Genomic DNA, 72,089 nt, shown 5'->3' with positions numbered 1-72,089 from the left:
ATAATTTTTTAAAAGTAATTATTTGTTTCTAGCAGATTATGAAATTCATGAAGTATGGTGGGGGATGGGGAAGAGATACTTTCTGGTTCTTAGACCAGCAGTTCCGTGTTCCAGCAGGAGAGTGTCTCTCTGTCATGGTTAAGGGTTGCTTTCGGAGGTGTGCTGATGCAAAGACTGTACACAGCTGTACAAGCAGAGGTTTTTTTCACGTTTGTACCACTACATTCTTCTATCTCTTTTCAAGACCATGAGCATGTACTTGCCATGCATTTGGGGAACTTTGCTCATGAGTTATCAGTTGTCAGTGCAAGAGCCAACAGATTAACTGTAGGCTAAATATGCTGAAGCTCACTTTGAGTCCTCTAATGGGGTGGTATTGAGTTGTTCTGAGAGAAGACAAGGAAGGGCTACCTCGACCTCTCCAAGAATTAGAAATGAGAATAAGGCAGTATATTCAGCCTTTTTGAGTATGACTGTGCTTTCACAACTTTCTCATTTGGTATGGTACTGAAATCAACAGATGACCGCAGATTGATTGCCAGGAACTGAAAAATTATGAATATTTAATAAATTGTTTTTTTTCTGAGCTCTAGACAAATTCTGTGGTGATCTTGAAGGAGCCTAAATGCAGAATTTGATCCCTGTTAACCAGTATTTGCAAATACTGAAAAAGATGCATGTTGTCCTTACTAGATGCTGCTCTATAACTTGGACAGCTCTTTTTTTGAAGCTTGAAATGAAAGGCTTTTAAAATTATGAAATACTGAGTTTTTTAGAAGAATACTTGTTTTATGTATAACTTACACACGCCCATGCAAACACATGCTCACATACATATATTTTTTTATTTTGAAGGAAGATGGATGAATATCTAGTTACTGCCAAAAGAAGCTACAAAATGTAAACATGTGCTCTGTCTGGAAAGCTTCCAAAGGTACGTAACTTTGTGTGAACTTTTTAGTCTCCTAACCAATTAGACAATATAAATGTTGTTATTCCAAAGCATGTCAATATGAAAACTGCCAAACCTGTAAGGAAAGAATGTTTTCATGTTTGTTTTTTTTTTTTTTTTTCCTTTTATGAAGTACATTTGAAGAACAATGCAGTTAGTGAAATGGTGCTATATAGATGATAGACTTAAATGCAGGGAAACTGACTGTCACAAGTTTTCTAAATTTTGGAAAATTAAGAGGAAGAGAGTGCATTTAAAATCAATGAATGATGGCCACAGTTCAGATTTCAATCAACAGATTTGATGAAGGATGAGATTTCATTTGTTCTATGAGGAACTATAACTTATCTCAAATTTGGTCTTTTTAGCTTCTAAGTCCAGAAGTGATGTTGTAAAGTCAGCCCCTCTTGTCATTCCTAATATACCTGTGTACTCTTCTAGATTGTTATAATCTCTTCACTGTCTTTGAAGATGAAGTTCAAGTCTGGAAATGACTTATCTTTGGAGACATTCTTCCCTGCCCCCCCCCCCCCCCCAATGCTTTCAGCTTGTTTGAGGGTGAATTTGTGTATCTAAGGCTCTATCTCCAGCTGAATTTTCAGGTCTTTCTCCATATGGTGAAAAGTCAGTGTCCTTTCAAGTCCATGGAGCCTTCTGAGTACCTAACTCCAGGAAGAAATTTCCTTTTGCTTCCTCAAATCCCCTTTCTTGGATTGGTCTCCCTGGGTTGCTTTTCCTTCAATCTTATCCTCAGATGGCTGTGTCTATTCTCCTGTTTACAAATTCTGAGCTATGCTCTAGTTAGAAATAGATAAACCCTTTATATCATCTCCAGGAAAGTAATTTGAAATATTTGATAAAGATTTTCCATGGCTGATTTCCATTATTCTACAATTATGGATTTTAATTGGGAGCGTTAAGATAGAGACATGCAAATTTTTTTACTGCTTCTTATAATCCAGGCATTACAAAACGAGCATACTTTGTACTTTAATTGGTAAATATGCTGGCTGTGCCTTTGATGGTTGATAGCTTTACACTGAATGTTTGAGTGTGAAATTCTCTGTAAATCATTTGATATTTGAGCATCCCTTTGCTGTGTCTGCCATGCTGTTTGAGAAGATGATTTAAAGAAAGAGTAAGGAGAAAAAAAGCCATAACAAAAGTAACTTTGGTTAAATCACTGTTTTGCAGTACCAATTAGGAAATTCATCATACAATAGGAATAATTTCATACATTATGAACCACTCAATGATATGCTGTTATTATACATCATTAGTTCATGTTTCATAACACTACTATTATATTGTAATGGAAAGAACATTCCCAGTATATTAACTTAAAATATTTTCTTTATCTTATATATCACCAGATGATAATTGTTTTCCACTTTCTGCATATTTTGCTAAGCATGAAATAGGGAACAGAGCTTTTATTACTGCTTCCTGTGCTACCATCCAGCTCACAAAACAATGCTTGGAGAGTCCTCAGTTATCTCAGTTTCTCTACTATCATTATAATTCCTTTTGACACTCTGCACCTTTTCCTGAGACTGGTTACTTTTGTAGTTTGAGGTCTATGCCTTTTATCAGTACTTTTGGCTGAAAATTGGTCAATTGAATTCTGGATTTGACTTGCTGTGGTTCTATAAGTTGCATGTGTGTACATGCATCTAAAATCTTCACTGTATTTTGTACATTGGAAGAAGTTAAGGCTGTTTAAAAGTTGCATTCTTTACTGGTGGACACCAGCACAGAACTGCATTCTTTATGCTTTCCACTTATTAATTATTTTTAAAAGAAGCTGGGAAAACACAAAGCTTTGAGAATTTGTTATCCTTTCATTTTATTTTATTTTAATACAAAATTTTAACGGTTGGTTCAGAATGCATTTATGCCATCGTATTTCTTAAAGGTTCATTGGTTACCTATGGTGCTCTGAGGTTAATTTAATAATCATGAGTAGATGGTATTGTCTGGTTAAAAAAATGAATTAAAATTGATTGGAGTCTCAACAAAGCGCACATTCTGTTCTTACAGCATGAAAGAATGCAGTGTGATTCCCCTAATATAGCCGTCTTCAGCTGGCCATCTGGTCAGCTTATAACATTTAACACAGCAATATATCTCTTTGTTTTGAAGAACAAGTCACATGTTGGAACTGACTAGAACTTGTTTGAACCTTCAATTTGTAGAGCTATCTTAGATTTGTGGCTGTTTAAGCTACACCTGTAATCACTTAGTCCTAATTGACAATCAATTTTTAAATGATCTCTGAAGATTTCAGATTTTACTAGAAACAATGTGAAATTTTAATCACTATAATGCAGATGGTAACATTTTTATTTTGTTTAACTTTGCTTTGAAATTTGATAATGCCATTTGGTTTTCTTTTTATGATTGCTTTGTATGCTAATAGCACTGAGAATCATAATAGGAAGGTGAAACTTAATCAGAACAGGAAAATATTTATCCTAATAGGATACTTATAGTAGTATTTCATGGGAATATTATAATTTCTAAAATTACAAAGGTCAGGGCTGCTAAACTTTATTTTTACTAGCCATAATTGGAAATAATTTTTTGGTTTGAATGGAGCAAATAATTGGGCCACAGACCTAGCTTTGAAATTCTTTTGAAATTACTTCCATAATACCAGTTCTTAAGGTGATTCTAACAAATGCAAAAATGCTTGTACTGCTTAGATGAAATGGTTTGTCCACCAGTCAAACATGAATGTAGATGTAGGAAACTGTAGTACTTGGACACTAACTCTCTGTGCAGAAGGTTATTTTCAGTTGTCTTCACCTGCACTACTTTCCCTGCCAGTCTTAATAGTCAAAACTTTAAAACAGTCAGTCATATTTATGTATTCTCAGGGCCACTAACAAATCTACTGTAGCTGAGTGACTAGTCACTAGTACTTAAATCTTTTATTCAACATCACTGGGAGCTAGAGAAACTTTTTTACATAGAGCAGGGGAGAGAGAATATGATTTCTCTCAGAAGCATGGCATTTTTTCCACAAAAGAGGACTTAGCACTCTATAGCTCAAGACAGTAGTTGAGACAGAAAATACTTTTTCTGACATTATGCTGTATTTATTGCAGTCCATATTTATTGTCATCATTTTCTGGTCTTTTGTATAAACATACATACTTAAATTATATATGCATGCATGCATACCCTAAATATACTCTAAATATACCATATATATGCATATTGTATATGTATGTAAATACATACATGTTCTCAGCTATTGCAACTTCTGCATTAGTGAAAAAAAGTATCACTTTGTTTTTGTTCAGCTCTATGAGACATGTCTGGGTGTTCAGGTTAATCTAAATTCAAGGAAATGAGAATTTATTCCACTAGAAGTTATTTGCTCCTTAAAAATATTATTTATAGGGGGGAAATGTAAATTATCAACAACTCTTGATTAACCGGGTATGGCTGCATGAGAAATCACAGAAGGGCATGGAATTATCACTTTAACTTGGAATGATAGAAATAATACAAATACTATTGCAGTGTGTGAGTTGCTGATTTACTTTGGAAAAAAGCTTGATTTACTTTTGCTTGTGGACTAGGAATAGCAAGCTTATTTTGACCAGTAAATGGGAAAAGTATGACATAAGTCACACAGTAAAATATTTTGCTTGTATATGTTGGAACTTGAGTTGCATAACTCTGGAAGTTTCTTTAAATATATATTTCCATGTGTACACCATCTCTGCCTATGTTGCTGTGCCACTACATTTCAGTGGTGCAGTCCTCATTTATCTATCTTGTTCTTCTTCCTAAACCGAGCTCTCAATTTATTCCGACAGAATGTGGATGTAAGAATTGCAAGAAATGACCCACACCAGACAGGTTTATCACAGCTTTTTCTGACTGAGTCATGAGGTAGCTTCTTATTTTGATTCACCTGCTAGACCTTCTGTCTATGCATTGATTTATTTGTAGCAGGAAAGTCAAGTTATCCAAATTGCAGTGTTTGTATCTTGGATTTAAATAAGGGAATGAAGGACTGCATTTCCTATTCTTTAAGTCAGTGTACTATTATGTTCTTGATCTCCCAAATGTTTACTGCTTTATGCATTACCAAGCTGTGGTTAATTTCACTTGTGCAAAACAACTTGTAAGATCCTGAAGAAATGGTATCTTTGGTATGTGGGATCTATATCGTATAATAGCAGCACACAATAACAGATCTGCAATACTGATGAGGAGGTTATCAAAAAGATAGAGCCTGGCTCTCTGCAGAAGAGTAGTGGGAGGATGGGACACAGTGGCTGTAATCTTAAACAAGAGAGGTTCACATTGCAAATAGGAAAAGCTTTGAGCATGAGGACAGTCGAGTAGCTGAACAGATTGCCAAGAGGTTGTGCAATCTCCATCACTGCTGGCTTTCAAGACCAAAATGGATAAAACTCTGAGTAATCTTGTCTGACACTGCTTTGAGTAGGAGATTGGACTAGTTACCTTCCAAGGTCCCTTCCAAGCTGAATTATTCTATGAATTTATGATCATAGGATGTATGTATAGCCAAAGTGAACGTGTGAGTGTAACTCAAAGTTACCCTGGGTATGTTGTTCTAAGTTAGATGCCATAGGCAAAAATAACGGTGATGGGCTTTAATATCACCAGGCAACAAGACCATATTGAAAGTACCTATGATGAAGCCTTTTGTTATGGCTAAAGCTTCATTCTTCCTGTGCTGCGGTCACATTTCCACTTCAACATGTGCTTATAGGTCAGATGTTTCTCAAGTTCTGAAAGCCCTGGCTTAATTTCTTGGCAGTACTGGCATTATAAAAGAGATGCATTGTTTGTTCCAGACTACAGTCAGCCTTGACAAATGAATTTTAAAACAGCACTCATTTTCCTGATGTAGACTAGCATCCTGGGATTGCATTAGCCATGGCTGCTCAGTTGATACCAGTTTTGTGATTCTATATGGTTTTGGAGTTTATAGCACATTGAGATTAATAGGCTCTCAGAAGAATGACAACCCATTCAGGTGCATGGTGGGAGCATGAGTCGGAGTTTTATACATTTCTGCTTTTGTTGTTTACCTAGGGACTTATCTTTCAAGGCCGAAGATGACATAGGTGAGGACAGTCATATAAAAATAATATAAGAACATAGAATCTTAAGGACTAAAGCTGTAATTGCTTACAGCTAAGAGCAGCACTTACTGCTGGGAATAGTCCAATTGATTTTGGTGAAATAATAGAAATCAATGTGACTACTCCCAGCTGCAAGCACTATAGGCTGATTCTCAGCTAGCTAAAACTGAAAACACAAGCTGAAAATTTTAGCCAAATCTCCCAAGTGTGTGTTTGCACAATTTGTCTTTAATTTACATTTTTCGAAGGGCTTTTTTTGGTGAGGCATATCTTTTTCTTTTTTTTCCTTCCTATTTGCATTTTGTACCATCAGCACCCCTGAGTTTACCAAGCCAGGCAGGAACACTAATTATTTTAATATCCTAAGCAGTGGGCAGTTCATTAAAAACTGCTAAAATCTTAGCAGATATGTCTGAACATGCAGAGATGATGTTCAAATTGCATGTGAACTTTTCTTTGTTTCCTAAAACCTAGCAAAAGTCTTGCTTCTGAAAAATAACCAAGCAGCATTTCAAAGCAGCTTCCCAAACAAATTAACCTTTGGGTTGAGACCAGACATGGAAATATCCAGCCCTAGAGGAGAATTTTTCAGAAAGTAATGAGCTCACATAAACATTGAGTGTGCTGAAATACTGAACTGTAATCTTAACCAAAGCACAAAAGCAAATGTAGTAGTCTACACTCTAAATCTTTTCATCTATGTTTCTACACAAAGCAGAATAACTTTATGTTGGGAAACTGAAATGTAGAAAAATTTGGGGCTGTGCTGTCACTGCTTCAGCTTTAGGCACCCTAGCAGGAGCACAATTGCAGTTATGCTGATCAATATCTCTTAAAAAAAAAAAAAAAAGTGTATTTTTAGTACTCAGTTTGTACCTTTAATACCCAAACTCTGAGATATTTTCAAAGTTGAAGACCGCTTCATAAATTTGACTTTAGCAAATAATAGTGATATATTTGGAAGTGTTAGATGTGATAAGCCTGTGGCTTTGCAAGAGCAAGATGTAGGTTCTGTCCCTAGTCTCACTGCAGAAATTCAATCTCCTAGCATGGTATCTACATGGAGGCTGCCACAAATTCATAACATCTGAATGGGAAATACAATAACTATAGCTGTAATGTGCTTTTAAAGATTGGATTTTTCATTTTCATGCAGACAAGGGTAAAAAGCAGACGTGGAGATCTGCAACTGCATTTAGTATAAAAAACAGTTTGTAGTGAAGCATGAGGTTATTGATTGTAGAGCTAAAGGTTAAACCTTTAGTAAAGACGTGCTTGAATTAATGACACATTCAAGAATGCTGCTTCTAAATTAAGGACATTTTGTATCTTTCCACAAGAAACTGCTGTAAGGACACAGGAAACCAGCAGGTTTTGTATTGTCTTCTGATGTTTTCATGCAAGACTAATGGACGTTTTTTGTTAACTGCAACCCAGATAGCATATCAGTGTCATATTCCAACTAGCAGACATCACTTTAAAGAGTCCCAAGTGAATAGCAAAAACGTGTCATTAGCAGTAAATGTGAACATCTTCAGAGATTTGAATATAGCACCAAAAGCAGCATTTTAGTGTGGATATTGGACTTGTACAGCTAATTGAAATCATTTAAAAACAAAGAATTGAAGATTAGTACAAAAGTTGCATTATTTCTAATTCTGTTTTTTAAAATTTGCACTTGTTTGATATATTTACCTGGTGAACTTTAAAGATATTATTTCTAAAGCAAAACCTAAGCAGACAAGAGGGACAAATGGAAACTAAAGAGAAATTGTGAGGTTTGACAATATTATAAGCTGTTTTCATTTTGTTTTTTATTAGTACTCAAAACTGTCTGAATATGGTTGCATGTATGCAGGTATGAAAGATAATAGATGCAAATATGAACTCTAAATTAGGAGTTTGAAGCTAATTATCTCCTACTGAAGCTCTCTTTTGAAGTTGGTGAGTTCTAAGCATATGTTTGAAAGGTCCTGCGAAGAGGGATAGTTTAAACCTGGAGACAGAAAGGTTTTTATCTGGTGTCACAGTGGAAGCAAAAATGAGAAATATGAAGCATTAGAAGTTCTCCCTTTGAATTCCATGATCAGTTCTTACTTACAAGGCAATCAAAGGATCAATTTTACTTTTTAGCTCAAGTAACTAATTTTTCTGCTTGCTATTGGTCAGCTGACAAATACTGCTAATGACTTGTATTTCGGCCCAAAGATACCGGGGCCAAGGGTAAGAATGCAGCCAGCTGTAGCTCCTTTGATATGCCTGCAAACCAAGGAACAACAGATTGGCAACAGGATCTGGCAGAATGCTAGAGAGCTAAGTACATTTGCCAAAGGTCATGTTTTTCCTTGCGCCAGGGCCTTGAGTGCATTTCCCCCTTTTGGGAGGGGGTTCTGGCTGCCTGCGCTCTGGGCAGTGGCAATGCAGCTGGTGGCTGTGGAGCGAGTCTGGTCAGCACTGTGGGGCTTAATTCTCTAAAGTTAAGAATATGGTGCATAGAAAACCACTGAAAAAGCAAATGATGAAACATACCATATGGTGAACCCATGAAATGGTGCAAGTCACATTCATGCTTTTTCATGTACTCTCATATGTACTTGCTGAAGGAAAAATAATATTTATTTTCACATGTATGTTTTTCACACAATGAGATGTGGTTAACTACAATGCGGTATAAACTTATAGAAACATTTCTAAAAACTATGTAAAAGTTGCATGAATTCAAGATTAAATCATAATTACTGTGGGAATTTGAATTTGTTAATTGCTTTACTACAGCACGGAGTTCTCCAAAATTTTGGAAAGTTGTGGCAATACGTTTATCAGAAAAGTATTGTGATAAACCTAGCTATAAGGTGTCTATGAAGTGTCATGTAATCACTGTAAAGTAACTAATGCAAAATGGCATGAATCTGAAAATTCCCATAGGGACTGAAAAGTTGAATGAAAGACTTCAGATACAGGATTATATAAAAGGAACATTCTAGTGCTGGTGGCTGTCTTAAGTGCATTTGGCTAGTTGCTTGGATGAAGTGGAGTACCAAAGGAGAACCTACATACTGAAATAATGACAAGAATAGGAAATAATCTGTTACTGAATTATGAACTTTACCAAGAAAGATAAAAAGAAATCAGGAAGAAAGTCCTATGCATATAGTGAGTTTACTGTTTTTTTTATTTTAGATAGATAAATGATGGCAAGAATTCATACTTTTTTTTATCTGTGATGAAATAAGTGAGGAAAATAAAATATTGGTAAGCACAAAAACTTTTTTAAAAAAATATTTTGCATATCTCAGCACTATTTTTGCATATCTCACTGCTATTGACAAATTGATTAACCTAGACAGCAGATTAGCTATGGGAGCAGTGTTACTGGCTTTTGTTATTTTTGTGAGGACATGTTGTAAAAAGACTAAGTACTGGCGCATAATGCTGAGGTAATGTTTGAAGTGAAAAATGAAGAAAAACTATTTATTTAGACTTAAAGAACAAGTACTGTTCTATTGAAGTAGTACAGTGATAGAATTTTAGAGCACAAAATCTGTTAACTACATTGAACTAATTGCTGGAGGAAAAGTAAATGCAAACTTTTGCCAAAAAATGTTTAGGCTTTTATGCATCAAGAATGCAATCTTGCCTCATGTTCCCTTGCAATTTAGTATGTTCTGTATAATATCAGTGCAGTAGCACTCACAGGTCAAGTTACTGTTGCTTCTCTAAATATGCACTCAAGTTAGACCCTTGTGTAAAGATGGCAGCTTGGAAGGATTTTCTTGAATTTTCTGATTATCACTAGAGTATTAATATATTTTTCTCACTATTGACAAAATTATAGCTTTGGGAGGGACATGTAACAGTTAAAATATGAAACTGTAGCATAAAAATGACACTTCTAAAATCAAAGGTGTTGATGTGAATTAGAGCTTCAGTCTAGATCATTTTGTTAGAGAACATTGTCTCTGGAAAAACTGTCTTTCAGCAGAAATTCAGTAGTATATTTCTGCATATTTGCTGGACATTTGATTTAATGCATGTTGGGCAGTCTGTGTGTTTGTCAGGTCATTTATGCAGGACTATGCTGTTAGGACAAAATGTTTTCATTTCCCTGCTAAATTTAAAGCTTCTGCAAAGCAAAAGCAGCCTGTGCAGCTTGAGGGGAGAAATAACATGAAGAACTTACCCATTTTCCTAAAAGTTGTAATGTAAAGATCTTTGTCAGGTACTTACTATGCTGATTTCCAACAGGAAGCATTCTCATTTTTCTTAAGAATCAGCTGATCTAAATATGTAAAAGTATTACTACTTAGTAAATAATAATTAAATACGTAGCAAAGCCTGTACAAACTTTTTTGTTTTCCTTTTTGAAACAGTGCATGTTATTCACAGACCCTGCGCATAAATTGTATGACACCATGAGCAGAGGATATAATAAAATTTATTTGCATCCACATTCAAAGGTTAAAGTCTGTTCTGTTGCGAATATAAAACAAGAAAGAAAATAATGAGCAAGTATTATGCAGTTGCTATGAGCAACTATTCTGTAGAACTGGATGAGATGAGATAGAAAAAAAAATCTAAAAAACATGTTTCAAATTAGATGTCTGTTTTTGTAGTGCAAACAGTTGGATCCACTTTGAAAAAGCAGATGCTGACTTTGAAACACAGTAGGAATATTGTGTGGGCTTCCTCCTGAAAGCTCCTATTCATCCAGATGCCTTATGCTCAGTCCAGTGATAATCCTCTTAGATTCTTGGTGACTATTATATCACTTTTCAATTAATTTAACTCGGGAGCTTCATCACAAATGGGGCAGCAATGACCGTTTCTCCATGCCAGCCCCCTGAAAGTGGCAGCATCCTCCAAAAAAGGTGCCTACACAGATTTACATATGCTGGGGTAAATGATTATGATCTTAATGTCACTTTGCATCTTGGTGTTCATTTCTTAAGCCTTTTTTAAAAGGCTTAGGTATAAAATTTGCTCTTGGTCCTTAGAATATATACCTTCTAGAGCATTAAAACTTTGGTCTATTTTTAGACCATTAACTTTTGCTGGAGGAAAAGTAAACACAAACCTTAGCGAAAAATGCTTAGGCTTTTATGCATCAAGAATGCAGTCTTGCCTCACGTTCCCTCACAATTTGGTATGTTCTGTATAATATCAGTGCAGTAGCACTCATAGGTCAAGTTACTGTTTGCTTCTCTAATTATTTTTGTTACATTTGCTACATTGCTTTTATATTCTGGGACTAACTGTCTTTGACATTATGATTCTGGTTTTAAACACTTGGCACCCTTAGTACTTGTACCTTCACGCTGGAATGAATTTAAATCTGAATGACTTCTTACCTCCTTTTGTTGGGCTCACTATCTGAGGAGACTTTAATCACAAGAAACAAACTGTTTCTAGACTCCCAATCTTTTTTCCTCTCTTCCAAAAATTGTTTTTTAAACTCTAACTTTCCTAGGCCATTTCAGGCAATAGAGGTTGTTTCACCACCCAGTCCACTACTAAACTTTGATTTTTGCATCACTGCAAATCCAATATATTTTTCCAGGACGGCAGACTTTGAGCAAAAATGAGCATCTCTGCCATTAGCAATTCACACTGCTAATTTTCCTTTATTACTCTTACTGCATTACTTTCGGCTTTTTGGCTTCCTTATCTAGAAGCATGCCAAAGAGCTTTTGTGTCTTGTGGCACTGTGTTACACCCAGGACAAGAGGAATTGGAGCTGCTTGCTTGTCTACCTTATCTCTAGTGTCTAGCTGAGAAGGTGTCATGAACAAATAGCTCTCCTACCTGAGCTCCAGGAACTCGCATTGTGCTGGCACAGAGACTGAACTAAGGCAACTAATGGTGATTGGCATAATGATAATCTATTTGGCAGGTTATACTTCTGCCCATGCATTCCTGTTCGTGTGAAGTATCTTGACTAGTGGACTGTTGTCTTCATGCTTGTGGAAATGATTTTTTTTTTAAGCCACTCTTTCAATTCTAGCAAGACTTGGTCAGTGATCCCAACGCTGCTGTTGCTCTGAAATTGTTTAGTTTACTATCTTCTGTCAAAAGCCAGTAGTGAGCAACACTGCCCTGTTAGGAATTAACAATCATTCTGCAAGAACACTTTATTTTCAAAATGTAGGTTGTCTTAAGAATTAAATGTTAGGTTTGAACATTACTTCACCAGTTGGTACAGGAGACTTCCTTCACTGTGGTACCTGATTTTGTTTATAATCAAATTAAATACTGGGCTAATTGCCAGACTATAGATTGTTCCATACTTAGGGTGCACTTTGGAGTCATGGCCTTTTGACCAGCAGGAAGAATAAAACCAACTGTATCCATTTCTGTGTTTTGATCTTCTTGCAACAGCACTAAGAATATATTCACAAACTAACAGAATTTAAATTATTTTAAAAATATCTTAATGATTTAACACTTCTGTTGCTGTATAGTGTCCAAAGACCCCCTTTGTAATTTAAGTTCCGCTGTGCCAGACTTAAAACTTTTGTACTCAATTTATTGCATAGTGTACAATTCATAAATCAATGGGCAGCTATGAAACTTTCTACTGAGTCTAAATATAATCTATATTGTATTTGGTGAAAGGATAAACACTGATTTAAATCAGTTAATACAGCTGCTTCAGATGTGAGTGGAATCTGTGTAAACAAAAACTTAGAGCTTTAGAAACTAGTTGGAGATTTCCTTTATTTCACTTCTAGCTTTAAAAGAACTTCTGTTTCCTGGAAGGAGTAAGGATACTAAAGAGTCCCAAAGCAATATAAAAAGTTCCACTCCTTATTTTCACTGATGCCATTCTTATGCAAAGGAAACACAGGTCATTGCGCTCAACTTGTGGCAGGTAGGAAGCTATAGCACTTCACACACGAGTACAGAAAGACTTTTTACTTTTCACTTGCCTCCTCCTGCTATAGACTACAGAATGAATGAGAGCGAAATGGCTGCTGTCCCCGTGCTCAAAGGAAAAGCTATTAGTCATGTAACTGTGCAAAATAGAAAAACAACAATTTTGCAGCATGTGTTTAGCTGAATAGCGAATGATGAACTGAATTTCTTGATATTTGAAAAATATTAAAATTATTAAGAGAATTCTTATGTAATCTCAATTTTAAGTGAAATGTTATCTTAAATATTTGGAAAGATTTCTCTACTAGATTTCTGTGCATAGACTGTGGGTACTATTTTAAATTGGTTGCACCAAATTTTCTTTGACAGCTAACCTTTTTTTTGTACACTCTAATTGATTTGAGGTGCCAAGTGATTAAAATTAGCTTCCATTAGCCTCTGCTAATGTCGGCTGCCTGCCGACTGCTGTACAAAAATGGCATTGCCTGAAGCACCTGCTCCTGTTTCAGAATTACAGAAAACACTGTTTCTGAAAGAAAGACCTTTTCAAACACCTTGCACCCACATATGAGACTAGCTTTTCCAAATAGTCTAACTGGCATTCAACAGTCTGGAAATCTTTGGTGCTGAATTGAAAATGCTTGACGATTGGGGACATAGTGGTTGCCTTCTGTGTTCTAGTTTTTGGTGTGACTGACTGAAGTTGTCTTAAAGTCTGAGTTTAGAATCCAAACCTCATACTTGGTTGGCCTAAATAATCAAAGCCCTATGTTGTCTATTATAAAATGTCTGTTCTTCTGATTTGTCCCATGTTCCCATCTGAATTCATTGAGTATGGTAACTAAAAAGATCTAATAGATGAGGTCTCATCTATATTTTGGAAAAAAAAAAAAACTTTGTATATTTACTTGTATCCGTATTCTTTGCTTGGAAGACTGAAACATGATAGGGATTACACTTGCATTTTTTAATGGCCCCATTAGTTAGGACTCCTACTCATTTTGTGGTTAATCTGTCTTTGTTTTTTTTCCTCCTCAGCTGTTTCAACTCAGTTTGCTAAGTTACTACAGTCATTCTTGTCATTATGGTGGTAATGACCTTGCACTTTGGTTTTGTTCCATTTCTAACCTTTTATTCCTCTGTCCTCAAAGTCTTCTGTGATAATATTTTGGATAGTATTGTGTGATATCCTTGTTATTAACCCCACCCACCTTTGGGTCATCAACAAACTCGAAGCACATAGATTTTTATTAGCATCATTATTAAATATTTAATAAACGATCTTTGTGTAATTAGGAATGTTCCTTCAGTCCAACTTGTAGTAATGTCCCCTTCTGGTAACTCCTTAATGAGCTGCTCTTCAGTAAGTGATTCATGCTGGTTTACAAATATCAGATAGGGTTGATCTGACATTTTTGTCTTGAAAATCAAGTACAAGTCTATCAGGCCAAATTCATGTGGTATCTGTTTTTGGTAACTGATGTCCAGTTTATTCCATTTTTTTTGTCCACTCAGCTCTGACTCTACTCATCCCTTATTTTTTAAAAATGTTATTGAGGGCCTGTTGGACCTAGAGATCAATCATCTCATCCATTCTTAAATGTTATGTTTACTGTTTTCCAGTAATGTGGTAGTATTGTTGACTTGACAGATTTGTTAAAAAGACTTTCTGCTGGAGTATGTTTATTTTTTGTATGAACAAAGTATGTTATGTTATTTTACTATAGTTTTTTACCTTCTTACTCTGTGAATCCCTTGCTTTTCCATCTTTTTTTTTTTTTACTCTTAACCTCACCAGTATATTGAAAGCTAGACCTATGTATTTGTTTTCAGATTATATTTCCTCTTCACTCCATCCTGTTTTTCACAGTACCATGTTTCTTACTCTGTTTTCAATTTCTTTATAAAAATTGAAGAAGCTTTCCCTATCTGTACAAAACTTTTTACAGGATGTGATTTGTTTAGACTCTCTGCAGTTCTCATTTTATCCCTCCATTTTCTAACCTTAAGACATTGAGCGGTTTTTTTCTGATCAGTACTTTTCCAGCATTCTTTTGCAGCTTTTTTTATTCCTGTTCATTGTTGTGGATTTTTCTCCATCCAGTTAAATGTTTCTTCCATATTTGCTTGATTTTTTTTTTTTGTTCTCCTTCCTTCTACCCCCAAAATACTCTTAAAGTATCCATTCCTATGTCACATAATTCAGAGACTATTTTTTTTCCTATAATAGTATCATTAGATAGAAGAACTAATGAATTTGGTGTTGTTACTTGCAAACAACAAGTTGTAACTTGTTGTTACAAAACCTGGGTGTTTTCTCAGATCTTCTCTCACATTGCCATACAACTGATACTAAATCTTTTTTTAAACTAGTGATGAGGCTTCTTCCTATGCTTTAGTCTATCATACAATGCTAAAGGTAAAATTTCTCATTTAATCTTATTACTGGTGCCAGGGGATTAATGTCAGGTGGCACTTGTGACAGTGAAAAGATTAAAAAGTAATTCCATTAAACCTGTCTACTGCATTCGATATTTGAACCGTTAATAAGAGGGATTACCTTTTGTAGACTGTAGTAAAAATAAGCTCAGCATAATTGTCTTATGAAGCAAAGGCCTACTTTAATACATGAAATTCTATTTCATGTAGATCTCTAAGACATTCATTGAGAGTTTAGTAATATTAGGCTAATAGAAAGAAAAGGTAACATAGTTCTCTCAGTTTTCTGATGATGAACACTAGTTTTTAAAGCATATAAACACAGTTAAAACATACTCCATCATAATCTTCTGTATTGCCCTACAGTTTGTATTATGTTATTTCTTCAGCCTAATTTATCAAAGTGACAAATCAAGAAGATAACAGTCAAAGTAATTTAGAAAAACTTACTATTAATTTTTCCCTCCTCTAGCAATTTGCTACATTTTCATTTTTCCATGTCAAGAAAGAAGAATCCTCTAGCAGCTGTCATACATCACATGCAAGTTGGATTCAGTCCAGTTGTTCTGCTCACTCCTGCTTCTGAGAGAGGAATAGAAAGACCCTACTTTGAAGACTTAACCCACAGTGGTGGTCTTGGATATAATTGAATTTTAGAGGTGTTGCATTAATTCTTCATAAAAGTAGTGAAATCATCTTTGTGCAAATAGGCCCTTTACAATATAGCAAAGTGGGTTTTGGTCATGCTGTCCATTGGCATACAGGCTTATTCTAGTGTCTGTCAGTGGACAGGTTTACCTAATATCTTACTGAAGGTCAGGAAATATTCAAAAATGGTTTATTACATGCTGCATCTGAGAAGCAGTTTGAGGTGTCTGAGATGTTAAAGACAATTAGTGGAAGAATGATACAAAATGATAGAGAAGAGTTAAGCAGGTCATTATATATGCATTTTTTTTAATTTGCTGAAAATCAGGAGCTGGACACTGAGGAGAAGATAGAAATAGCAAATGTTGCTGTGTGTTGGTTGACAAGAGCTTCAGTGAGATAACCTCTTTAGTTTCAGGCCCCTGTGCTGCACAGTGGGGCTGAGCGAGCAGTATGTGCAGCCTCCCACGTCAGCTTGGCCTGAGCAGCAGGGGGGCAGGACGTGCACATTGCTGTGCCAAGAAGCCTAGAACTGCAGTGAAAATGCAGAAGTTATGAATTACTGAGTATGACTACCATACCAAGTAAATTTGTACAATTAAAAAATCAAATTAATAAATACATGGGTATGAATTTTATAATAAGGAAAAGCCAGCACAGCCTTTGTTAGAAGGAAGTGATACCTTATAATCTGAGATATTTAAAAAGAAATCTTCTTTAAAGAAAGGAAATAACAAGGATAATGATCTTAGTGTGCCTAGATTTACAAAATGCTTTTTACAAGCTTTTTGTCAAAGAAAATAGGCTGTCATAGGATAAGATGAAAGCCACTTTGTAAATTAGCAATAGGTAAAGAGTGAGGAAACAGGAGAAAATAGCCTTTTTTTCTTTTTCTTTTCTTTTTTTTTTTTTTTTCCTTCAATAGAGGAAGAATACTAATGGAGGTCTGTACTTAGCTCTGTGCTGTTTAACATACTTATGGATGATCTGGATGAGTAGAGAAGTAACAATACTTGCTGATGATACGTGGAAGTGGCAAACAATATGACCACAAAGGGCTGTAAAAGAAATGTTAGTTCTGAAAAGCTAGGCCAGTAATCTCGCAGTGGAAAGTCAGTGTGAATAACAAATGCAAAAACGCTATACTATACTTGTAACTACTTCCACAATAAGGGGTTCTAAATTTAACTCTTGGGAAGGATACTCCTTTGAAAATGTCAGTTCAGTCCGCAGCAGTTATCAAAAGGCAATTGTAGCACTAAAATTAATAGGAAAGAAATAGAAAGTAAAACAAAGCATCTTTATGCCATGATGCATGCATATTTGGTGTTCAGTGCTATACTAGTTGCCTGGCCTTAAAAAGGGTATAGTAGAACTAGAAAAAAGTGTATAACAAGTAAGAAAGGATGATCAGAGGAATGGGATGGCCTTTCATGTATGAAAAGGCTGAATAGAGTATATTCTTCACTTTGAAAGAGGATGGAAGGGAAAGATGATATAAAAAGTACAGTGAGTGACATATGGCATTGGAAAAATGAATAACAGCTGTTCAATCTCTTAAAAAGAGAAATTTGGGGATATGAGATGAAACTGCTAGGCAATAGGTTTAAAACAAACAAGTATGTAACAAGTACCTTAAACACTGGAAGTCAGTATTATAGGATGTTTTAGATGCCAAAGTATAAATGGACACAAATCAATTAAGTCATAGAAAATTCATCAAAATAGAGTGCAATGATGAAGACACACTCTCTGGTTTAGGAAGCCCCTAAACCACAATCTGCTGGAAATTGGAAATGTATGTGTAAGAAATGCCATTCTGTATATGCCTTATTTTCATGTTCTTTACCTTAATTTGCTACAGATCCCTGTCAGATATGTTTCCTTAATTATTCTTCCTCTGATCACAGACTGTAACTCACTGAGTCCTAAGGCACAAGTCCAAATGAGTAAAGGAGTTTTCACTTTATGATTAATCATGATCCGTTTATTTAAAACGGAGATATTCTGTACTATGACCAATGAAAAAAGTGTATTTTGAAAGTATCCATGCACTGAAACCCCTCCTGTGACTAGTTATCATGACAGAACTTTAGATCATGAATGATCCATGTTAACTGAAGTTCTAAATACTTAGTATATTATGTTTCTTCCCATTTTTAAATGCATGCCATAGCATGTGTTATGACCGACAGCAGAAGTTTCTTGGGGGGTCCTAATTGCTGCAAAAGGAAAACTTAACGACATCATCACAGCGTAATTCCAGGGTTAACTATGAGTCTTTTCCCTTCCTTACTATAATGAAACAAAGTTACTTCATCAGTACTGAAGAGACTAATGAAGGCACTGACACTAGTTATGTATTTTTATACTTTCATTCATGAATATGAGTAGAATAGGAAATTTCTTCATGCAGTGTGACACAGCAAAACTTTCAGCAAATAACTTTGCCTAGGATCTGATGTATGGAGGAAAAAGGAAATTAAAGTTTCCAGATAAGCATTTTTAGCGATGTTTTATCTCTGTTAAGAGAACATCTGTTTCTCAGTTCTCAGGAAGTGTTTTTGTTTACTGTGCAATCTACCCCAGTTGCCTAGGCAAGAGTGTGCTTCCCAATGATTTACGTGACTAAACTTAGACTACTGCTGTAATGAGGACAAATATCACCTTTTATTGTTGGAGGCTATTTGTTCATGTTTTTAAACAAATTTGTTTAATTTGCATTTGCAGCTGCTCTGGAGTATGTTTTCTTGAAATGTGCAGTACCTCAGTTAATTGGCAGGAATTTTTGAGGAATCTATTTCAAGCAAGTGTCAGAGAGAAAAAGCAGTAGTGAGGGGAAAAAACAGGAGCATCCGCTTTTAGAAGAGGGCAATAAATCCATGAGTCTGAAAAGAATGGAGTGGGAAAGCAGTATCCTGGGTAGAAAGGCCAGACTGGTTTGCTATGGTTTGCTATAGTTCTATAGAATAATACCTTAAATTAGTAAACACAGGTATAGGAACTTGAAATACAATTCTAACATTTGCTCATCTCCTGTGTGTGGGGGGGGGGGGGGGGGGGGAATAGACCATGTGAGTATTTATGTTCAATCCCACTTTGAAGTTATATTTCAATGACTTGTGTTAATTTCCAGAAATATGGTTAGAGGGAAAGGCATAATGAATAAATTACTCGATGACTAATTCTGATCAGTGGAATTTTGAGGCAACTGTATTGTACTGTGCTTTACTCTAGGTTTGTGTTGATTTATGCGACTCTGAAATTGAGTGCATGCCCATGCTGTATGTGCTTGATTAAAAACAACCAAAATCTGAAAACAGCATGTTAAAAAAGGTCACTCTCAGCTTTCCTAATAAATTGTAAACTTTACCTTTGAGGAAGATTGTTGATGCTGTCTTTGTATAAACCTATTCAGGAATTTAAGCAGCTCTTTCTTAAGCTGCTTTTAAGATTAGAAAACTGTTCCAGAATTTTATACCTCTGGTGTTCAGATATGCCTTTAATTTTCTCAGTATTGGAATTGTTTAATTTCTTATCCTTTTGTAGTTGTGCTGACACTGGCATTTAGGTTTTCTGCCTCCTGTTCCTTCATGTTTACCCTTCTGGCCCACTACTTTTTGTAGAAAATTATGTGCTATTATATCAGTCTTGCTTTTTCTTTGCTCTACAAACCACTCTATTTTAATGTCATTTGTTAAATAGATTATCCAGTTCTCTGCTCATGGTAACTGCTTTTCTCTATATGTATTTCAACTTGAAACCATATTATTTTTGAGCACAGGAGGCCCAAATAATATTTCTGACATCCAGATGTGATATTGGGATGAAGTCACACCTGTGACTTATACAATGGTATTGATCTTCCTTGCCTCTAGTAGAAATTTTGTCTGATGAATTCAATTTCCTTTTCCAAAGCAGACTCACACTGATGATTCATAGCTATTCTGTGACAGAGTAATATTAGTGATTTGCAACAGATAAGCACTAGCTTTTTACAGACGCTTTAGCAATCCTGAGGTGTATGGTATTGCATTCTAAATTAATGGCATTTTACTCCATTTTCCATATGCCAATGCTTGCTCAGTTCCTCCTGATATTCCGATCCTCTGAATTGGCTGCTTTCTCCTTGGGGCATTATTAGTGCAAACGTTTAATCAGATTGGGTCAAAGCTGATCCCTGAAAAATCCATTGACAGCATTTCTTCATGTTCAGTAGTTGACTTTTCAGCAGAACCTGTTGCCATTTCCCATTTTAATGCTAGGTAAAGTATGTGCTTAACTTTGTGCTGAGCTATAGAAGTGGTGTCAAATTAAACCTAAATGTGCGTTTAAGAATTTTGCTGAAACGTAATGTCTACTGTGGATATATTTCCAATGTAAAGCAACAGCATAAATGAGTCTGAATGTTTCTCAGTATTAATATTTGTTGAAATAGCAAGAGGCAACATGAATTATGATACAAGTAATAGAGATGGTAGTGATGGTATGAGTCTGAGTTTCATACCCAGCTGAAAGTTCAAATGATCTGCTGCTACTCCAGATCTGAGAAGCATGCTCCACTTGCACATTTCTGTCATATTTACAGAAAATTCATTTCCAAACTTTGTCAGCCACGTTATTAAAGGGTCATGTTTCTACTACACTAATAAAAGTTTATTTTCTAAATGTTGAGCAGTGTATTGATTGGACTGAAAGAGCAGCTGGTTTTTCATTAGCTAGAATAGAAGGAAGTGAAGTATAGAAATATTATTCACTAAGACTAGTCTTGCTGTGAAGTTAATATTATTTTGCAGCTGATCATTTTTATTTTTTCTTAAGCCCATTGGGCATGGTAGGTTTTACTTGCTCTCTCCATTAATGTTTGATTGTGTTGCTTTACTGCATTTCATGCAAGTAAAAATAGCTAATGTATAAGCCACTTTAATTACATGCACAGCATGGTAAAGAGGGAAGAAGGCAGTAGAGTTAGCAGGGAATAAGCACTTCAGCAGATGTGGTAGCAAAGGGCCAATACTAGCTAGAAACAGATGTTTGTGCACCACGTGAGATGTGTAGAGTCACATGGGCAGCGTGTTCTGTATTTTGTGATTTGCTTGTACACAGGTTAACAGATTTTATGCTTGGCATAAGCATTAATTCAGCAATGATGAATTTAGTTTGGTTTATTAAATGGAGGCTACTTCCTCATTTAATACATCTTAGTAGTCACATGATACTCTAATTCTTTTAGTTTCCTCTGACAATTTCTTTTAGAGGTAAAAAAAATCAAGAATTGACATTCCAAGTCCAACTCCAATATCTGACAAGACTAAAACAATTTCAAGTGCAAGGCAATGTTGGCCCTCTTAATCCTGTTTACGTGGACCTGCTTCAAAAACTAATCTTGATGCCCACTGAATACTTAGTTAAGGAATAACTATAGGAAATAAAAATGAAAGAGAAGAAACTCATCTAGAGCATGAAAAATATTTTTACAGTCCAGTTAAAGTCTCTAAGTTCCATCTTATGAAGTGAAACTAAATGAAGTAGCTTAGGTTTTATGGATTGGCTTGATTAAAGCTTTGTCAAATCAGAAGATACAATAGCAATCCTTTCTTGCTATTCCTGTCAAAAGTATGAACTGGATTATCTTTCTTCCAATATAACTAAATGGTTTTCTTTTACTAACAAGGTAAGGTCTACAAAGATGAAGTCAAAATTCTAAAAAAGATTCCTGACCTTAATTGAGAAAATTAACTTTGTAACTGTGCAGATCAAGTACCTTGTCTTTTGAATGAGCTGGCTATTTGCAGACTGCCCAACTTTAATATTTTTTCCTCCGAGACTATCTGTATTGGTACTTTTTAATAATAATTAGGGAAAAGGATATCTGCTTGATGTATTAGGTAGATCTTTTTTCCCCCTCTTTTAAAGACAGTAAGAAAGGAAGATTTTCTTAATGTAGTTTCCTCAGCTTTTCCAGAATCATTCTGTATTTTTTTCCTAGCAGTGGAAGCAAAATGAAGAATTGTACCACAAATGAATTTCAAGCAGTCTGTTCATTTTGTGGTTATTGTTGCTTTCCCAACCTTATCCAGGCTTTAAGATCAACTTGATTTTGCTCTGGAGAAATAGCCATTCTCTCTTAACTAATTGTTTTACAATTGGGAATCCATTCTTTATCCACCTCGAATGTCTCATTTTACTCTGTTCCCAGACTTTGTGCAACTGGAGATAAAGCATTTTTCTTATGCACTCTCAGATTTTAGGATATATTTTCTCCCTTCTTAGTTCCAAAGAGCCTGTTGGTTTAATATTGGTAGCCAGAGGCTTGGCTGGTCATTTTGCGTGACTATGGATATTCAGATGTTGATGCATGTAAGCTACTTGCATACATCAGTGAATTTATCCTTTGAGGACTACCACAAAGAAAGTATTTTTCCAGTGTTTTGAGATGAAAAATCTGAAGTTTGAGAGAGTAGCACAAAGTGGTAGAGTTGACAGAACCAGGTCCATGATGCAAATCTGCTGAGCTGTAGTCTTGTACTGTAGGGATATGTATTCCCCATACTTTGGTCTATTATGAATGATTTAAGATCTGAGTTATTGCATGTTGTATTTATTTTCCACTGCATTTGCTTTTGGTTTTTTTTTTTTTGTGTTTAATTTGCTTCTTTTCAATGCACTTGTTAGCATTTGATCCTTTTTTTTTGTTCATTTACTTATGTTTCCATATATATAGGTTTTCATAATTTTATTGGCATAGAGGTTCTAAGTAAAGAAACTTAACAGTTAAGTAGGAAAGATTATGTTGTTTCATGAATAACAAATGAAGCGTGACAAGGAAGCATGATATCTTTTTTAATTGCACATAGCTAATTTATCAATTACTGTGTTATCCTGGTTTATAATTCCAAAATAAATCTGGGATTTAGAGCCAAAGCTTAATATTGAGCATTGGTAAATATCCAGCTGAAGTTTGGAATTGTTATTAGCAATTATATTTATTATGTTAGGATGTAAGGTTTTTCCAAGAACAGGCTTCCATTGTGCTTGGCATGGTATGAAGAATGAATAAATGGCCTTTCCATGAGCAGGTTAAAATCTGTTATAGATATAATCTGTCATAACTTTTATATAAAACAAGACGAGCATAGAGAAAGAAGTAATATAATGGGATTGCTCTTAGACAAAAAAAGCAAAATACTTTCCAGCTTCAAGCTGTACTGTATAAAACATGTTTATCTCAGATTTATACTAGCTTCAGATCTGGCAGAGGGAGCAGAAGGCCACCTGACCTTTTCTAACTTTCTCCTATCTCGAGGCATTGCATGGAGGGTTAGGCTTGCAGGCTGTCTTATGTAGTTTCAATGGATTTAACCGGAGACATGCAAATGAAGATACCTATAGAACTCTTCATGACTCTGCTGTTCTATTTATTCCTGTGTTGATACAATATCATCATATATATAATGATATAATAATAGAGTTCACCAAGAATTTTCAATCATTACTTTACTCTGCTTTCGGTGTGACTTTGTTCTTAAGCATCCTAAGCAAAGAATACATACTGTTAGCAATCGCAGTCCTCAGCTAAGTCATTCCTGAATATGCTAGGTAACTTCTAAGGAAGTTTTTTTTTTCTCTGCCTTTCTGATTAAGTTGCACATTTTTCTGGGACTTTTCTCTAGATTTCAGACTATGAAAGAACAATACAAAACCATCAGCAATGAAGAACTGGTATTTCATTTTGTTATGTTGCCTTTTGCCAGTGGTAGTTTGGACAGGAAAACATGACACTTTTGAGATTCTTATGATTGTAACATTTCAGTTTCACAACTTAATGAGACACTAATATTTTTCATAATTAATTTTTCTAGGTCTTTCTCTGTCTTCTGCTCATTTTGCATGGAAAAACTCTCTGTCTGCAAAACCATCATGCTTACCTTTTAAAATTTGTGTTATGATGCCTTGAAAAGACTGTTAGTAAATTGGTGCACTGTGACTACACATTGGTACTTTAATAGCCACCTTGCTGTTCTGGACCCTTATATACTATTGGTATTATCCTTTTTTTCCCTTCCCTTTTTAGTCATGAATTCAGTGGACCTGGTTATATTGTTCAACTCTAAATCTAGTATTGGGAATTTTATTTCAGTATTATAATTCCTATTTGAATATCACTGCATGTAGGTATAGATTATATCTTGACTCACCAAAATACTGCAGTGTAATTGAAAGGACTTTTTAAAAATTAGATTAAAAAATGATTTCAGGGGAAAAATTTGACATTTACAAAACTTTGAAATGCAGGAGTCTCAGATGACTGAAGATATTTGCCTATCTGTGCATCATAACATTGCATACCTCTAATATACATAAAAATATATCATGACCTGTATTATGAAGTTACACTCAGGTCTGACTTTATTTTGAATGGTGCTTTAGTAAGAGGGATATTACTCTTCAGGAAGATAGCATAAAATAGGTCGGAATCAGATGACTACTGCCTTCCCAAAGAAGGGAGGGTGGTATTCCTTTTATGTATAAATGGTTCTGATAATCCTTGGTAGGACAGATTGTTTATTTTATTGCAGAAACATAACTTGTAAAGGAAACATTGCTGTTTGAGATGGTCCGTAGAGATTTTGCAAAGTTCAAAAATGAGTCATGGTTATAAGAGATGGGAACTGTTTATCTGCGAGGGTGAGCTTTCAGGAACATCTAGTAATTATTTCTGACTTCAGAGAATTTCAAAAGCTGGAAAATTTTCTTTAGATCTGTTTAGCTAAAAGATCATCTTGTAGGTCACTTTCAGGTAAGCTAAGACTTTTCTTTCATTTGTTTGAGCAAAGAATCAAAATACATACTGACAAATAAATGACTGAAGGAGCCTATTTTGGAGTAGAGTAGGCCTGAAGCTATATTAATGCTGAGTTTTCTCAAGGAGATTATTGGGTGATCATGGACTCAGAGCTTATGGGGAAGCCTAAGAGGGATTGTAATTTAGCTGCAGTAGTAGAACTGTAATGGTACAAACCAAAGGTACTTCCAGTCCAGTATCCTCCCTCTAGCAGTAACAAGACTTATGTACAGAGAAGAATATAAGAACAGGCAAGTATCTCCAAGGAAAAGTGTCTGAATACACTTCTAGTAACTGGTGATCTTCAGGCCAAGCACTTCCTGAATTACAGGTGATGGCATTAAATAATCCTTTACAGGTCTTTCTCTCAACTTGTCCGGTTGGATTTTGAATCCATGTAAACTTCTAAATCAGTAACGTCATGCTGAAAGATGTTCCCAGACTTCTCTGTCTTTATGTGAAAAACTTCCATTTATTTTGAGCTTGCCTTCTGCTAGTTTCTTTTGATCTCTTTCCCCTCCCCTGGTTGCCTCCCCCCCCCCCCGCCAAAAAAAAAAAAAAAAGAAAAAAAAAAGAAAAAAACATATTGGAACAGAGTGAACAGCTCTTCTCTCTGGCTTTTGACCTACGGTGATGATAGTCTTCTCTCAACTTCTTTCCAGGACAGTCATAGTTTTGAGCTGTCTCAAGTTGGTCTGTATGAGCCTCTGACTATTTATCTTACCCTTTTCTGGGCCTTTACCAGTTGTGTTTTGGAGATGCATTTTGGAGAAGTACTTGCTTTAAAATAGCACAGACATTACTTTAATAAACCTAGTGGTTCAGTCTGATCCTGTTTCAATCCTTGTTGGATGATTTTTCCTCCCCTTTAAGACTCCACACCTGGCAGGGCGGTCGCAGGGCCCGCGGTGCGCGCAAGGCCCCGGCGCGCTGGTGTTAGTCTGACCTTCGGCAGGAGGGTCAAGGCCTCTTCTGGCAACATCCTGAATATTTTGTTTTGCGTTTTGTTTCTCACCTTCAGATACAAGATGGTTAGTATACTGGCAGGAAAAAGTTTAATAGTTTAATTCTGTAGTAACTTCAGAATATCTTCTTTCAAAGTTTTTTTTTTTTTTTTTTTTTTTTTTTTTTTTTTTTTTTTTTTTTCCCTATTAAGGGGTCATGTTGGAACTAGGAGGCTGGCGAGAAAGCCTCTTTAACCTCTTATTTCTTTTTCTCTCAGACATATATAATGTCCACATATGAACATACATTACATAGAGTGGTCATCATTATTCAACCTCAGTGCCTGCATAACCTAGTAAATCTGATGACTTCTAATTGAAATGTTCAGTAATCTGAATGAAACCCTTATTGGATTAAGGGGAACCCCCAGCTAGGTTGAATAGGCTTGCTTTTTACAGAGGATAATTGCAACAATTAAAATCAGATTTCTAAACAAAATGGAAGGGGTTTTTAATTTATTTCTTAAAGAAATTAAAATGACTAATGCAAGTATACATTTAATTGTACTTACTGTTTTTACTGAAAAGTGAAAATAAGTGTTTTAGTTACCTTGCAGGGGTCAGTAGTACAAATAAAAGCAGGATTTACTTCATATTACATCAAATTACGGAAGACTGTTATGAGAACACTCAAACACTTAGTTCAAGAGACTTATACGAGGCATAAAAAGGCCTGGCCATTTTGGCAGGCTTTTCTCATATTGGAAACCTTGATAAAGATAAATGAGATTTATCAGCGTAGGGCTGATCTAAACTTATTGTCTATCCATTTAGGGATTAGGAAAGGTTTTCTATTTTGAAGTTCACTGATATTTCAAAATGAGAAAAATGTTCCCACTGGATGAATTCTAATCTCATGTAGACAATTGAAAAAGATACATAACTGATGTCAACCAAACCCAGCTTTTTGCCCTAGCCAGGTTCTAGACAAAGCGGAATATATTCTGAAATGGTTGGGCAGAAGGTGTTACTTTTAATATGAGTTAGATGATCTTGCTTCACTTAATTCCTAATGTCTTGGTCTTAAAAAAAAAAAAAAAAAAAAAAAAAAGCTGACTTATCCTATCTGACTGGTAGGTTGTTACAACTTAAATGCAGATGCTGTCACTGCCTTCTCAGTGAATCATTAAGGCCTTACTAGCCTTAACTTCAACTTATAGTTAATAGTCTCTATGGGTTCTTAGGGGGAATTCTTATATTTATTAGTTTATTGTAAGTTATTAAGGTGATCTGATGAGCAGGGTGAAGAAGGTAAAGAACACACTAACACCAAAATTTATGCTATATAAATAGTTTTCTAGCTTTGGCAAGAACAAAATGCATTTTGAAACTGGTCAAGACTGTGAACTGAGACTAGAGAACTGAGGGCAGGAATTTCTTTAACCTTTTTGTTAAACATATTGCTTAAAGATGAAGCAGCATTAAGAAGTGTCAGAGTTGAGCAAGAATGACTTCTATGGTAGACCAATGAAAGTTGTTCATTAGGAGAAAGCTGCATGAAATTACTGTGTTTTAATATTTGGACTTATAGTAGAATATGTTATTGCTTTGCCACTGCATATTTGAATGATACTTGTACTTCAGTTATCATTGCTTGCTGCTATTTAGAAGCTTAGCAGCTTTTATTCTGAAATTACTGCTTAGTTTAACAACAATGGCTAAAACAACTGAGATAAGTTTTAAAGGATGTGTCAGCTGGAGTTGTTGAAAATTGTAATTCAATTTAAATAATCAGATTTTGCTCACCTTTCAAATATTTCTCCTGGCAGATAAGTGTATGACCAGACTTCTAGAAATGTAAGCAATTCAGTAACATCTTAAGAATTGCTTAATGCATCTGTCTTAATGCTGTTTTCCATGTAAGCTTTCCCTTGTTCTCCATTCCTGATATTAGTCAAGTTTATTGAGATGAAGCAGTTTGGGTACGATGCCAACGCTCATCTAGCAAGATCTGTGAACTGGAATATGAATATTGGAAGGTCTTCTAGTCTGCATGGCAGCATATACAGATCTTCTTGTTTGCCTAGGGGATACGGCTGTATAAGAAATGGTTAAACTTACGGTTTTCTAATGATTTATTTGAAAATCTTAAAACTGGTATGCCCAGAGGAAACTTCATAAATTAGTTTGTTTTTCTTGGATCTTATTTCTGATGCCTGACTAGAGGACATTGCTTAGCTGTGTATTCTGCCTTGAAGCACTTCCATGCCAAAAAAAAAAAACAAAAAAAAAAAACAAAACTTTGAAAGAAGATATTCTGAAGTTACTACAGAATTAAACTATTAAACTTTTTCCTGCCAGTATGCCTGTATACTAACCGTCTTGTATCTGAAGGTGAGAAACAAAACGCAAAACAAAATATTCAGGATGTTGCCAGAAGAGGCCTTGACCCTCCTGCCGAAGGTCAGGCTAACACCAGCGCGCCGGGGCCCTGCGTGCACCGCGGGCCCTGCGACCGCCCTGCCAGGGCTCGGGCTGCCCCTGCTGGAGGCCGGGGCTGAGAGGGTGCAATAGTGACGGGGATCTGCCTGCTGGGAGATGAGGGCTGCGGGGAGCTTAGGCCTTGCTGCCCTGGTGGCAGCCCCTTCCTCGGGGGCTGTGGGACAGGGCCCTGCCAGGCTCGCTGCCACCATCAGCCCCTGGCTGGTCTCCGCTCACCAGCCCCTCTACCCTCAACGCTGCTGCAAAGCTGAGCAGCTGGCATACAAAACCATGTTGAAAAGGTAGAAACAGGTTTTTTTGCAGCTGCCTAAGCCTCGAAGAGAGCAGTCTCCACGCACGTTGCGCTCCCAAAGCATGCGTGGGGAGAGGGCCGGAGGGAGGGCGAGCGTTTTGAAGGAGACGAGTCCAGCCACAAGACGCGATGGAGGAAGCCAGGCCCCAGGGAGCTGCGTTCTGCTGTCACAGGCTGGATGAGCCATTTTACTGCTTTCTCCTCACATTTCACTATTTGTAAATGTGAGCACATAAATACTTTAAGGTCTGAGGTATGTTTTGGGAGCTTTGTGCAATACACAAGATTATTACAATTCTCTCTCCAGAATATTACTATTCTCTGAGTTTGACCTGCTCAGCTGCTGGCAGGGGCACAGCTCAGTGCATTCTCTTACTGATGCCCTACACCATCCTTTCACTTATATTTACAAAGTTTGAACAGAAGACATTACATCCTCAGGAAGTACTGGATTTTAATTATCAGAAATCTTTATAACCTATTAATACAAAAAGTAAATAGTGTATGAAATAGCTTTAATTTGTAGTGAAGGTTTGGAGTTTAATAACTATAAAAAGTTAATATTCAATAAACTATATATGCATTTGCTAATTCTGAATGTTTGTGATATTAAGTATGATTATTTAAATAAGTGTTCAGGAAAACCTCAAGGCAGAATTTTTTTTAACTTGCTCTGTAATCCTGAGGCTACTTGGACAAACATGCACAAGTCTGAAAAGGTGCTTACTTTGATCTGCAGAGTAAATGCACTGAACAGAAGAGATACTCCAGCCAGCATGAGCATTAGAGATTGTGGTCTCCTTCCTCAACCCACTGTGTTCTCTTTCTAGCCGCTGGCTTTAGACACCCTGTGATAGGCAGTATTTGTTTGTAAATAATAGTGGTGTAGAGGGAGCAGCAGCTATGTCTATGCCCTGCCCTGGCAGTTTTGCCATGTGTCAGTGTTTCCCTGGCAGTTCGTGCCTCCACTGAGAGCTCGTGACTAAGCTCTGGCAAGAGACCTGGCTGGAGTAGAGCTGCAGGGAGTGGAGTGAGGTGTGATCGGCAAGGTTGTTGCAGCAGAAGAAGCGATGAGAAACTACTGGGAAAAGCCAGGAGCAGAAACATACCTAAGCCTCAACTGTGAGGAAGAAAAAAATGTATTTCTGGGGAACTGTGCAGAATATGCTGTAATTCTAGAAACTGCTGGAAGAAAATAACAGCCTTGCCAGTATAAGGTGAGCAATTTACTTAATGACAGTTTTGTTTTACTTGTTACAACATTTCTCAATTTTCTCTGCTGAAAATGCTACACTATACTAGTGTATTCTAATATATTTTAGCTTAAGTGGTGAAAGGGCCCTTAGCCTGTGTTTATCCCAAGGAGGCAGGGGGACAATGCCATTTGCAGAGCTTTGACTGACTTGGGATCCTGTTTTCTACCCTGTTCTAAGGAGGGACTGGTCTTTAATGCTTTGCTGCTCTGCTGAGATATCTGTAGTATTCCAGAAGAGTGAAATCACATGCTTCTGATCCATAAGGATCATGGAAGTGTGTAAATTTGCTTCTATTTTTTGATGATCAAGCTGTGGGGTGGTTTTGTCTGTCAACCGTGTCTCTTTTCCATACTCCCTTCTCTTTCTGCTTGGTACTGGACTGTTGTAGTGAACAGTGTCTCATGCTTGGTCTTGACTAATTTCTTTCTGGAAGTAAAAACTTGTCCAGGACCTCAATTTTTTACTCAACTAGTGTTCTCTCAGACATCTTCAGCTTTTGACCTATTTCATTGTATTCAAGTGGAAGCTGAGCTGCAGACAAACTTTTTTCTGCTCCTCGTATCTGAAATTGTCATGTGATCACACTGGCCTTTGACTCTCTCCCAACTGTAGCTGAAGTAACTTCCTGGGAATGGTTGGTCACAAGCATCCATGGGAAAGAATTGCATGGGGAACTCCTTTTTGGCAAATTAGGTTGTCAGTTAGTGACAGAATAAGTTCTGTACTGTTTCATCCCTGCCAATAAAATAACTCCAAGCAAGTTCTGCTGCTTGTTCGCTTTTAAGTGGCTTTAGTCTCTTAATCCAACACTGTGTTTTTGATTTATATTGAATGTGAGCATGGGAACAAAGCTTGCTTGCCTTATTTCTCCAGGTCTAATTAAAGCCAAAGGTGGTTAAGAATGTGGTTCAGAATGTGGGGATGAATAGTTTAGTACTGAAAATACTTTAATTCTCTATAGTGTGCATTTTGTGTTAAATAATTCAAATAGTGCTTGTATATTCTGCTAAAATAGAATCAGTTTCCAATGTGAAACTAGTTTTCTGGAAACTAACTGCGCCTTACTGTACTGGGGATACAATTATCACCACCACAGTTACTCCAGAGAGAATGTATTCTATTATCTAGTTCTAGTAGTTAAATTAGCAGTAGATGGGCTATACTTCATGTGCAGTGAGCTAAGTAATGTGCTGAAATAGGCATCATGCTTTGAAAACTAATTTGGTTCTGTAGTAAGATAATTAGATAAAAATACATTTCACCTGCATCTAGTCTGCATGTTCTGACATACAGTTTTTCTTAATGTCTTAGGTACACCACTGTAAAAGGATTTAGTTCCACTGACATTGGTAGCTATACAGGATTTTTTTGTTGTTGTTTAGAAAGCAGCAGTGAACCTGTAGATACTTTCCAATCAGATGCTGACCTCTGTTTCCAGAATCTATATATCTTATGCATCATAAAGTGTTGGATAAGTCTTCGTAGGCAACAATTTTATTATACATGGTCTGAATGTCCTCTTTCTAAAGTTTTTCATGCATTTATGTAATGGGTCAGAAATATTACTTGCAAACTTGAGTCCACACAGCAATAGCAATATTGCTTTATGAATATTCCAATGTTAGCAGTATCCTGTTGTGACTCAGAAAAGGAGTACATAATGCTTAGCAAACTTTTAAGGTACATTAATTTAAATCTAAGAATATGCTGATTTCTGTCAATTTTCTGAAAGAACAGAATTTCTATAGTTAAAACTGTAACAAGCAAGCTCTGGGACAGTGATTCCATTCCTGTTGGAGCTGATCATGACAGCTATAAAAACAACCTGAGAAAAAATGCTACCCTGTTCCTGAGCATGTTATCTTCCAGGGCTGCCCATTGCTTCTGTAATGTAGTTTTGGTTGCTAAATTGCGACTGTGTTGTTCTGTTCTATGTATGGGTAGTATGCACATGCATGGCTTTGTGTTGTGTAGTAAACCAGAAGAGAGCTGAAGCTGTAATCTTTATGCTGTGGCTCAACTCCTACCTTTATTTACAGCTGGTTTTGACTTTCTAGAACTCATCCATGTTCCAGTAACTAGTTGGCTCTTCAGAGCATATGGTACAGAAAATGCAGCCTCTCAATGAGAACCTGCTGGCTGCGTTTACCAAAGAGCTCAGTCTCGTCTCTGGGGCTAGATTATTAGTGCGAAGTTCAACTCGGATTCAGTCATCAAAATACACGGCCTAATTTTCCAAACACACTATTGGGGTCTTGGCTGTGTAAGCTGGAGCCAAGCGTATACCACTGTTCTTACGTGCTGGCATGCCACTTAAGCTTGTATTGATCCCTAGTTTGGTCTTTCCTCTAGAAAAGAGGAAAATGGTTGGGCTTAATTTAAGGATCTCCATGTGACTGGTGCTAGCTATTGCATACTGAATTTTTTCCTAATAAACCATCACTTTGGTTTCTAAATGAGCTGTGATTTCTTTTGAAAATTTCACTGCAGATAATGGTGTTATCTTTAATTAAAGTGTGTAACAGTTCTGTTAAATTTGCTTCTGATAACCTCCACATTTAGCCAGTGGTGAATAATTGACTTACGACAAAAGACCTCAGAATGAAACCCTTCAGTGTTAAGGAGGATGAAAAATTAGAGTAGTAAATTGTAGAAGGGGGAAGGGAGCAAGTGGAAAGTAATAGCATGGCTGGATATAGGCTAGCCAGACAAACACTGCCAGGAAAACTATGGGAGACAATATAGTATTGAAAGCTAAACTGATTACTTACTGAGAATCAGTAATCTGACTTGTTTTTTTTTTTTTTGTTTTTTTTTTTTTTGTTTTTGTTTTTTTTTTTTGGTTTGTTTGTTTCTCAAGAAATTGAAGTGTCAGTTGCTCTTGCATATGAGCCCCATTCTAATGGGCCCTTTGTATCACTAAGTTATATTTTGTGGTAGTTGAACTGTGCTATGGACAGTGAGCAAGGATAAACATAATGCTTGGGATTTTTCATTTTTTTAGACTATTTTGAATAGTCTAAGTGAATAAGTGAATGCACTGAGGTGCATTCTTAGTCTATGTATTTATTTTTCTAATGTGATATATAGGGCATCTTGCTATGTCATGAAGAGAGGGCAAAGGCTTTATCTTTAAAAGCATTTAGATATTTGCCACGTATTTTCCTGTTGAATCAGTGAGATTTAAGCTTGTTTTCATGGCCTGTGCTGAAATGATTTGCCCAGGAAACTATCTGGGGAACACTGAAACTCATATCTGGTCAGTCCTGTCATCTCTACTGTTTGTCCATAAGGACATAGAACTCTTTCCTATAGAACAATGAAAAATCTCTGTCAAGGACGTGGTTCATCTGTGTAGGAGGAGTTGGTAAATCGTCTCTATTTGCATTTTTATAAACTAGTTGTATCACTTCAAAAAGAACTTTGGTTTAGGAAGGAATTCCTTATAGACCTTAATCTTCAGCATGTCCCTCAAACGTCATGTGAACTAGGAAAGAGTTTAACTGTATGTAACAATTTGCTGTGTTGGATGAATATTCAATTCTAATTATAAAATATTAGCTTAATCCTGTGCAGATCAGATCCAACGGTCAGTTTTCATTGTACATGACTAGAAAAGCATCAGGAAAGCTATACAAATCAGCTTTCATTACTTTAGGGAAAAAATCCCTTGAACTTACTCTGGATTTTTTAGCAGCAGCGTGGCTAAGTATGGTTCACCAGTGAAGTCTTGCGATGTTTAATGTAAAATTTATCCTTAATCTCTGCTGTGTAGGTACACAGTAACACTTGCCTAGAAGTTTTTTCCTTGGTCTAGAGTGTCTACTGGAGATAGCAGGCCTTATGTTAATACTAAGAGTAACTTTATAGATTTGTATTATTTTCAAAAAGAAATGTAATGATACAATGTAAAACAGCCTTTTTATGTGCAGGTGCTTTCCTTTAACCAAATACAAAAGGAAGATCATAGAGCTTTTCTTCTTGAAAATGAGTGACAGTGTATAGTATAGATAAAATGTTTACACAATATGACTTATTAATGACACAGGCATTTATGAAAAGTCAATCTCAAGATCTTTGCTCTAGGGTCTAAACTGTCTTTGATTATTTTTTCCAACTTTTCATTTCTTACTCCCCTCCCCTCAATGGCTATAAAGAGCTAATTTTTTGCCTTCATTTTAAGGAGCATTTGTCAAACCTTGAATATTTCTGTTTATTGCCAAACATTTTTATTTTAGAGGAAAGCCATATGTCCCATTATTAAGTTCTTGTTGCCTTCCATATTCTTGCACTTTTAATTTAATGCTTGCATTAACTAACAATAAGAGAGAGCTCTAAATTTTCCTGTTGGATTTAATCCCAGAGTAATTCTACATTGTCTAGTCTACAGTTCTGGCTAAGTAAAGCAGATTTGACCGATACTAGGTTTCTGGGAAAATTCATATGTCAGGACATTCCTCATGGTTTGTAGATTTATTTGACTAGCAGAGTGCTTACATCCATGCTGCTATTTAGGTAAGTATTATTTGTTTGTAGTACGCCATATAAAGAGGTCAGCCTCTGACCTTCTCAAAGTTTGAAGAGAGACATCTTTTTCTCAGTTAGTGCTGAGTGGGGAGAGCCTTGATTTCTAAGTGACTGTTGAATCATTGGATAATATAAAAATTATTAGGAATTTTGTTTCAACTTCAGAAACAAAAGTCTAGTAGACTTTTCCTTTCTACATCCTGTAGAAAAACTATTAGTTTCAAAGAAATTTTATGGATTTATTTTTAATAGATTTTGAACCACACTTTCTGTATGATTTAGTTTTCTAGGGCAATTTCTACCTAAGTCTATTGATCTTATTCCTCTTTATCTTTTGAAAAAATTCCTCTGCAGTACCAGTGTTTTCATGGCCAATGGTTCAAATGGTCATTTGTATGGGAAGAATATACTTACATCCAAATAAAAAGGCTATTCTTTATGTTAAAGTGTTTTTCTGAAATAGCTTAAAGTACTACTCCTTGCAAGCTAAAATACTTAGGGAGTATAAATACTGTAATTGTAGATACTGCAGTATGAAGATTTAGTGAAGAAGCCAGACGTGAGCCAGGAGGTATGCAGGAGGTAGAATTGCAGCCTTGCTACAGTTTACTCTTAATGTCGGTTCTACAATAATAATAAAAAGGCTACTATTTCTTCTTCTTACATTACTATCAAGGTTTGGAAGAACTATGATGGGCTTTAGCATGAACTTACATATAGGAGTCAGTACTCTTTATTCATGTTTGTCTTCATTACAATATTTAACTTTCTGTGCTATTCATTTAACCTTTTCAGAAGAGTGGATGACATGAAGTGCTTTGTTCTTGCATGCTTTCTTCTTTTCTTCCCCCATGTTAGGTAGACTTAGGAACAGAGGGGGGAAAAACATTCAAAACAAAAACATGATCTCCCCAAAATGCTATATTGAAATTCATAAGCATCAGATGATGCCTTAAAATATTTCCTCATCTGGAATAAAGGTGCTTACGTAACTGCAAGGAAAAGAGCAAGTATGTGAACAGCTAGAAATGATCACAAAAATAATGATCCAACACGGGGGAGCAGTGGATTTCTAATTGCTGTTTGATTTGGAGGTGGGAAAGATAAGAGGACATGCTTGCATGTGGTTTGAGTAGTGTTGGATAGCTCATGGGGAGCATCCTAGTAACATATTATGATAAATTACTGTATTGATGGTTAACTTTTAACAGTAAAAATTATTGAAGGAATGTGGTCTTCAGAGCATGTTGCAGACAGGCATGAGATGCTGAAGTCACTATAATACAACTGGCTATGAAGAGGGCATGAAATGACTAATAGAGCAGAAAAGGAAGTTAAAAGGGTAGCAGTCAAGAAATTAATGAAGTTCAGCTATATTGTGTGGGTTTGAGTGTGTCAGCAGCTCGTCTTCATTTGAGATGCATATGCAGGGTGGAGAAATACTTAGGAATGTAATGTACAGTAGAGCCTTTTGTTCTTGCTAAGTTAGGCATCTTCCAATATTTGTCTCATTTCAGCAGTCGACATAAAGCCAGCAGAGTCAAATCAAAAGGTGAAATTTTTCACGAATTCCTTGGTCATTAAGAACTACTTCTGGTAGAAAAAAGTATGTTCTTTAGGAGGTCTCATTTTATACCTTTTTGCTTGCATGATGGTCCACTGTCATATTTTGACTTTTCATTAGTTCTATGCTAAGTAATATTATGAAGAAAACTGTTTATAGGAGCAGTTATTGGATACAAGAGTTCTGGACAGCAAGTCAGCTTAACAAGTACTTTCTAGTTAAAGTGCTTGTGTTCTGTTAACAAAGTATATATCAAAATGCTTCAGGTACTGCTTTGCAGTAACCATATAGCATATCAATGATTATTTCTGTTTTAATTCACAATAGCTGTGTGGTCTGTTGCTTAAAATGCCATGTAGTTAGTAATTACATGTCTTTTTTCAGCTTAGTTACTAGCTGAATAGTTTTTCAGAGTGTTCTTGTGATCTTATCTATTTTGTCACTTACTAGGGATATCCTGATTTCTAACATATAGGTAATGGATTTTTGTTTGTGAACAACAAATTCGTGTTTCTGTTGCTTTGTTTTCTTAATTTAGGCATCTGCTTATGGTGTCTGTCCAGGTTCCCAATTTCAGATGCTTTTTCACATGTGATTGAGAACTGCAGTGTGTTACCATTACCTCTTTTTACTTTCACTGTAGATTTCACTTTTATTACATCATCAGACAGTCACTGAATAATTTCACAGATATTCCCTAAATAGCTTAAATTGGTGGAAATGTCTGTTAAAATAGTTGCTTAGTACTAGAATGTCCCCTGAATTGTGACTTTAAGACAGCAAGACTAGCAGGAGCTATTTTTGTGACAACGTGACATACTTAGCTGTCAACTCTACAGCTTTCAGCAGAATACTTTCAGCAAATGATGTAACTTACCTAATATAGCTGATTATATCTTTAAAAAATTAACAGATGAAAGCTTCATTGAGACTAATATATCTAGTAGTCAGCAAATCATCTGTAAGCCAAATCCTGCATCTCCTACTGATCTAAAGGGAAATTATGGAAGTTATTCCTTTCAGAGATTAACTCATTTTTCATAATGTGTCACTGATGTCTGCTTTAGATGAATAGTCTGTTTTATATCAGCCTTTTGCTCTGACAAAGAAACATGTGCAATTCAACTTTTCTGACTTGTTATCCTTAATGTTCACTTCTATGCTGTAGTGAATAAGAAAATATCATTCATGAAACAAATAATTTGAAATAATTCACGGAATAATTCAGGTTCTCATGCCGCTCAAGGTGCTGAATTTGGAAACTTTGAAGACCCTGGAATAAAGGGTAACCTCAAAATACAGGGGAGGCACAGGGAGAAAAAAGCACCTTTTACACATCATTTTGGGGCATTTTTTTCTTATGCTTATTTAAAATAACTTTATTTTCTGTACTAACTAGTTCCTGGCTCTGCTTGCCACTTGCTGCTGGGGTGGTAAATGATAAAGGTATTCTGCTGGCTACAGCTTGAAAGATTGGTGGCCAAACCTTTGGAGGGCTGCTATTTACTTTGGAACAAATTACTCTAATTATAGAAGGAGAAAGTTTATCAGAGTTTGAGAGAACTTTTATACAGAGATCTAATATAGCAAATATTTAAACTTTATGATGATTTCTATTGTCAGAATTGCATCTAATAGTAGTAAGCTTAGTGAGTAGTTTCCTGCCAAGACTGAATGGACTAATCATGTTTAATTGCTTATCAACCAAGACAATTCAGTGGAATTCTAGAAATTTTGTAATTTATACAAATCAGTCTGGAAGACTTACCCAGCAGAGTCGTCTTAAAGAGTAGCGTTGTCAAAATGAAAACACCTTTCAGAAACCTACCTGTTTATGGTTATTTTACAACTATTCACATCCAAATTGGTGTACTTCGTTTTACTTAACACAAGATGTAATTTAAAGTTGGATTTTTAAGTTAAAATTTTACTTCCTATCTAGTTCATCTGTCAATCATCTGTTCATCACTTCTAGGAATCTTCCTGTTGCAATTAGCTTCAAGATGCCAACTTCCTATCTTCTTGAAACTTTGAAGTGTCAGAATTTCCTGAAAGACAGACATACCATTTCTCTATAACAAGCTTTTCATGTCCATATGTGCACTTCATATGCATTCCGTGTATTCTGTGATTCAGCAAAATGACAGAAGTTTGTGGAAAACCTAAGTTCAGAAGTGCCTTTCTAAAGGCTAGATTTTCACGTATGCATTCAGAGTAACACATCTTTTTCTCAATTGCTAACTTGAATAGAGCATATGAACTTTAAAAATGCAATTACAGCCACTTAAGACACATTTGATTTTTTTAAACTTTCATCATAGTGTTATTCAGTCTGTGTCCTTCTAACATTTCACTCTTATAATCACCAGACTTTGATACTTAGATAAGAAAATTCAAATGGTCAAGGTAGTCTAAACATATTAATAAAATCCTTACGTTACTAAAGAGAATTTGACACCTGAATAATCAAATAATGAATATTTCTATAAAATTGTAATTGTGGTTGTGCTGTGTTGTAATAAGACTGATTGCTGCTGATACAAGCTTTTGGAAATAGGAAATAGTCTGAATCCTGTTGCTACAGAGAGGAAGATTCCCAGTAAAAGGGAGCTGTTTTTGAAGACAAAGGTCTTTTGATAGAAAATTTTGGTTAGTATGGGATTATAAATGGTTTCAGTCTGTCTGCTGATAAATGCATATCTCCAGTTCTACAGAAAAATCTTGACTTTAGAAGCAAGCAGGCAAAACTCAGTATTTGAAGTATGAGGAGGAAATGGAAATGGAAGAATCTTGATTTGTAATGCTTGATATGCACTTCTGATATTCTTGCCCTAAAGCTAAGGCAAATTTCCAGTGGCAGTAATATTTGGGCTGTAACAGGCTACAAGTTATAAAGATGCTGAGTATAAAACATTGTTGTTCACTGTTCTTTACATCAGTTCATGGCGTTATACAGACCTGGTGCTTTTTATGGGGCTTTTATTGTGTAAATAGTGTCATTAAATCTGTTAACATCTTTTTGGGGTACAAGTGTCTTTAATTTTTCAGAAAATGGGAAATTGTCATGACATATTTAGTGAGGAATGTATTCCTTTTTTAAACTGGATCTACAGCTTATCAAAGTGAGATGAATTTTCCAAGAATATATTAAAAGTGCCAACCCGCCTAAAAATGAGTTTACCCATAATAGGTAAATTATAAGCTAGTGTCCATGCATGCTCACAATATTCAGTGTTTTGACTCTTAGTTAAAAAAAAAAAAAAAAAAAAAAAAATTCTTACATACTTTTCTAATGAGAGAGAGAAACGGTGCCTGTAACTGAGTGCTGTCCAGCTAAGGTACTTGTTTCACTAATATCCATTTGCTTTGCTGCTCTTGACCTGTCTTTTGGTTTATGTTTTAGTGTGGAACTGATAATACAATCAGATGGCTTGAAACATAATTGATATTACCTTAGAAGGCAGACCTTTTACTTTTTGATATTGGCTTGACTGGATCTAAAACTATCATCTGGGATTACTAGAGTATGAAACAACATAAAAATGTGAATAGCAGTATGATTAAGCTGTCAACTGTGCCAGGCAACATTATTGTTGTTACTATTTGATGGTACGTATACAGCTTCTGAAACATTTCATTTCTGTGTAGGTTTTTAAAAGTACTGCATTTTGAAAATACTTGTACCCTATCGAGCGAGAAGAGTATTTGTGTATACAAGCTCTGATGGAAATGTTTGTTCCAAAGCAGCCTTGCTGTCTTTTGTGAAAAGAACTGTGATGCTTTTAAGATTCTCTGTTAAACTGTAATGATATTTTGAAAGCTACAGGTATATAACAGATGTGTGCGGATGAGGAACTACGTGTTCTCTTCCATAATACCACTGTGGACAGTAGCTGACAAAATGGTCATTGTTTCTTCATTTGAAGTAATGGTGAAGGAAGGATGTCTAAGAGGTTTTCCCTGTTGTATGGGATAGAATCTGAGTAAGTGTTTTCTACAGGCAAGAGTGCCTGTTAACTTCTGAGTTTTTTGGCAAGATATGAGCCATAGCTAATATTTCATCAGATTTCTTTAATATACCTGCAGAGAATGACAATTTTGATGTTTCCTGTGTTTTAATATTGCTTGCTGCTGCACCCTAAACAATTACCTTTTGTAACTTCGATGTGTGTGTTTAAGCTGCAGAACCTAGCCCTGGCAGCAGCCGCAAGCTGCTTTGCTGTTGGAAGACAGGTTGCAAAAGTGAACCTCAGCAAATCAAGATATAAAACTGAATTGAGTTCAATCAGAAGTCTCTGGGTTCTTTTCCTTGTCCGTACAGGTACAGCTTTAGTATGGGGTGAAGTGCAGCCAAATCTGACACCCCTTTCACAACATGCTGTATCATTTTGATCTGCTGTCTCACAAAAATTGTTACCTCTTAACTATGAAACCACAGGGGGAAAAGAGCCTTGGAAAGGGTTCAGCTATCTGCCAAAGTTCTTGGCTCCATTTCATGATTAGGATGAACAGCAAGGAGACAGGTGTAGCCGATACCAAAGGCCTCTCTTGTGAATCTGTTGCACTGCATAGGCCATGTGTTGAGCTGTGAGAGAAGAGCCCTCCTAATCCCTCCTACTGCTGGGCAACCCCTTATTGCAAGCTTGAGAAACCCAGATTGTGCAGTAGCCTGTGAAGTGACCTTGCAGGAAGCAAGGTAGATTTGGGGGAATCTTCCCAAAGCATTTTGGTTTTGGGAGGGCAGCGTTTCCTGAGGCAGGCAGCGTTACTGTTGAGAATTCTGAATGCCTGTCATGAGGCCAGGTGAGATCACCTTTGGTTGTCCCAATCCAGAAGCTGTTGCCTTAAAAATTTCTTCTCAGATATGCTGAGGAAGTCTTCAGCAAATGTTTGGAGCCACCACTATTTATCAGCATGTGATAAAGCAGTGCCCTTCTACAAAGTCTTGTTGCTTTCTGTTGATCAGCTGCATTCTGTCCTTTTTTGTTTGCTTCCTGTGTATGGCTTGTTCTTTGCGTTCCTTCTTCCACTTTATTTCTTCTCCTTTTCTTCCCAACACTTTCTCTTCATAACAGGGTAATATCTAATGCTAAGCATTTCTGCTTAGTAGAGGAATATTTCATCTGACATGAAATAATCAATGATTCTGTGAACCTAAAATATTTAAGCATTCATAGCACTGTTCTTCTAGGCATGCTACAGAGTATTTCCAGGCCAAAGCTGTCCATACAGGACCATTCTTCACCTCTGCTAGTACTAGATAGGCACTCCAAATCAACTGCGATTTCCTCAGCTCTAAAGAAAAATTCAGGTTGGTCAAAGCAGCTAACTTTGCGGTTGCAGAGGACTCCTGAGGCCTCTGAATGGTGCATGCTTCAGGTCACCGGTGTGATAGTTACAGTGCGTTGATAAATCATTCTGCTTGTAATCTTTCACTAGCCAGACCAGATCCTTTTTCTTCAGTTTTCAGAAGTTTCAAGGGAAAAATTTTTCAGATGGAACAGTCCCTTCCGCTTTACATCCTTTCCAGTTAAACCTTTCAGTTGTGTTGTGCTGGCTCTGATGCTGGGAGTGCTGACAAATGCGTACAGCATCTTTCAAGACACCTTTGGAGCAGCTTTCTTTGAAAGTTTACCTTGAAGTACTTTAAGCAAAGATCCTTCTTTCCCCTTAAATGCCTGTGTTCTTTTAAGACACTGGTTTTCATAGGAGGTTACTACTATTCCTACTGCTTTAAGTGGTACCTTTTTCAATTTGGTTTACTGTTTTTCCTCTCTATGAGTATTCTTTTTAATGCTGCTTTTCTCATCTTTCATGAAGTGTTTTATGCTGACTGTATGAGTGAAGATACATAAAAATATATTTTGATGTAAGTTTTGTCCAGTGCAGTGAACGTAAGTGAAAGTATTGGACAAGCCACTTGTCTGCTAAGTAATTGTACGTGCCACTTTCTACCTGGACTGTTGTATGCTCTCAATATTAAACCAAAATGTGGATTACTCTGTGATTTTCAGTAAAACCTGCAAGAGTTGCTGAGACTTCTCAACTCATTTGTGGAAATTTGATTTCAGGAAACAAAACATAATCATACTTCCTTGCTTTACTGGGGATAATGACAAGCACATGGTATTGAAGAAACTGGTAATAAAACTAAATTTTATGAAAACGTAGATTTTGATTACTGCTTTCTGCAAATTGAGAAAGCAAATATCGCTGCTCTCTTGTAGCTTCTGCATGATGAAAGTGAAACCAGGTGATAGATAATCACTGACAAATTGTAATCAGTTTTTCTTCTGGATTTGAAACCATTCTTTGTAGGAGAGATTCTGTTGTAGTATTCCAGGTAGTACCAAGAAACTGTAGCTCAGTTCACAGATGACTTTTTTTTTTTTTTTTTTTTTTTTTTTTTTTTTTTTTTTTTTGAGATGAAGGTAAATGTTTTCTCCCAACATCAAAAAGTCAAAATTGGCTTTTAAGTGTTGAGATTTTACTGCCTTGACTGTGTTCTTGAGGCCAAAGTGCTCAATGTTCTTTTCTACCTATATTAGTATTATTTCCTACCCATAAAGAGTTTCTCATACATTTTTGTTATGACTGCAAGGACTATTAATAAATTTTATTAAAAGCTCTCAGTAAAAATATTTTTTTTTTACATATGAAGAAAAATAAAGCACTAATTCTAATTGTACAAGTGCTGTAGAACTTGTCCTGCACTGCTTAGCGTTAACTGAAGTGATCTGCTGAGGTTACATGAATGATTTAACATGCCCTAACCTAATTGCAGTTGGCTTTGATGTGTGGGCATCACACATCCAGGCGCCTGCTATTTGCTCTTACATTCTGCCACCTCCAACCACGGAGCTTATTGCTTTTTCAATTTCCTCTAGAAATGTGACTGAGGTTAATATGCAAACTGAATTCAAATATACACTTTTAAAAATATTTTTAAAAGGTGAATTATTGCATATTTATACTGTATTTTAAATGATATTATGTTTCACCTCAATTTGAAGAATAAGTCAGTATTCTGTGAAGTTCCAAGAGCATACCTAAAATGAAATTTTATTTTGAACTCTTAAATCTTAACAGATTCTCTTTTTCCCCTAGAAAAACAACCCAGATCCTTCCAGTTTTGTTTGTTTGTAATTCTGAGAGCTAGACTTCAGGAAAATTTAATTGGAGCCAGCGGGGATCGGTGCACTGGTTTCAAGCAGGCATCATCTGTGGCTCCTGCTGGCTTGAATGTGCTGTCCTTAAATGGTCAGCTTTGCTGGGAAAGGCCTCAGAGCTGTTCTCTTGGTTCTGCAGTATTGTGTGAACTAGACAGGCAGAGTGTAGGCAACTGAATAAGGAGGAATCTATTTTTGGTATTAAATAAGTTGTCAGCAGCGAAATATATTCATGTGGGCTACTGGATTGAGCTCAGCTGCATAGCCGACTAGTTTGTTTGGCAGTCTCATGTATCCGCAAGAGACTAGGTAACACCTTAATCTGCCTTCTCTAAAGGGAAGGCTGCAGAGTTTGCTCCTTCATCAGATTTAAAGCCCAGGGAAGGAGGAAAAACAACAAAACAAAATCCAAGAGTACTTTTCAACTATATGTTTTCTAGCAGAAAAACTGCAGTTCCGCCAGAGGAGCAGTGATTTTCACTTTGGCAAACTACAATATGCAAGAGAGGAAAGAGAAGACATCAAAGTTGCATGTACTTGGTTGTTTCACATGTTACCTTCTCAGTATTTCTTGCTCAAGTTAGCATGCTGCTGTTTTAGACAAAAAAAAAAAAAAAAAAAAAAAAAAAAAAAAAACACTCTAATGCAAGTTTTGAGGGCTCATGTTGTCGGGTGTGCTCCTCAGGTTAATTGGAAAAAAAGTACTTAACCTCTCACTAGTTTTACTTATGCTGTAGCAGTGCTGGCATTTTTCCCCCCATATTTTTTGCTGACTTGCTCTGAGAACCTGATTTAATGCTACAAAGACTGTAGTAAATGGGTATGGGACTAAAGATGGGCCCAAGGGTGGATGCTGCACACGTTTACTTTCTTCTTCTCCCTCTATCTCAAACAATTCAAGCTTAGGGACTTCTGGATCTAAGCCTTAGTGGGAGAGAGCATCTGGAAGAAAGGTTGTCCATTAAACCGGGGACGGAGATGGGAGAAACAGGCAGTGGAAACCCCATTTTTTTCCCTTTAGGGGAGAAGACTTCTGGGCCTGAACTAGAAGAAGGAGGGCAGAGCTGTCTGAGGTGGAAACAGGAGGCGCAGCTTCTGGGAGCGCGCAGCAGCGGTGAGGAGCAGCATGCTTTGCGGGCAGGTTTGGGTGAGGGGGTCGTGAACTGTCTGTTTCTAAACAGACCAAAGAGACTCAAGGTGCCCCTCGTTCTCCTGCACTGCAGGCATTTCTTTTGTCAACCTTTTTTCTGTGTAACTGTAAAACAGCAAACCCTGCCTTGTCTCCAAAAGCTGAAGATCCCTCTACTTTAATGAGAAGAACGGTTGACCCAGAGCAGTACAGGGAATTAACTGCAGCAGCAAAAATACTGCTAGAAGTTTTATTTGAGTAATGCTGAGAACAAGAGCATCGACAGACTCAGCTCCTCTTACTCCTATCTGCAGTATTATATGGCTGCTTTGGTGTTTGTTTAACCTGCTTGAGAGCTTTTTCTTTAAGTGAAATCACTCTGGTCCCTTTATTCTGTTAGCCATCAATATAAATAAAAAAAAATTTCTAGTTACTACTAATTGTATTGATTTAAGATGACAGCCTAAGGAATAAGGCTCTATTTGATATCTAGCAAATAAACATGAATTTTAGTCCTAAGAAAACTGATGGAATTTTCTTTGTAGTGACTTTGGTAGAAAAAGGGGTACTCGGGTATATAGAAAACACTAAACTTTCAGGATTGCCTCTGTTCTGGAATATGCTTAATTATAGGACTGTCTTTGTACATAGTTCTCAATGGAAGAAAAATTCATCCTTATTTTTACTTTAATGATGAAGCTGCAACATAGAATTAGTGATGTCTTGTTTTAGATGTCTTGTTTTAATCAGAGCTAGAAGCTTAACTAGGGTTCCTGTATTTATAGACCATTGCCATTGGTGCTGGCCTTAAATAGCATAATATAGAAAGGCATATCAAACTTGTACAATTGCACCGTTGACAACGGAGGCCAGACACTGTTAGCTAGGTTAACATACTTAATATAAGGAATGTTTTGAAATAGAAGCCTATATGTATTATTGACACCACACAAGTAGTACTTTAATATTAAGCATAAAATCAATTTTACATTAATTTTCTTATTTGCACTTATTAGATGTGGAAATGATATAACAGTAGAATAAACCACTTGGACAGGTGATAACTTTATGCACACAAATTAGTAAAACTTTTGTGCAATATTAATAGAGAAAAAAAATAATGAAATAGAAGTATTTCTAATAGTATTCTGCTTTTTCTTGTTTTGTATCTTTTCCTTTGTAAAATAATAAATGTGTCTTAAATTCTGAGCTCTGGCTTTCAGGAATAGCGCTGCTGTCACTTGAGAAAAAATGAATATGGAAAATGTGACATGTTGGGTGCTAATAATTATTGCCTTTTAAATATTTATAAGTTCATAAGTTACTATAAAGGTTTATTTCTTCAACTGGAAGACTCTGGTGTTGAAAAGTATATTCCCGATTTTTTTTTTTTGTTGCCCAAGGCTATATGTTATAAATGATAGCTTTGGATTTGTACAACTTGTGTTTTCACTGTCCTGAGTTGATTAGGGGACCGTAAAGCTTTAAGTTAATAATATAATTGATATTCAGGAACATATGTAAAATGGCTCATCTAAAGAGTGTTTGTAGGTTTTGTAAAATACTGTGAAACACACTGAAATATGATAACTGTGCCTTTCACTTTAATATTGCTACTTGTAACTTCTGAACCACAGCTATAGTTGTTGTTCCATTATTTTAGTTCTTTGATTTGTATGTTTTATAATAAACTTCATTTCAATATTTTCAGTTTGAGAGAACAGCAATCCTGATAAGATATTTAGAAAGCTAACAACATGCATCTAAGACTGAGGCCTTGCAAATATAGAATAACACAGGAAATAGTTCTTACTTCTGAGTTTAGATGTAATCCTGCCTTTGGTAAAGCAGAAGAAAATGGGAAAGGCAGAATGTAGCCTTCAGTGGAAGGCCATAACGATGCTGACTGCTACTTGCATTTCTTAAGGTACAGTGAATGGTAAATAACTATTCCAACAGCATTTCCAGTGTCACATGCCTCAAAGTGCTGAATGTAGTAACTTTTGAAGACAATTCCATTAGTGTCATTGAGATGGCACAGTATGTCAGTGGGCTTGAATATGAATGGCTTTGTGGTGGCTAGGATGAACACACTCAGTTATCTCAAGGTTGAGTTACTGTTGTTGGATGTGAAATTCCAAGTGTAGGATGAAAGCCCCATTTGTGGATTTGAATATTGAATGGCTTGTACTGTTTTGTATAATATTGGGCCAAATCCTGTGTTAGTGTGAGTCAGGAAAGATCTATTTAGATCTAGTAGAGACTTGTTAATTAACTCTACTAAGGATCTGGATTGTCACTTGTGTTTTATGTGTAAGGAAGATCAATTGTGAAACACTTACCATGAAGAATTTACTTCTTGAAATATTCATGGCACTTCTTGCTACCTGTATTCGTTTTATCATAAGATCATATTAACCCAATTTAAGGAGCTCCATCTAATGAATGAATTTTCTATATTAAGCTGTATTTTCAGGTATGCAAATTCAGTTCCCATTTAAGTTGATAGGATATGAGGCCTCTAGTGACAGGATTTAACCTTTTTAACTGTATCTTTTTCAAACAATATTGCCAAGATTTCTGTGATCCAGAGAGTCTATAAAACACTAGAATTTATCAGAAACACTTTAGTTTGAAGTTATTCCTTGCATTCATCATGTTTCACAAAGTAATCTAAATACTCATGTTTATAGAACCTTCCTTATCCAAATTCTTATGATGTTATGCAAAGATAGTGCTATGCTAAACAAAAATTAGCTTGTCATGTGTGGGGTTTTTATTTTCCCTCCCATCAAGCAAAAAAAATGGAAAATTTTCCAATGATTATTTGTTGCTTTGTTGCCTAGGCTGCAGGTCTTAAACAAATGAATGATCAAACAAAAAAACCCCTAAGGCTATTGTTTGAATGATCCAGAAAGAAATGAAGGAAGGTATGTGTACGTATTGAATTCCATTTCTTTTGTGTATTCTGTCTTTTCTCAAATATCTAGGTCTAGAGCATGTACATTTTTTTTTCTGATAATCCTTTGCTGCTTTCACTACCGACTTCCTTGTCAGTAGTTCTGTATCCCATAGCTTCAGCCAGTGCTTGCCCTTTAGCTTCCACTTAAATCTTTTACTGGTGTATATATCATTTGCAGAAAGCAAACAGTCTCTACAGTCTACTGCAATCACAGAAGATGTGCTATCATGTGTACTTTTTTTGTACATTGTACCTTCATTAAAAAAGGTGACTTGGATGATGTGAAAATGCTTGTGTCTTCTGTTAGCATTTCAAAGGATGGGGCAAGGTACCTAATACAGTTGGTATCTCTTCTTATGAGGTTCCCTCCTTAGAGGGCTGCCCTGGAGGACCTGGGTTCAGTTGTTTCTGTAGGAACTTAAATTCTCCTTCCCAAAGAATGGCCAGGCTGTGAAGTGCGATAGGCTGAGATGATTTTTCAGTCAGTCTTGTTGATTCTGTTTAAATTTGCATATAACACATCCTAGAACAGCAGCTGGAACTCTCACAACCTTCGGGTGAGTATTTCTTACTAGAGAACTAATCTGTGGCTGAACGGTTGTGTTCCAGCATTTTGTACAAAATGGAAGAGCTTCAAAAGAGTGTGCAGGGAAAATGAGCTCTCCTTGGGATTCCTTATGAGCTGAGAGTCTGAGGAAAGACTAAATCCTCTTGGATGAAGGAAAAGTTATTTGAGACATTGCTGTTTGCTTGAACATTTACAGACTTGGTATTCAAATACCAATAAGGAGTACGTTATTTATATGACCTTTTTTTAGATGGTCTGTCTGCAGTTATGTCTGCAAAGGATATGGAATTAACTGACTACTGTTTCTTTTTTTTTTTTTTTTTTTTTTTTTTTTTTTTTTTTTTTTTTTTTTTTTGTCATATGAACAAAGATAAATGAGCCTGGAACAGAGTTTTTTCACTGGAAACTTGAGTTTTTGTTTCTACTTCTACCTGTGAAGTCTGAGGTTTTTTAAGCAAATGTTATTACAGCTAATAGGAGAATAAGGAAACTAACATTGTGTATGTTTGTCATAGTAAACATTTTATTACTGGGTTGTTATGGAGATTGTATCCAGCTGTGGGAATTTATCAAAGTTTGTTTCAAGTATTGTAATTTGGCTGTGGTTTGATCCAAGTTGTTCTTAAGCGGAACACCTCCACCCTGGAAAGTCCAACTTTTTACTTCCCTCTTCCCACCTTTAGCAAGTGAAACAAGTGTGAAATACTAGTGGCTGTTCTTTTATGAAAGCAAGTTGTACTGTTTTATAGTACTGTAGCACTTAGATGGTCTGGGAAGAGATCAAAACCTGATGAGTTGGGTGCTTTATGACCATATGTGTTGAGGCAGCCCCAGTCCCTGAGGTTTAAGATAAAATCCTGCAAAATAGGCCCACGAAACAGTTGCATTAATTTGCTTAAGGTAAAGGTCATAGAATTATAGCACAGCATGATGCAGGAATACTTGAAACTAGAATTATTTCCTGCCTGCAACTCAGTGTGCTTTGTTGCACAGTGGTGCTGCTTATCAACAATTTTATCTTACCTGCTATCTCTTGAGGGGAAAAACAACATGGAAAGCTGTGTGGATAAAGCAGTTGTTCTAAGGCAGTGTTATAAATGATCATTTTATCTTATTGTCTTACATAGTTATCTTCATTTTCTGCTGTATTTTTCTATCCAGTTGTTTAGAATGAAACAAGGGAGAGGAGAAAGGAAAGCAAACCTGGCTAAAATAATTGGTGTTCCAGAGAACAAATCTGGTGAGATGGAAATGTAAATCTAAAACATAATGTTTCACAGATCAGTTTTGTGATGTATTTCATGTCACAGCCCTAGGCTTTGTAAGTAAAAAGCATTCTTTTAATTTATTTTTCCCTCTGGCTACTAGGCTGATTTTTCCACTGAAGTGAGGTCATTCATCCTTGCCCAGATGATAGAAACCAACTCTAATATCTGTATGCTTAACATTTGGGCTGAAGTTCTTGGTGGACAAAAGTCTCTTAGGTTTCATAAATCTGGATTGTAAATACATTTGAAAATACTTTGGCTCCCACAACAAATTTGATGCATTCCTTTTCAGCCTGAAGTCTGGCATAATGTCTTGTACAACTGCGCTGAATACCTTTGAAGTGCAACACTTACAGCTCTGCAGCTTGTCTCTAACATTTCACTTCTGTATTTTCTGACAAATGTTTCTAAACATTTATCTGCAGAAGAGAGTTGTAGTAAAGTAACTATTCCTTTGGCTAAATTTGTTTTATAATAAAAACAACTCCTATATCTGGAGGCCAGCACTTTGGAAAAGCTAAAACTCAGCTTCAATACGATTGTTAAGAAATGCTTTTTGTCCTTCCTCTATTTCAAAAGCTTTTCTCAAACTATAAATTCACTTTTAATAAATAAATTTAATATAAGTAAATTTTACAGTACATAATTTATAGAAAGAAAAATTTAACCAACTGCAAACTAATGTTAAGCTATATGTGCTCATGCAAATCTCAGACTTTGTCACGATCTCTATTTGTTTTTTGAAATTCAGTTTTAATACAGATTATCCCAGAAGTTCTATGGAATTCTTAGTTCCTACTGTGTTGAATCATTAAGAGATTTCTGTTTTTGTGGAGTTTCTTTCTCTGATTAAGTTTTTCTCAGCCACTCCTTTTTATGGAAAGTAGAGTCCTTCCTTGCATTGATCTTAAAAGATAGCACTGAAGCCAGAACTATGTGTAGTAATAGAATATTATGGTGACAGTAATTCAGAAGTTATTTAATATGAGATGTTTATGATGGCTAGTTCATGCTTCTGATTCCAAAGGAGAAAATGTTCTGGTCTACCTTGTTCCAGGGGATTCCAGGGGGATTCCTGGGGGCCAAATGTCCAGTTTGGCAAGCCAGCACAAACACACACAAACACTCTTCAGTATCAAGCAGTTTATTAGTAGATACTTAGAGACTGACCCGATGGTGATCTCGAAGGACCGCTCCAAGGCTTGTCCCGATCGTCTGCATGATGAGAGAGAGTGTCGGCAGGCACAATCCTTCTGGGCATCCCCGAGGAGGCAACATGGCCCTCTGCTGTGTAGCAGCCTCTCTCTCCCTCGGAAAGATTCCGGTATGTATGGTGGTTGCGGTAGGCGGGAGTCCCGGCACACGGGGCCAGCAAGTGCAGGGAGTCCAGCCCAGCTCCGCCCTGGCTGCATAACGGGGCTATGATACTGCGCACGCGTGCGGACTTATTTTGGGGGCCTCATCAACTTTGGGGGTCGCTATTTCATTACTCTTCAACTTCTGACCTTCATGTTGACTGCTTCTCGGGGTTATTTTGTGGCTGGAAGCCACAAATTGTATGTAACCAACTGCTGTTCTTTCTCCCAGATTTCCAAGACCTTGTTACTTATTTGTATTCCGCTTAACACAGCGGTATAGTTTTAGACACCAAAAGGTTGCAACAGGGTCCCTTCCCACCAAGTATCACGTAGTACGGCTACATACCTGCAGATCTCAAATGCAACTATTGTTCTAATTAGATACAGTCTAATTCTTGTATTGAAAAAAGTTTTCCTCTTTGCTTAAAGACAACCCCTACTTTTGGTCAAATACTTTTCAGATATATTTACAGAAGATACTGAGTCATCTTCAAGTGACTTCTGTTTGAGGGGGCATTTTTGGTTTTAATGATATATAGCTAATATATGTGTATGTGTATTTTCCAAGGTAGCAACAGTATGAGTTGCTGCTTTTCTTATATCAAAGCCTTTTTTGTAACTAGTGAATGAATTTAGTCTAAGAGATGAGTTATTTAGGTATATGTTCTAGTTCTGGTTTTAAGATGCAATCTTACATATGTTTATGTATATATGTTTGCAGCTTCCCCTCTTAAGTGTTATTAGGTTTTGTTAATAGAAAAAGTTTAGCACTGGTCAACAACACAGCAGACCTTGAACTCAGATATAGGTGTTCCCTCCCTCGCTCTCTGTCCCAGTTTAAGATCTCATTTTCTGCCTCGTCTTGGAAGTGTTCAAATTGTTCCTCCTTAAATATACAGAAAATGAGAACATACCAGTATTACGGGACAGGGGAATGAATAGGTCAGTTCTTGTCCATTGTTTAGAAAGGTTCAAGAGCCGAAGGAGTACAAATACAGGCAATCAGAGAAGCAGATCAGAGTTTGTTTCGTTGAAGTGGAGTATACCCATGAAAAGAAAACAGACTACAGCTTTTCTTCTGGGGTATAATCTGATGCAAGTGACTAATAGCTCCTGTACTTCAGGTGAAACTCTGTGCCACAATATTATCATCCAAATATGCTGCAAACATTCAGAAGTAGTTTAGGAAGACTGTGCGTTTACTTTTGTGGTTATGGCAAATCTTTTAATTCTGGTAACAGAAGCAATAGCATTGAAATTCTACAGCATTATTCTTCCACCCAGGCAAGCCTTAGGAATCAATTATACAGCAGATACAGACGTTATGTATCACATCAACATCAGGTGATCTGCTCAGACGCGGAAGTGTAAAGGAGAAACTGGTTCTATTAGTCACTTTTGCCATGTTATATCACAGCAGAAAAAACATTGCTTGCCTTAAATGCTTCATGCTTTAAAGCTGTTGTGGTCTGCTGGGGACACAAAAAAAATAATGCTGGAATAAAAATATGCTTGTATTGAACTTAAATCACTGCAGTGCTCTGATAGCATTTGGTGGTAATTTTAAAAGCCAGTTCCCTTAACTGGCCTTAATGTCAGATTTGTGGTGCTTGTGAGCCAGAATACTACCTGTCACCCTGAGGCCAAATAGTGTGGACGGTTAGAGAATTTGACCTCCAGGTTGGTGTGGGAGTGCTCCACCAAAGCAGCAAGTACAGGTGAAGATGCCGCATCCCTCTTTAGAGTACTTTTTCATGCTTTGACCTTCAGATACTCTCAAGTGGAGAAAGGACAATACTGAATCATATGGCATCTCTTGTGTATCTGTCTCCTGTCTCCACTGAGAGAATACCTGAAAAAGGCCTATGCCAAAAATCTGTTTTTAATCTGCATCAATTGTAGACACTGGTTTTCAACTGACTGAAGTAGTGTTGAGGCCTTAATACTCTGGGATGTGGTCTGAGTCAGCTAACAACTTGCCAAAGAACCGTTTTCCAGAAACTGGTAGCTGGCAGCCCAGACCTACTGACCCACTGGCGGCTTGGCAGATGGTGCTTCCTATGTGCACTGCTGCATTAGGGCTCTGGTGGTTCTGGTCTCCTGCCTCTGCGGGGAGTACGCCATGGCTCACCACACTTTGATTTGCTTTCTCCTGTGATGCTAGGCTGTGCTTTCTGTGGAATGAAATTGATTTCATGTTTGCCACAATTTTAGATCAGCAACAAAATCAAATATGAAAGTGATGGGTATGTAGAATTAAGGTCTGCTCCTAGATGTTGCAGTCTGCCTTAAAAAACACTGATAAAACATTTGCAGCTTGGTTTAATGTGTAATATCACAATCCTACAGCCATCTCAATTAGGAATATTATCGTAGGCATAATTCATCATAAAAGATAAAATTGACAGGAATGCTTGTTTCTGAGCACAGGTTTCCCTCACTTATCTCTCTCCACTCATTTCTTCTGTACCTCAGTTGTGATTTCAGTCTGTAACTGGTGTATGTAACATACTGAAGTTGCAAATATTTATTAATAAAAGTTCAAATAACTTTAAGATTTGTATTTATCTGTCAAGACCAATTTTAGCTGAAGGAGAACTCTCTGCTTTAACAATCCCCAGTGATAAATACCGTCTGAGTAAGAGGAAGCAATAGAAGGATCAACTGTATATTTTTATGTCTGTTAAAAGTTATAGCTCTACATAGTTTAAATCATGTCTGCTGTTTTATTAGGGTGATGATGTGGAACATAAGTTATAGTGTCAGAAATTGTCTTAGAAAAATATAGCTTACCAAAGATCTAATGATATGCCATAACAATTTTCTTTTAAGAAGAGTTTGCTATGCTTTTCATTAGTGTACTTTTAATTTTTTGCACTCTTTGGCTGCCCATTCTGACAAACTTAGAAAAAGTTTAACATCTTTCCCTAATTTATAGATATTTGATGGAAAAATGTTTTAACTACTTACTGCATTTTATTCTACAAAGTTATTTTGTAGGGTATGAAAACCAGCTTAAATACAGTGATAGGAATTATATGGGCAAATAAAACTTCATTTGAAAAAAGTCAGTGGATCTTGGTTATTTGTGACTATGATAATAGCTGCCTTGATATAAAGTAGCCAAATTCTGACTCATTAAATATATTTGGGATTTATTCAATGAAACTACATTCAAGTTGTTAGAAAAACGTTAAACTTATTTCATACCAGCTCTCTTTAGTGATGTCAGTAAAAATTACTTGCTGTTTCCTGTGTGTGTGTATGTATGTCAGTCTTGTTTCTTTGCTTTTGTTCTGATAGCTTATAATGTTAAAACTTGGACAGAATTTTAATTTCAGAATAAGCAGTATTTCTTGAGATGTAAGAGGCATGAAGAATAAAACCAGCCTTGTGTGTTCATTGTGGTGGTTAGAGCGGTCTGTTGAGGCAGAACCTGCAACGTTGTTCCCTCAAACTTACAGCCTCGTCTTAAGAGCTCTGCAGTAAATGAAGCTTCTCCAGGTATTTTCAGTAGAAAGAAACTGTATTGCTTGTCCTTCAGAAACTGTACTAGAAAAGTTTTCCAGTGTTCCTCAAGTACTGTCAAAATATCTATTAAACTGACTTGCTTCTGCTTAGGCCAAACAACTTCCAACTGTTATCTCTCCTGGAATATTTAATCAAGGTATGTCTACAGTTTTGTGTAGATGTAATACAAATGTGAAGACTGGAATAATCTTTTTATCTCTTTATTAACTGCTTTGAGAGCTCAGCAGATGTGAAGTATTAAACAATTTAAAATCCTGCTTTTATACTAGACAGTTGAAGTGAAAGATGTGCCTGCCTTTTTATCTGGAAAGGCACTGATAGGTGGTTATTGAAATGTCTGTGTGCATGATGCTTGGTAGACCCTGTCACATGATATCACATGATAAATCATATCTGCTTGTATGATTGTAGTTATATTTCGGGCTATGTAACGGAAGGCAGGAGCAGGAGAGCAGGTCCTTCCAGCTGTCATGCACGCCCACCATGGCGAATGAACTTTGGACTTTGTTGGCCGCATGATGGGACATGCAAACAACCTTTGGTTTTGTGACCAGTGCATGTGTGCACTCTTTACACTGTTGATGTCTGATGAGTCTCCCTTTCCCATGAAGTAGGAGGGAGCACCCCTTTCCAAGGGAAAAAAAAAAAATCCTTCCTGTGGCCATCTGGCAGGGCAGAGCAGATAGTCCATCACCTAAGCTTCTGCTCCTACCAGCTGCTTTCCTCAAGGCCTCTTAGGTCAGAAGGCAGATTTTGAGATGCAAGTTGTTCTGGTTGGCTAAATCCACGTCGTGGGCTGTAGGCTTCTTTATGGTTTCAGTCAAAATTATCTAAAAGTAAACTAGGACACTTGACGCACTTGAGAATTTTGAAGCTCTGTCAACACAAGTGACTCAGCTATAGTTAAGAAATGCCTAATTGCCAGTAGCACTTTAAAGTTACTTCTGACTTGCCACAGTCATTTGTTATATGTAGAAAGAAGATGAGTTTTACATGAATGAATTTGGTTCTTGAGCTCAGATCTTTGTATTTTAAGAGGTGTCCATTCACTTTAATCAGTTGCTTATTCTCAATACGTGCTCTGGCATTATCAGTGCAATGAGCCTCCTCCAGGGATATACTTTTTCTGATGGTTTTGAATAGTGTTCAGTACAAGGAGAACGAGGCTTACTTACACATATGTGTTAATGTTTCCATAATGGTTAATTTGCATATAACTTATCCAGCTTTAAGGAAGAGGCAGTAGAAAAGAGATGACTTAATTGGTATTCTTAAAACCTGAACATTGTCAATAAACTCGATGTTGTTTTCATCTGTGTATGTCCTCTTAGAATATGTATTATTTGAAGCAGAAACTTAACCTCAGCTTTAAGCCACGCCAAGTGACTGCAGAGCAGCAGCCGAATGTCAGAAACCGCTGTGTGCAGAGTTGCCAGCTCTGTCAAATCAACGCTGTTGCTGTGCTGCTTGTGATACTGGCAGAATTGCAGTGGACAGGCTTGGTAACCACCGCGTCACTACGCTCAGCTTATTTCCTTTTTTGTCGATGAGTAATGGCAGCGTGCAGGCTATAGTTAGCCCTTTAAGTGTGTTAAGAGATGGCCAAATAAACTGAAATAGTTCCTGGCTCATCAGATAAGAATCTAAGAACTAGAGCATGGTTGCATATATTTTTGCATTTATTATTTGTGAAGTATTATCTCTAGGTACAACCAAGATGCAAAGATGTAAAACACTATCCTTTTTTGCATCTTGAGTAGGCACCGGATCAGTGTCAGTAGGTCATGTATAACGTGGATTGGATTTAGAGGAATATTATGGTGTCATTGACAGCTTTTAATTATTTGGCCCAATCTCTTTTTATCTGTCCAAATAAAGGCTTGTTTTCAATGGAGTCTGAATGCAATTTCTGTTTCAGTTAATTCTCAGTTCTGAGTTTTTCCTCATATATTTGTCCCTAGTCTTTTTTGCTGTGTGTGTGTATATATAGGAGGATGTGGCATGTTCTCTAATGGGAATTTTTATGCCAACTCTGTATAAAGACTCCATTTTTAATGTGAAGAATAGCTCTGGATAAAAATCTGTTGTTGATTTATTCCCTTGTCTTGTTTTTGGCTCCTATCTATGACTAGAGCCATAGCTTTGTTCGGTATTATTTTGCTCTGTATTTTAAAACTCCAGATGTGGTGCTAGTGTTCTCTAATTCTTTTTTTGTGCTTTAAGTTTGAGTTGATTATGACCAATATATAAAACATTCTAACTCTAAGCTTTCAATTCAAAATCTTTTTCATCTTTTGTGTAAACTAATGAAAAGAAATCATAATAACAGAATTTCAAACTCAGTAGGGAGTTTAATTATTTTTGTCTTTTTTAGTAATTTATTCATCAGTTGGAGTCCTTTCAGTCAAGATTCTTTGCAGAAAGACTGCTTATTTTCTTAGCTGGAATCCAGCAAGTGAAATACATATCTTAGGGAAAAGTGGGAACAACAAGAATGATTAATTTTAGGAAAACACTTGGTAAGAAAAGTGATCAAAGCAGATGTATTAGAACTGTGCCTCTTCCATAAACCTGAGGTTTATTGTTGATAATCTAGATATGAGCAAGAGGACAAACTGTTTTCCAATCATACTGAAAACATTCAACCTAATTCTGTAACTTCTCTTTTGTTCTGTAGGTGTCATCTGTGAACTTGACAAGAGTGCACTCCGTTACCTCCCCTTCCCAGTGACTGGAGAGGTCTCAGTAGACTCCTCTACTAATAAACAGCAACCAGGTAGAGTATGAGCCACAACCCTCTGAGCCCAGTCATCCAATTGGCTTTTTCCATCTTGTTGCCCACTCAGGCAGATGACTACATCCTAACTTAAATACAAGAATTGTGTGGGGGAGACACAATTTCAAGATTGTGTGAAATCTTGAAAGCCTTGCTAAACTTGAGGTATATGACATCCACTGCTCTCTCCTTCCCCCAAATTCAGTCTTCCTATCATAAAAGGCAGTCGGGTTGATCAGATATGACTTGCCCTTTGCAGATCAGTGCTGACTGTTCCTGGTAACTGCTCCAGTTGTGCACCTGGAAGTGTGTTCCCAGGGTCTGAAGTCAGGCTGACTGGCCTATAGTTCCCTGGGCTGATTTTTCACAATTTTTCCTCAAATCAGATTACCGAGTATCTAACTGAAAGTGAAACACTTGGGCAAATATACTTGTTGATGTTTTGTTTTTAATAGGGGAAAATGAAACAGAATTAATGATACTCTGATCTCTATAATGTGTATAAGAAAATGATTTAGCTCTTAATCTGCTCTCCAGGACAAGGTATGATAAACCTGGGTGATATGACTCATTTACGGAGGAAGTACTTTCCCCATTACTTTTATCTATGGGATATATAGTCACTTGCTTGGATTTGACTAGGTGCTTCTGTGCTTTGGTTTCATTCATTAGTCTGATAAATGGTTGAGGGTAGTATCAAACCTTCAAGGAAGATGTCTGACTCTGTAATAGAATTGTTCCCCGAGCACCTGTATTTATTAGAATTTTCAGAAAAAAATGCTTTTAATGAAGTGAATTGATTCTTTATTGCTAATCTATATGGTTTCTTAGCTTGCGTTCCTCCAGTGACAGTCCACAAAGGGAATTCTCACTGAAAATGTTAATGTGCCAGGACCAAGGTCTTTTAAAGGAAATCTTGAAGGATTATATTTGTCTTGTATGAATTTATGCAAATTAGAATCAAAATAAATAACTATTACCTATGAATGTGTTAATGAGAGGGCACAGAAATATTCCTCTTCATTTTAAATGCAGTCAATTTCTTATCGCTCAGTTAAGTTCCGAATCTTTGTATGAAGGTGATGGCATGCAGACCGATACATATTTTTAGTTGCAGTCATTTGTGGTGACTTGGTCAACATGTGAATCAGTTACTGAGAAGAGCTAAAAGATGTCTTAGTATTGTGTTCATGGTTTGAGAAATGACCTGTGTTAAAATGACAAACCCTATAGCTTTCAACTAACTCATCCTGGAAATCACTTTGGTTCTACTGATGATGTGTTTTCTAAAACACAGTACAGACTTATTTGCCCTATTGATATTATTCTTGCTATACTTAATTGGAGAAGTAAACCTTAGATAGTAAAATGCACACTGGGATAAAATAACCTCACTAGGGTATTCTGGACAGTTACCTCCCACAGATGAACTGTGCTTTGTGATAGTGTGCATCTCTCTAGTATCTCTTAGAAGAGGAACAAGCTTGTACACTGCATTTGAAATGACAAATAATTTTATTTCAACTCTCTGTAGGCTTGTGAGCCTTAAGACTCACTTATTTTAAAATTCCTCTTGAGCCTTTGTTGCCACGTGCTGCAGTGATGGATTTTTGACCTGAAGTAAGCTTACAAAAAATGATGTCAAGTATGTCAGTGATTACGAACAAGAAATGCAGGAATGGAGTACTAGAGCTAAGTTCTTTCAGACTTCTACTGACTTGAACTTCTGCTTGAGGACAGTTTGAGTCACTATTGCATAATTAACTGAAATTATTATTTCTGATAACTATTAACTGATCTGTGGGCTACCAGAGAAATTGAAAATGACTGCCATTTGGGTGACTAATTTAGGACAATAGAAACATCCTTGGCTACCATGTCAAGATGTGTGTGGCATGATAATGATTTTATAGGGATTAAGTGTCAGAGCTCTGGATTCTCAGAGCTGTCTCTGGGTTCTCTCAAAGTGATCACACGCACAAAGGATCAAATTACAATTAAGTTATATTGATATAAATGAGGATTAATCCTTTAACACAACCCAAAATACAAATAATTTTCAGCTAATATGCTACTTAGGGCAGAGATGTCAATACTTTGGTCCTGATTTTGCTCTTATATGTGAGTAAGGGAGAAATTTTAAAACGTTTGCTATAGGACACAATCTGTTCTCAGTTATCCTAGTGCAAAACTGGAATAAGTAGTCCTTGTGTAAATGGAATTACTCAGGATTTATATTGCTGTGAAACTACAATTTTACCTTTAGTCTCTATAGCATTCTTGCTGAACACTGGAAAGTATTAAGTAGAATAAGTAGGTCACACAAGTGGGATGATACTGCCCCTTATCTTTAAACAATATTCTAATTTGACTCTAGCACAACGAAAAGAAATGAATACTGTAGGTGCTCCCTTGTGAGCTGTCAAAGATAAAAACCGAATATTCTCTAAATCAGCTTTTCCATGGACAACTGCTTTATCATCATTAGTATGTATATCCTTATTAATATCTAGGCCACCCCGTTATGAGACCCTAGACTGAAGCTTTCCATAATTTACTACTACTCCCATCACTTTCGGCAGAATTGTATGCATGACCTGTCACAGAATGAATACTTGAAATATTTCTCTGAATCTTCTCAATGATCTTTTTAAATAAGGGCTAAGAATAAATGTGTCAGTCTGTTTAAAAAGTTGCATTTATACACAGTATGATGATCCTTGCCAATTTTTTAACTTATCCTAGATGTGCATGAGAGGATTGGTCACTGTAAAGTATCTGCAAATTTAAATTAAGGCTGCCGAGCAGGTGAGGACAAACAAACCTAAAGCAAAATCTAAGACTTAAATTCAGTTTATGGATAAATGCTGCTAAATTCTGTAATTGCCCAGTTTATAAAGGTGTTCCGTTTTTAGGCAGTCCAGAAAACTCTGAAGCAGTTTACAGACCACTTGCAAATGGTCCCTTCATCTGACTGAAAACTTAGCTCAGGACCAAATGTTCACTCATGAACAGAGAGTAATATAAATATGAGTGGAACAGAGATTAAATTAGGTAGGATTTGCAGGGCAAAGTTAGAAAAAAGCAATGCATAGATGTCAGACTGCGACTGGGCGCTAGTTAGTTATTCAAAGAATAACTTGCTCTGCAATATAGACTGTGCTGGTTTGGGTGATTGACTGCAGGGACGGCGATTGTGAATGGTGCGAACAATGCAGTTGGTTTAGGGGTATAAACTTCTGGGGTGGGATTGGCCTAATGAGATTTGGGGTTTCTATTGTGATAAAAATTCCAAGTGATTTCCTTTATCCCATGGGTTTCTGGAAGTCTATATCCAGAGTAAAAAGAAATGCTGTGCCCTGATCCTAATAATTACGTTAACTACAACTCTGTCAAAGAAAGTAAAGGAGAATGGAGGAAACTGAATGAAAATAAACCAAGCAGTAAACATTGCTTATTAATAAACAAGTCTCTCTCTCTCTCTCTCTCTCTCTCTCATATATATATCTCCATATATATATATATATATATATATATATGGGGAGATGGATAGATCTTGATGAAAGTATTTTAAGTCTCTGTTATGGTGAGAACTCTTCTGTGGGTTAAATAAAAACAAATTGTTCTTCCTCAAACCATGGCATGTCATGGTACTATGCAACTAGATTTGCTTATTAAGACAATGCAGCTTCATCTAAGAAATCCTGAAACCTGGTTTTGTTCCCTGTCTAGGTACCTTAACAGGCACTTAATCTTAACTAAGTCTTTTAAAACCAAGGAAGCTCTTGAATTCAGCTTCTTCAGTCCTCAAGTTTGTTATCAATAAACTAGTCATAAAAATATTTTAATAGTCATATACCTATATTACATATGAAAACAGACAGCAGTTATTGTGATATACATATGGCAGATATCACCGTATAAACACAGTTGTTTCCTTGCTATCTGGGATAGCACAAGGAAATAGCAACTTAAGTTTTGCATTTCTGTATAATGGTAAACTGCACCTTATGCTCTTTTGGTTTTGGGGGCTCTATGGATGACTTCTGCGAGGTGGAAAAAGATCATACTGCCAGTAGGTCTAAACTAAATGTGTAGAGACCTAAACCTTGATGGAAATATTTTTGAGAGCCTTTAAATTGTAAAAGGATAATCACGCTTCATATGGTTTATTGCAAACTCTTATCTTCCTCAAATTTACTTCTTGGTATGATAAGCCTGCTTGAAGGTCTTGGTGCCTTTTCTGGTTAGGTGCTGTCATCCTGTTTTAAACAGCTTGTCCTAAAGAACAGTTATTCTTAAGTAAACATTTTGCTTCATGTGATGAGTCAAATACACTCATTAGACAGAATGTACTGTTATTGAGTTACAGCTGAAGAAAATGTGCAGATGGTTGATAGAGAAGTCTTAATTAAAATACCAAGAAACATGAGATAGAGGCTGTAACACTGGTTTGTCAAATAACCCTGTTCTCAGCCCAGCCTCGACCACAAATGCAGACTCCTTTCCGAGTTATGGGATAGTGCATTCATTTGTGCAAGCACATTTCATTTAAGACTTAAAGGCACCTTTTTATGTTGAAGGAGTCCAAGGTCCACCAGTTTTACTCTTTTTCAGGCATTTTGTTCTTTATTTTGAATGATTCCTCTTCACAGTATGGATATGTAATCGTATAAATCCTCAGCTTCAGCATCTCATCTACACACACTTGTTCAATGATTTTTTTTTTTTTTTTGCTTTTTTATCTTACTGTGTTTTTCTGCCAGAGTATCCCCATCATTTGCTTCCTCAGTTTGTGTTGCAGCTAGATCTGTTAGTGTGTTGGTGTGTTTTGTTCTCTTCCCCACCCAACTAAAGAATCAGTCATTTGTTGTGGGAAAGTGAGGATATAAATACAGCAGCTGTGAACCACGCATCAAATAAAATTAGATTAGTTTAAGTCTGACAGATTCAGTAAGAGTCAGCTTCTTTGGAGGTGTCTCAACTTAGCAGTTCTCACAGAAGCTTGAACCAAGGCTTTAGAGTTGCAGTGTGTCAGAGCTGGGTCTTGGACTCTTGGTACGTAGGCAGCTGAACCCTGGAGGGAAGGCTGTAGAGAGTTATGGAGAAAACGTTAAAACGGGCTATATTGTTCCTAGTAAGTTCTTTCATCTTTCATTTCATCCTTACAGGTTATGAAAATGGTTGAGCACTTCAAAAAGATTACTGTCAATGGAAAACCCATAATTTATCTCCCTGTTAATGTTAAAGTGGTAAAATTGATAAAAGCTTATCTTTAGAGATATTGTCATTTCTTTTAATTGTGTATTGTAACTTAGGATATTCATATGTTACAGCTGATTGAGCTTTCAACCTATTTATAAACTCACTTTGTGGGATATCTTTTTTCCTGTATGACTTGTGTATCTGTTGATTTTTTTCCAAATTATTAGAAATGCATGGTATTTTCATAATGAACAATAATAGAATGTGTCATAAAGAAAACAGAGCAAGAAAATTAGATATAGCTAAGAAAACCAAACTCTAATATGCGTTCAATCTGCAGTAATACCAGAAATAATAGCAATTACAAAACTAATATAGTTATTGTATTTGCATCTAAATTATGTGCATTACCAGAGGGGAACTTGCCTGAGTAGATATGTTTTCTTGTATATTGTCTATTTGGTTAGCAATCGGCTACATAAATGTGTGATCTTTACTGGTTAATATTAAGCCACATCAACGTTGTTAGAGTTTTGAAAGACTGAAGAGTGTTCTTGTACCAAAAGGCTATTCAGATACTCACATATACGTAGGCATTGCTTACTTGCTACCTTGAAAAATACATCCAAAAGGAGCTTTCTGAATGTGCCGGGGGGTGAAACTTCAGGTAAAATTTGTCTGATTCCTAACTCTGCATATACAGAGGTATCAAAAATTGAGCCTAAGCAAGATCAAGGGGGAAAAAAGCCTACAAATGGAGATGACTGCAGAAGGGAAAGCTCAGGTGCAGAGAAAGTTAGTTTGCGCTCTTAAATTTGGTTGCTTCTAGGGAAATGCAGGTAAACTTGGCACAGAAGAGGGAAAAATGTGCTGAGTGAATAGAGTGCATTTAAACCATTGATGTGAACCAATTGCCGTGGCGATATTTTCTGAGAAGCGGATGCCTTCAGATAAGGCTGAAACTGAAAACTGACTCCAGTGAATTATCCCCTCGATGTAGTTGAGGGCTGAGTTTTGTTCTGATTGCTTCCTGGCTAAACCAGGAGCCCTTTCTTACTCTGAATAATCTTTGTCCTTAAAGAAGTTAATGATGTTCTGATCCACTAGAAAGATTTATTTTGTTTTCAACGGCTTTTATGTCACTGTGAAAGATCTGGCAGGGTCAGACCCATAGAAATTAGAGATCTATTAAATGTGGGTACTTGTTTTGTCAGTGCTGCACCTGTGATGTTTGACAGCTTTGGAAATGCTGCTTTCACTCAAATTTTCCACTCTGTGGTTGGTTCATTTGATAGCAAACACAGTGAGTGCGACTCCTTCATACATAATTAATATTTTTGAATTAAGAAGTTTATTCCTTCATTTTCAAGGCATATTTTAAAATATATTCTGTATCTTTTCTATAGGCTGACAAAAAAGCGTATTTTCTCAGACTCCATCTACTTCCTCAATCCTGAGTGTGTTTGAGTATGGATTTTATCTTTTTATTTAATGAATGGATGTAAAAGGACAGGGTTTTCATATCTGGTTTTTAATTTAAAGATTTTTACTGACTTTGCACAGCAAAATTAAGCAGGCCACATCACTTTGCAAATTGGCAACAAAGCTTTTGCAGTAGAAGAATTGTTGTCTTTTGAAAAGGTGGAACTGTAACTTGCAGTTACATGATCACTCATGCTAGTGTGCAGTATTACTGCTCTTTTCACATTGTCAAAATGGAGTTGCAGCATACCACGCGTGCGTTCACCTGTGTGCTGCTTGGCTGCCCGCGGATGATTGCACAGGATGCCTTGGGGCCCCTACGAGCCTTTCAATGAGTTGCTTTTCTGTTGCTGTTGATTAAAGCTTAGCTACTACTCATCAGTTTTTTAAATTACTATTGGTAATGGTTTAGCCTGTAAGTTGAAAAAACACAGTATCTCAGAATCGAGTAGAAAAGGAATGATTTGACTAAATAAACATGAGTTTCACAGAAAACACAATACTAATGTAAATATACCTGGCTTTACTGAAACTGTGTAAGTCCATACCAGCGAACAACAGGCTCCTTCTTACTTGGGACTCTTCCCTGAATACAAATTCTGTTCTGTAAAACTCAAGAACTTCATGCTTAAGTTACTGACATGTACCAGGCACATAAGCATGACTATTAATACTTACATTTTTGTTGAAGGAAATTAAAATTGTTATTTCTGAGTAACCCTTAGGTCTATTTTTATATTTGTCCATCTAGCTAGAGCACAGGGAGAGCATGTAAGGACAGCAAAATGATGGCATAAGGTATAATATCTATTTGCTATTTCCTCATCTTAGTGTACTTCCTAACAGTGATATAAATTAATGTTAAGTGTCATCAGGATTTGCAGATACATTTCAGAATACATAAATAACTTGCAGCTATTTATAATTTGTATTTGACTCAAGAATGATGCAAATTTGATACTAGCTTTTCAAATGGGTGTGAAAAATCTTATGGAATGGTGCATCAAGATGCTTTTCCCAGTTGGTGCTAGGAGGAAGAATTTATTTTAAAAGCAAAAGAAGAAAGAAAATAGCTTTTAGAAAATCCAGCGAAATTAAAAGAAAGAAATTTGGCAGAGGTGACTGCCTTCAATAATATTATAGACTATATTAAACTTTTAACTTGCGGCAGATGAACAACTGAAAGCTTTAAAGAAGGGAAAAGGAGGAGGAAAAAAAAAAAAAGCTTGGGGCTCAAGACCTCAAATGACTAAGGTGTTTCGAAGTGTTGAGTGGCTGAGAGAGAGTTTCCTATGGTATTGACATAAGAGAAGTTTGGAAACTTATTAAAAGATCTGTGGTTGTGGTTCTCTTTGAAGACATAAATTGTTGGGGTTTTTTGTTTTTTTTTGTTTTTTTTTTTCTTTTTTCCTCATGCTGGCAGAAAAATTTTAGAAAGGCAACCCAATGTACTAACACTTATCAATTGTGTGTTTGTTACAAATATGTAATTCATCTGTATATCCTGCAAGTAGATTTGTATTTTTATTCCCTGCAAATCTCTGCTAAGTCAATGTAGTTGCTGTTTATAGGTCTTATTGTTTGTTTTTGGGACCCTTTATAATATTGAAGTAATACCATCCAAGACAATTTAGCACATCAAGCAAAATCATGGCATATTTTTGTATTTCACTCACTGTAGGTTTTTGTATTTTACTTACTGTAGGTGGTATTAGAATCTAATATGTAATTTGATGAGCACAAAAAAAATTAATGAGCTGTGGCTAATTCTGCTATTTCGTCAATTCTTCCTTTAGCTCAATATGCTGAGTATGAGACTGTTTCATTACTTGACAGGGGCCCTCTGAAAATGTCTTGAATGTTTACAGAAGATCAAGTATTAATAAAATAAATTTAATCAAGATATTTCTGTTTTGGAGGTTTCTCTCTCCTTGCTATGTAATCCCATTTAGGACTTAGTCCAAAGCTGATAAAGTGAAAAGGAATTTTATTAGTCCAGAGTTTTAACTGATTTCTGTAAGAAAACACCAAGAGTTCTCACAGGCTTTTTCTTGCCTTCAGAGGGTAACTCTCAGTCCAAGAATCACAACTGAGTACTGGGGTCCACTAGATCTTATGGGATTTTGTTCTTTGCTTTAGGTAAGTGATTATCATCCTGCATAAATGAGATCCATGTGATAAGCCTAGAGTCTTTCAGGAATTAACAATAAGCTTCTGTGGACCAAATATTTGCAGGAAATGTACTTAAAGGGTTCTTTAATCAAAAATGAAAATGACTTATACGAAGGATATAATTTTGTAAGGTGGTGTAATAAATGCTTAGCTGTGAATTAGGAAAGCTTGTATAATCCTGGCCTATCTGGAACTCTGTGAGCATGCACACGGCTGGCTGTGGAAACACCGTGAGAATTTGGGATGTCAGTTTTCTTTTTGATGTGGAAGATCTCCAGTAGCAGGAGAAGTAGATTTTGGAGAGATTAAATAAATGGTGATTTTACAGTTTTTCTTGCATAACATTAATAGAATAATACTTAGTATGAGAAAAAGAGGCAAGCCAAGTTCAAGGGAATAATTGATGCTACAGCGTTGATAAACGTTTATTTCTGTTTAATTTCTTCAGCAAATGCATGAATTCGTGCTTAACCTGCTTTCAAAACTATTTTGAATATGCACATTTCTTTTGCCAATTTGTCTTGATTCCTTCAATCCTTTTTATAATATTGACTATTGTATAAAGATACAGGCAGTCGTCAGTTAAATATCTTTAATTTTGTCATTCTAAACAGTTGTGCAAATATTTAATTTTTCATAGGAAAAGTGGTATGGCTGCACAACAAACATCTATACACTAGATTTTTCTAAGAAAATTAATCCCTAAGTAGTTTTTGCAGTTACAACACCTATGTTGTGGTAGAAATGTGATAATGAAAAGAAGTCAGTCTCCCTGAGAAACCCTTCTGCTCTCCTAATGCATTGGTTTTGTTTCTAAACTTACTAATTTCCATATGTTTTTATTTATATCCCCTGTTTATAACCCTTATAGCTATATAAGGTAATATATTAGCTTAGATCTTTGTAATTAATTATAATTCACTAATAGTAACTTTTAAACAGTAGGTGAAAAAAGTCTCTACACTGACAAACTTAAACTTGTATACTAGAAAGGTAGTTGTTCTTATTACACTTTTGACAGGAAATATTTGACTTTCTCAATATTAAATCGTTATATGATTAGTTTACTTTTATGTCAAAGCTCTGAGTACTATTATGTGTATTACCAAAATTAATCAAACTTTTAATTAAGTCTGGAAAGTATTCTGAATTATCACAAAACGTTGCATGCAGCCTTGGTATAAGTATCAAATACTTAATATAATCAAAGTAGTGGCAATATTTTTAGAATATTAGATTCTCAGGAAACAAGACTAGTGTTGCAAATTGTCTGCTATCTATTTCACTGTTGCAAGTGAATTGAGGAGTGTCAACAGTAAAAATACAGCTTTGGTTGTCTCATTTTTTTTTAAACCTGTTAAGTTGAAAATTTTCATTTTTGGTAAAATTTATAAAGATTTGGTAAGATTTATAAAGATATTAGAAAATAGTGTTGCAAATGCTTAGTGAAGGTTTTTGTGTATCTTAGCTTTTTATTTAGTGAATGCTAACTGCTGAATGGCAAGTGATTAGTTTAAAAAACCAAAAATAAAACCCACTTCATCTGATTACCAGAGAAATCCAGATCAATCTGTCATTTAGTTTTCTTGCAGTCAGATCCTGAATGAAAACTGGTAATGGTGTTAGGTGAATATGGAGGAGATAAGAGTTTGCCTGAGCTGGAAAACCCGGGAAGAAATTTAATTTATAGCTCACAAAGAGTCGTTTGTTCGGCAGGGGCAGTCTAGCCTGCTTTTTTAGTTGGAGGTTCGTGAAGGTGAGGGTCTAGTACACGGGGGAGAAAAGAGCCATGAGTAAGTGTACCACTCGGTGGAATTTTATAGTAGCTGAGCAGAAACAGCACTTGAGGTAAGAGGTTTCCAGGAGTGCATTAGGAAAGACTGCTTATTCCGCCAGTGTCGAGGCAGAGGCTAGGAGCAGAGCAGGTTCCGTCTGCGCTTTCTTTGCTTTCACGAGCACGCTGTCTGCCTCGAATGCCTGCTGGGACTTGCCTTGCAATTTTCAGCTGTTCAGGTTTGCAAGACTTTACCAAGTTAGTGTTGCCATAACTGAGCTTTCAGAACTTGTAGATGCCTGTGAGTACCCCACTAGACTAGCAGCATCTGAGAGCCTTTTATTTATACCTTTCAAGCATAAAGAAGCAAAGCTGCTAATATATGCTCTCATGTATACTACTTTCTGTTGCTCTGGGAAGAGAGGCTTTGGAAAAAGAAAGCTTTCAATGATGGCAGGGAGGAAAGTAATTTTTCGTTTAGCCGCGAAAGGAGCGCCTCTGTGTGGGTCTCGGGTTCTTACCGACATCTTTTCATAGGCTGAACAACCTGTTGGAGACTAGATGAGTAAAGGGGGAGAGGGGTGGAGAGTATTTTGGGGACCAATTCCTATAGTTGCGAAGTCATGAAGGTGAAGTAGACCTTTTGTGTTCAACCTGCTAGATCTAAAACAGTTAGGATGGGTAAAATGTATCTACAAGTATCTGTGGATCTGTTGAAAAAAGCAAATGTATAAAGATAATGGATGTTACAGATCCAGAACTGGCACTGAGAGAGCAGGAACTAGAAATGAATGCTTTCTACTTCTGTACTACGTGCACCTAGGTAAGACACTGATGTATTTGAGCCAGTCTCTTATTTCGTCCCTTCGTCTTCCTCTGCCCCAAGTTTTTTCCTCCTCTTCCTTTTATGTAACATACAACCAGCAATGGGGAGTTATATTTTCAGACCTCCTCAAGAAGTAGCAAGTTTTCTCTGAACATTTTTATGACTCCTAATGACCTCTAAAAGCTGTCATTTAGCTGATACTGGCTACTGTTAGCTAGACAACCAATGTGATTATATGTTCTAGCTGACAGTAAAATAGATTCCTTTTAAAAACGTGACAAACCACCACTCTTAAACCCACTACAAGGTAGACTTTGTTATTGTTGCCTTGATTAATTTAATACCACTATTTAAATTAGGCACAATCTTTTGAAAAATAGGGTAAGATATATTCATAAATAACTTTAAAATTTCTTTCCCATGACCTGAAATAGGGCTAGCGGAAACCATCAAATTAATTAAATGAAGGCACTCTCTATTGAATCTGGATGAGAATGTCAATAAATCTTCATTTTCTTGTGTAATAATCTGATTCCTAAGTGAATAATCGTGTGTCCTTTGCTCTTATGGTTTAACACAACAAAGAAATTGGATTATTGGTGAGGAAAGATAAGATAATGTAATTTCCCTTAAAACACAAACAGAATTGTTTAGGACATTCAATAAGTGATATTTCATAATGACTGATTCTTAAGAATGGAAGCTGATGCTTTTTGCAGTATGTTGGTTATGTAACGACACTTTTTTGGCAGGTAGATCATACTATTGACAAACTGCAAAATGGACTGAATTAAACAACTTATATTTTGAATGGCTTAGAGTCAATTATTTATAATTAGTGATAGTGATTAGAATGTATTTTGCATAACTTTCCTTTATTCCTTAATAGCTTTCTTTTATATTCCCTTGTGTTTTTTTTAAAAAAATGTTCATTTGGCTGAACAAAATGTCCATAAAAGGCTTACAGACTTATGCAGCCTAGACTGTTTTGTGAGGCTACAAGGTGCTGAAATGTTAATTGCTAATAAACCTTGAATAGTAGAAGACACTTAGCTCTGAATAATATCTTTTCTCTTCATAATAAAAATATTACTGAGAGAAGCAAATACTTCAGGTGCTGGGAGGTTTTGTGAGGAATACAGAATTAACTGGCTTGGCTCTTGTGATGTCTCGTTAGTTTTAAGTTCCTTCTGGGCAGTCTCTCAGGCTTGGATGCCCCATCAGTAATGCACAGGAAAAAACACTTTCTGTAGAGGAGAATTAGCTTATTAACTGATGTAGATTAAGGTCTATGTTGTATTTTTCATATAAATTGCCTTATACTCTAAAACAGCCATTTCTTCCCAGCCTTCTCAAAAATCAAATGCAATCAGATATTATATAAATACTGAGCATGTAGTTGCTTTGTCAGTGTAAGATTGGAGCGTCTTTGTCTTAGATTTCAGTGGTATTGTTAGCAGTCAAGCAGGGGGAAGGAGGCACCTAGAGAAGTATCTTCTGTTGATGTCTTGAAGTACATATGTATGATAACTTGTGTTGTAGAGACTTGCATTTGAGAGGGTCAAAATAAAACTGGCTAAGAACCATTCATCTCTGATTATTGGTCCATATGATCTGAAGTAAGTCCCTTAAGCTAGATAAATGAGTGGAGTCAGTTGGAAAGAGAAATATTAGATTTTTCAGCCCAGAAGAGAAGTATAAAGGCTTGGTTGTTTTGGTTGATTTGCACCTCTGAGCTCTCATTTCATATTTTCCTGTTTGAGTGTTGTGGTTTATGGTAGAGGGGTTGATACATCCTATGTGAAATTATTCTTACCAGTTAATGTTTTATTCTATTGTTGAGCACCTGCAATTTCCACTGAATTATGCTTTATCTGCTGACTGGCATGTTCTACTACTGATTTGTGGCCATAAGGTATGCATAGATAATTTGCAGTTCACAGGAGAGTCTGCTATATTGTCTTCAGTCTTTTTGCTATAACTCACAATCTGTTAAAGTGAGAACTGCATTTTTGCTACTGTTATAAAAGAATTGTAACTTTCTCCAACTGCTGAAATTAAAAGTTGACTGCATAGAGCCGTTTATGTAGAAAACAATTTCCTCATGCATAGAATTTGTTTTTCTCAGGCAGAAAAATTAAATGGGAATTTAAATGAAAGTAAATTGACACATCAAACCTTTATTACTAGTTGGCTGTTAATTTACTGCTGATTTGATACTAATAAAAACCCAAGTGTCCTTTTCAACAAATGTAAGGTTTTTCTTTAAGGAAGGACTGAGAATCCCTAAGCAACTATTCTAGCTTGACAGTGAATCCTGGAAGAGTAGTTTTGTTACAAATTAAAAACAAACAAAATGTCTATTTACCTTTCAAAACGTTACAATTATTTTGGAATTCAACTTAATGTTTTTACTAATTAAAATGATGAACTCAAAAGGAAGTAGGAAGATTAATCTGTAATATACATTTGTTTCTTATACCCAATTTCATGGACTACTTATGTGTCGAAAGTGAATCTCGAATGGCTAGATATTTGGCTTTGAAAAACTACAATCAATGATATGTCATATCAAAGACTCATGATCAAAATGCAGAGTTTTCAAACTGAAAAATTGCAGATGGCTTCCTAGTAATGCTCTTACTGTGGGAGTTGGTAGCATTGCTTTTGATGCTTATCATGAATAACAACTCTTATTTCAGTTACCAGAATTCTTGCATCTTTTTTTACTGATTCTTTCAATTTTTCTTGCATCACTCCCCAGTGACACTATATAAGTAGATTGTTCTCCAAGTATGTACAACTGAATAATAGTAATATTAAAAAGTAGTAATTTCCTTGGAGTGCACTGTGGATTATATATATATATATATATATATATATATATATATATACACACAGACACACACAGACACACACACACACACACATATATATATATATATATATATAAACAGTTTTAAAGGTTTAGTATAATGAAAAATTATAGTCAGGCTTTAAAATTCTTTTGCTTATGCTTCAGTTATTTATTTCATTGAAGTTTTAATTTCCAGAGATATTGCTTTGATAAAATTAAGTAAACATTTCTTGTTAGTCTCTATGTAGACACTGAAAATTATTTGCCTTTTTTCCTGTGTTTATTGCCATGTACTTTCCATTATAATTACTTCTAATATACACATACAAGGTAGCAAGACTGAATTAAAGTAATTCATCAATATAATCAATGAAAAGTGTGTGAGGATGAAGCTCATCAATTAAACACTACAATTAAAGAACAGTAGGTTGGAGTTTTGTTCTTTTTTTTTCACTGTAATGCTCATTTTGTTCCTCTGATATCACAAATGCAAGTATTAAAATATACTTTGGGGGAGAACACTTACCTGTTAAAAATTGCAGTATACTTTTAAAAAGCTCTGTAATTTGCTGATTACTACAATTACTTTGTAAGGCAGCTGTGAGGTATTAGCCCAAGGGATGCAGATGGGACCACTGAAATGGGAAGAGATCGGATCAAAATCAGGTCAGAGGGCTGTTAATGTGGAGGGACCTGCCAGAAACAGTGATTCAAAGGGAGAGGCTGCCTCCCTAATACTTGTTTTGAATAGTAACCACAACTGTAGCAGTTAACCATGGAGCTATCAGTATGCGTCCGGATATATTTCAGTTTGTTTTAAACCCTCCAGTTGAGGTGTTACTTGCATGTGTGTATGTATTGGTACAGATGAACACACACATACTCATGATGTGAATCTTCATTCTCAGATTGCCAGGTACAGGTTAGGAATTGCAATTGGGCTGTGTGCTGGAGAAGAGATGTACATGTGAATGTGTATACTAATATTAGGCCTAGGTAACCAATACTGGTTACCCAGAAAGGATGAGGGTAGCCTTG

The sequence above is a fragment of the Rhea pennata genome, chromosome 8, assembly GCF_028389875.1.
Source record: "Rhea pennata isolate bPtePen1 chromosome 8, bPtePen1.pri, whole genome shotgun sequence".
NCBI classification, from domain to species: domain Eukaryota; kingdom Metazoa; phylum Chordata; class Aves; order Rheiformes; family Rheidae; genus Rhea; species Rhea pennata.
This window is presented reverse-complemented; position numbering follows the sequence as displayed.